The sequence below is a fragment of the Lactuca serriola genome, chromosome 9 (genome assembly GCF_051521515.1).
Source record: "Lactuca serriola cultivar US96UC23 chromosome 9, Lser_US96UC23_V15, whole genome shotgun sequence".
Classification (NCBI taxonomy): Eukaryota; Viridiplantae; Streptophyta; class Magnoliopsida; order Asterales; family Asteraceae; genus Lactuca; species Lactuca serriola.
Window position 1 is genome coordinate 187,102,038 of NC_136416.1, and position 72,089 is coordinate 187,174,126.

A 72,089-nucleotide genomic window follows, 5' to 3' on the forward strand; every position below is an offset into this window, starting at 1 on the left:
CCAACTTTATGGATCTTTAGTGTCCCTTCAGTAGTGTAGATGCTAGATCTAGAATATGGTTAAGATTTATGACTCGTGCATGACATTTAGGGTTATTTTATCCTTTTGTTACGTAGATAGTGTTTGGGACATGGATTGGATATGCATGTCCAAAAAGCCACAATTTTTATGATGTTCTTGGGTAAATAAGACACTATGGAGGATTTGGTTGCTTGGCCAAAAAGGGATTAAGAGCTTCATTAAGAACTTCTGGTTAGAGAATTCTCACGACATGAGCACAAGGCATGTCACAACATGAGGATACCATTCCCCCGACTATTTTGGACTTATTAGGTCACGACGTGACCATTAAGGGTCACAACCTGACTAGTGGACTGTGGGACTTTTGAGTGTGGATTAATTTTGACTTTGACCAGGGTTTAACCAAGTTTGAACTAAGGGTATTATGAGTATTATTCAATTGGATTTGAGATTGGTCACTAATTGATGAATAGGTGAACGGTAGAGCTGATATTCGAAGCAGTGTCCTATTCAATGATTTTTTGGACAGAGATGTGAGTTTTCCTCACTATACTTGGGGGTCGAAGGCACCAAGGCCGGCCCACTGGGTTTGATATCCTGGAAATATTGAATGATGTCATGTTGAATATGTAATAGATCTTTATGTTTATTTGATGACTACTGATACACAATAGACTGGTAGATCTATAGAACTACCTGTAATTACTGTATATATGATTAACACTCTACTGAAAATATTTGATATCTATTATATGTCAACATGGTATGTTTGGGGTTGAGACTATACTGCTTTGTGCTCTCAGTCAACAGACCGGGCAATCCAACCGGGAGGTAGTGGACCCGGTACATTATATGCAAGGCAATCCAACCGGGAGTTTGTGGGCTAGGTGGGAGGTTATGGACCCTACATGCAGTATTGCATATATGTTATGTGTTTGTGTGGTGGTACCTTGGGGAAACTCACTAAGATTTGGCTTACAGTTTTAGTGTATTGTTTCAGGTACTCAGATGACTATGGCAAAGCGAAGACATGATCATACACATCCTTTGGTGACAAGTTTTTGGAGATTTTATGTTAGATAGATCTTGGGAATATCTGTATTGGACACATAATGGATATGGTTTTGATTTGAAAACAATGATTTCCTTTGAATTAAAACTGAAAAAAAAATTATCGTGTTTTTGGAATGTTACAGATTTTAATTAGTATTCAACTTCATTTTCCACTAATTAACATTAACTAAAAGCAAAATCGAGCCAATTGATAGATTAAATTTAATCAACAACATTAACATATTCAAATCAAATCGCTCACAAATTCAAGTTTTTTTTATTGTACATCGACTGTGCATTTAATAAATTCTTAACTTTTTTTTCATTGTATCAATCTACATTAATATATATGATTGATTAACATATTTGAATCTAATCTCTCACAAATTCATTATTAGTTTATCGTACAAATACTATGCATTTAATAGGTGCGTAACTTATTTTTACCAGATCTCAATATTGATTCAATTAATCGATTAATTTAAATCAATTTAATATTTTTTTCTTTCCTCATATTATCTCAATTGAAATTAAAATGTTTTTTTTAAGAAAGTTAAATATAATATTCTTGAAATTTATCGGTTCGTTGTGATCGTAGGGCTATTAATTGGTTTGTTGCCTCGTTCCTTCAAGATAGTTCGACAATAAGCTCGTCTCTCTCTCTCTCTCTCTCTCTCTCTATATATATATATATATATATATATATATATATATATAATATAGAGAGAGAGAGAGACAGACAAAGAGAGAGAGAGAGAGAGAAAGATTGGATCGGGTGACGACTCCTTTTTCGGTGAGGACTGTGACATCTAAACGTGGCCCTCCATCTAAAAAACTGAATGGCTATGCTTTTTTGATTTAATTTTATTTTTAATAAAAATGTATGTGGCATATTTGAAATTATATCAAACTTTTTGCCATTTTCCATTGCGTAGTAAATGTTTTGAGGGCTCAATCGTCATTTGTAAAAAGTAAACCCTCGTTACCGTATTATTTCACCCCCCCCCCCCATTTTCTTCAGTCTTTCACTGTATCAAATTCTCAGTTTCAAGCATCGATCGTATAATCCGGTTGTTCGAAGTCGTAATACTCTTTCAATCGTCGTGTTAAATATTCGCAATTCTCCGGTTGATCTTATGGTAGTAGGTACTCTTTTATTTTTTTTAATTTTTATGTTATTAAGTTCGTTTTTGATTTCTTTATGTATAATCAAGATCCTTATTATTAGTTTTTTCTATATTATTGTTCAGATTCATCGATTATTAGTCATTGATTCAAATTTTTCGTTTTTTTAATTATTACGAAACCCTAGTTTTTTTTTCTTTTTTGCTATATCTTCTGTATTCATCTTTCTCTATGTTTTTTGGTTCGATTTTCTGTTAATCGGAGTGTTTTTAGTTCCATTTGTTGATTGTCATTGGTGAAATTGTTAGATTATGTGATATTGTCACTTTTTGATATCGTTATTTTGTTAATTGAACTATTTATACTTTCTTTCATGTATTCGTCTTTCTTAGTTTGCTTTGTTTCGTTTTTTGTTTGTGGAAGTATTTGAAGTTCAATTTATTGTTTATCGTTTCTGAAATTGTTAGATTACTTGATATTGTCACTTTTTGATATCGTTTTTTTGTTTATGTAAACATAATTTTATCAAATTGGCATGTTTATCTATTCGTTTTTAATATCAATTGTTAGTTTGTTATGTTAGTATTTGTTTTATGTGTCTACTTTCTTGGTTTGTATGGAGTGGTTTTCATATATTGATTATTGTTTATAGTTTATAAGTATAAAGTGTGTTTTTATTATTTGCTTTCTTTTCATATATTGATTCTTTGTTTCTAACATGATTCAAAAAAGGTAGTTGTTATCTATATACATTTAAGGGATTCATATTTGTTTGTTTTAGTAGTCATAAATATGATTGTAGATGTTTATTTTGTTATCCAAGGTATGCTAAGTTACTATTCATGTTCGAAATTATCTTTTATAATCATTGTAATGATAAGAATCTTTTACAAGAATTGTTTTTTTAATTGATTAATCTTTGTTTTCATATTTCTAATTCCTTTTTGACATCATTTTCTTATGTGTTTTATTCATATGTAGTTGAATCAAAGAAAAGGAAGAGATTAAATCTTCAAAGAGATGCCAAAGACAATAGTTTTGATCTTTCTTCTAATAGAAAGGCTTCATTAAGGTCTAAGTCTTTTGTAGATATTTCATCTTCTTCCAAAGGAACTTCATCAATCAAAGTTGTAAAAGTTAATAAGGTTTCCAAAGTCATTACAAGTCCAAATGAAGATGATGATTTTGTTTCTACTCATGTTGTCGGTCAAGTAAATGTTAAGAAAGCTGGAATTGTATATATGTAACCTCTAGGTTTAGTATCTAGTATATACATAAGCCTTAATGATAATCAAAAAGATGTTGTTTTTGAAATAGGGTTTGGATTTGTTGAAGACTTTGTGGTTAAAATATTTTCTAGGGAAATCTATTCATGGGTTCTTAAGAGATATGATGAAAAGAGAAATGTTCTTTGTATCAATAATAAGGATATTCATATTACTAGGAAAGGTGTGCATGACATATATGGACATCCAATGGGTGATATTTCTATGAAAATTCCTAAGAAAAGTCATTCTGGGATTGTTGTTATTAAAAACTGGAGGAATCAATTTTCTATTTCTAGGATTATACTTCCTAATCTCAGAGAGCTTTTAGAAAAAAAAAACACTGATTTAGGTTTCATGTTTTTATTGAGTTTTTTGGTTGTATATGTGACCATCATGGTTGATGGTCCATCTATGGGTACATGCAACCAAAATTTTTAGAAAATTTTGACGAAGAAGTGTCCATTAAAGATATTGATTTATATTAACAAATATTTCTTTATTCTTCTATCAAAGAAAATGTTATGTATGTTGGTTTGTGGTCCAACATGTTTTAAGCCTTGTCCAAGTATAAAAGTGTCAAGGTCGTGGCCCAATGTGTTTTTAAGATAAATAGTATTATAGTTAATTCAAAATTTTTTTATTTTTTTGAACCATATTCTATTCATAGTTTGATGATACAATTTCATTGTTTCAAACTTTTATTATGATTTTATGAATTAAATTCCTTACATTATGTTAAAAATGTCATGTATAAAGTCATGAACCAAAACTGCTCTTATTCCATTAATATTTTTTAATGTTTAATAAATTTTATGTTAAATAACTAATTTTTTTATCAAAGTTTTTGAATTAAAAAAATATAGAGATTCAAAAAGAAATTATCATTTATAACACCATTTAATTTTATTAAAAACTTATAAATAATATTTTGGATCAAAACATTTTCATCAAAAATTTATTTATATATAAGGAATAAAAAAGAACTTGCTATTTTGAACATCATTTTAATCAAACTATCAAATATTTTTATTAAAATATTTCATTCATAAATTAATGAAGCAAAATTGTGTATTTTTGTAAATCAAATTTCAGATCTTATTAAAAAAAAATTATCTATAATTTTGTATCAACATTTTTGCATCAAAATTATAAATATAAAAATATTCAGAAAGATTTTACTATTTAGAATATTACTTTATTTAAACATTCAAACAATCTTATCAACTACTTTATAACTCATATTTGAATCAAATCGTTTTCATAAAAAATATAAGGGTAAAATGAGTCAATAATAACTTAATATCTAGAGCATCATTTTATTTATAACATCAAACAAACTTATTAACCAGTATATAGTTCGTTTGTTAAAAATATATCAAACAAATTTGATATCTATCAAACGTTAGATGTCATGCCTTCTGTTGCGAATTTATGGCAATTACGTGCATCATGTTTTTCACATGGGTCGTATTTTATGTATTTACCACATTTATGACATTTTATCCCATCATTCTTTGCTTTTTCAGCAACAATCTCCTTCTTCCCCTTCATTATTTTCTTTGTTTTTCGAACACCTTTGCTATTGATTAATGTAGGAGGTAATATGTTTACTTTCTACTTCTGTTCCATAACCATCAACTTCTGTGTTTTTCATTGATTTTTCATTTTTTGTTTCATTGTCAAACTTTTTCATTTTCTCATTCATTTCGCCTCTGAACAAGATCAATTTGTCAAAATCATTCACCAGCCTATCAATGCAAAACACCATTGCAAATTCTAGTTCCATATGGACATTTGGTATTTTATAAGTATTCATGTATCGTGGTAGCACATCTTTGCTCTATATTTTGTCAAATATGCTTTTGGATTACTCTCCACACTTTCCATTCATAAAACATAGAAATAGTGTCTGCATAAAATTCCTGTCAATTCAAATTTGAAGCAAGAACAAAGAATTTTTTGATCTGATTTAAAAAGTTTAACCTGTTAAAAAGATTAGTAAATAGTCAATATAAGTTAATATAATATGTGTAATATAATTGTAATTTATAATGTACCTCAAATTAGTCATGATGTTTGTCTATATCTTTTATTGTGAATGTTTTCAATTCTTCTGATTCTTCTAATCTGATTTACATGCACCTAACCATTGATGCAACAATCTCTTATTGAATATCAAAGAAAACATTTCTTGTGAAGAATTTAGCTGCTTCAGCTTCAAGTTTCAATCTAGTTTTAAAATCCGGTTTTGTGTATCTTAAATCATGATCATTTTTTATTTGAATGCATCTTTTTCTTTCTAATGCATTATCAAAATGAGTTGAAAATTCAATCAAATTCAAACCTGAGTTTGAGAGTAACCCATAGTAATAACTTTCAGTTTCAGATCTTGATGTAGTCCACATTAATCCAGAGAATTTGCATTTTTGAAATAAGAAGGAATCCATAAATCTATCATTTTGTACATCTCGTTAAACCAAATTGTTTTCATTTAAGTGAAACTCATCAATTAGGTTTTTCCATGTTGATTCAAAATCTTCTTTGAGTATTGTTTCATTCCAAATTAGATCACTCAACTTTTTCAATTTTGCCATATGACTTCCCAACTATATATATATATATATATATATATATATATATATATATATATATATATATATAATTAAAAAAATTAAATAAAAAACATTTTATAATTTTATACTAACCCTGTCAGTAAATTTTTATGATATGTGTGACATGCACAATCTATGTCTTGTATCAAATTTGATGTCACAATCACATTTGGCTTTTTATGAAATGCATTTTTGAAAGCATGTAGTAGCCATGAGTAAGATTCAATGCTTTCACTTGAAAGTAACCCAGTTCCTAAAGTTATGCATCGTTTATTGTAACACTCTAAATTTTCAAATAAAATTTTCATTTTTAAACCACACAAAACACAGTTTCAGATTTCTCAAACCCAAGTTTATAGTTGTTCAAAACACAAGACAATGAAAATGTTTGACAATATCCTAGAATCCTCGAAACAAAATCTCAAGTTGGTGTGTACAATCATACCGGACCCTTCCCGCGATCCTGAGATTTAACTGAAACACATTTCACACAACACTATAAGCACACAAAGCTTAGTGAGTTCCCGAAAACACCACACACATATAATTAGCCTCTCATAGTTATCTCTCGATAAGGACCCTCCGGTCATGTGTCTTAGTGAAGACCCTTCGATCTCATAACTCGGTTGGACCATTTAGTCCTATCTCAATAAATGCACATAATAATATACAACATAAATCACAATGACAGAAAGCATAATATCACATGTCCCAATATAAGCACATAAGACCCTCCGGTTGATAACACAAATAAGACCCTCCGGTCGCACAGTGATTACCACTTAGGTAAGTATAGTGAGATAAAGATTTAACATGTCGGTAAAGCAAGTATGTCTCATACTCAACGGTCGGTCTAGAATCTGCCTACATATATCATAATCATCCCTAATTAGTAATTTATAATAACAACTCCAAAGATGTTAAGCTAACCCCTTTACTAAATCTCAAAAAAATTGAAGGACCATTTTACCCCTCAGTGGTCTCCACAGTCCACAACTTGACCAACCCTAAAAGTCAATGGAAGTAAATCCTCAAGTCAACAGTCCATGTTGACCCAACTCGTCGAGTGCATCTATGCGACTTGTTACTTTCTCCTGTTCTAAAAAAATCAGGAAAAATCCAACTCAACTCGTCAAATTGTCTCACCAACTCATCGAGTTTGTACAACATCCAGGATAACGGGTGAAACCCTAACTAACTCGCCGAGTTGGCTAACTAACTCGTCGAGTACCTTCAGCCCAATCACTCATTCAGACGCTTTTTAGCGAGACTAAAGCCCCAAACTCTAGATCTAGCCTTCTAAGGCTGAAATACCACATAAAGTTGCAGGCTTTACGTCCATGCATGGCATCTAGGGCTAAGTTTGCCAAAACAAAGCTCAACAAAGGGTTTAAGGCATGGAAGTTGGCCAAAGCATGACAAATCTTGAATCTTTAAGCCTAAGGGAGCTAGTATTGTCCACATCTGAAGTCTCGTCTTCAAAGCATGCTCAAACAACTAAATGACTCAAAGAGAAGATAGAAATGGCCATAAACTCCCTAATGGAGAGATCTAACAAACAAGTGGACAAGGTAATGCCTTTTTACCTTCAAAGGGCTACTACCACTAAATAAATGCCGAATCCAAAGACTCATTCTCGTTCCAAGCCATCTACTCATCAAGATCCTTCAAATAATGAACCAAAACACACACTCTTAGCCTCACTCACTCTCTCTCTCTCTCTCTCTCTCACGCGCGCGCAGTGGATGATAGCTTTATCAGGGTTTCTCTCACGGTGACAAGGTGATAAGGGAGGCAGGGTAAAGGACTTAAGGTCCTTTAAATAGGGTGCAAACCCTGAAAATTAGGGTTTTCTGCTCAGCCCCTACTCGTCGAGCTGGGTCCTCCAACTCGTCGGGTTGACTCTAAAATCCACGCGACTGTATCAATTTCTACTCGACGAGTTGGGGCCTCCAACTTGTCGAGTTGCCCAACCAAAATGAATATAATACAATTTAAATTTGTACCTAGGAGTTGGGATGTTACAATTCTCCCCCACTAGAATCAGACTTCGCCCTCGAAGTCATTCTCCGGAAACAGCTATAAGTACCGCTCATGCATATCGGACTCCGGCTCCCAAGTCCACTCGGATCCCCTCTGATGTTGTCGCTGGACCTGAACCAAGGGCACCTCTTTATTCCTCAAGACCTTCATCTTCTTATCCAAAATCTCCATCGGCTTCTCAATGTAGTTCAAGCGATCATCAACCTGCATGTCACTATCGTCTCGTCAGCTACACACTTCCTTAGTTGGCACACATCAAAGGTGCTATGAATCTGGCTCAACTCTGCAGGCAGCTCTAACCAATAGCCTACCTTAACTACTCGAGCAATCACTTTGAATGGGCCAATGTATCTAGGGCCCAACTTGCCCCGCTTCCTGAATCGGATCACCCCTTTCCATGAAGATACCTTCAGGAGCACACAATCACTGACTTGGAACTCTACTCAGAACGTCTCCGATATGCATAACTCTTCTGACAACTCTGGGCCATTAGTAACATCTGTCTGACCTGCTGGATTTTCTCTGTCATCTTGTGCACTATCTCAGTGCTCCCCATCACTCTTTTCCCACCCCCAATAGTTGGGAGTCCGGCACCTCCTCTCGTATAAAATCTCAAAGGGAGGCATCCCAATATTGGAGTGATGGTTGATGTTATATGAAAACTCATCCAATGGCAAGTAAGTGTCCCAACCCCCACCAAAATCCATAACACACACGCGTAGCATGTCCTCAACCGTTTGAATCATCCGCTCGCTCGCTCTGCCTATCTGTCCGTAGGTGGTATGCAGTGCTGAAATGCAGTCGGGTGCCCAAATCCTCTTGAAATTTATTCCAGAACCTGGAATTAAAATGCACATCATGATCTAACACTATCGTTGTTGGCACCCCATGCTATGCCACCACTTCTCGAACATAGATCTCAGCCAATTTCTCCGTAGAAGAGCTCTCACTTATAGCCATGAAGTAAAAACTCTTCGTTAACCGTTCTAAAATCACCCATATCGCATCGACACCCTGCGTGGTCCTCGGTAACTTGATAATAAAATCCATGGAGATCTATTATCAATTCCACAGGGGAATCTACAATGGCCGCAACTGCCATGTGGACGCTGGTGCTCTACCTTGACCTGACGACAGGTCAAGTATCTCTCGACTACCCATGCCACATCTTTCTTCATACAGGGCCACCAATAATCATTTTTCAAGTCCAAATACAACTTGGTGGCCCCAGGATTGATCGCGAATCTCGACCTATGGGCCACCTCCATCAAAATCCGTCGAGGTCCACCCGAATATGGCACCTATTCCCGCCCACGGAAGGTTATAAGCCCCCAACTATCAGTCTCAAACTCAAAAATGTACTCGATCAACCGCTCTCTCTTACGGCTCTCGGGTCTCGTGGCCACCTCTTGAGCCTCTCGGATGGTATCTAATATTGGAGCCATCACCCTTATCCTCATAGTTGCGGTAAGTACTCCCCTACTAGGATCTCGTATGGTCACCATCTGACGCTCATAATCAATCGCGGCTCCAAAATGGCTCAACCAATCCATGCCCACTATTACACATACGTCACCCATTGCTATTGACACCACATCTATCGGAAACTCAACAATGAAAATCTATAAAGCACATCCTCGATATACATCAGTGGCAAAAATTGCATGCTCATCAGCTATAGAAACCCTCAACGGTCGAATCAATGTCATGCGTCTAACACTAATGTGATGATTAAAGGATAAAGAAACAAAAGATCGACTTGCACCCAAGTCAAATAACACCAAAGAAGGCACAAAATTCACAAGAAAAGTACATATATGAAACATAGTATAAAGACACAAAAGTACCAACAATAATGGCAGGTGTTGCGCGGACCTCCTCTGCAGTCAGTTGGAAGGCTCTCCCACGAGCTCTCGGAGCCTCGGCCTTCACCTGCCGACCATCAATAATGCGCAATGCAGAAGCTTGGGCTAACCCCTGAGTGAGCAGAGGGCACTCGGCCATCCGGTGGCCAGTCTGGTTGCAATGAAAGCAAATCTAAAATCCCTTGGGGGCAGTCCTTCGCCATATGCCCCTCCTTGCCTCATTTGTAGCAAATCCATGCTCAGCAGGATCCCTCATGACTCTTACCAAACTTGCCACAAGTGCGGCCCTTCTGTCCTCCTGCTCTTGTATCAGCGGTATTAGCCCGCTTGGTCGCCGACTGCGACTGTAGTGGTCTCCTGTCTCTACCCTAAGACTCTCCCTTATTTCTGGCCTAAAACTCCAGCTTAATCTCCCTCCTCTTGGCATTGGTCTATTGCTTAGCCAATATCCGATATGATAAGTTCTCCACGAACTCCCAAATATCTCGCCTCAAAAAGCTCAAGTACTGGCTCACACGTGCCTGCTCCGTAGACACGTGCTCAGGGAAAAAAACAACGCCCTCTCATGAAACATCCTAGTAATTTATATCACGGTTTATGTCTTCTGCTTGAGAGATAGAAACTCCTGGGCCATTCGCTCCCTCTCCACCAGGGGAACATACTTATCTCGGAATAACTGGGTGAACCTCTCCTAAGTCACTGTTGCATGGTCTGCAGGAGAATAATCAGTTGTCAAAAACCTCCACTAGTCCTTCGCTCCCAAGCAAAGCTGGTTCAATGAAAATCAAACCTTCGGGTCCTCAGGGCATGAAAAAGTATAGAAACATCCCTTGATATTAGAAATCCATCTCATAGCAGCAATTGGGTCATGGGTCCCGTCGAACTCCGGTGGCTTCGTGTTGCTGAATTCTTGGAGCAACAACGAATCACCGCCTTGTGGCCTCGCAGTTGCAAAGGTTGCGGCGACAGTAACCTCTGTGACAACAACATATTTCTCGTCAAAAGTCTCAATGAATGTGGTCTTAATAGACATGAACATCTCTGGAATGGCCTCCTTGATAGTTGCGGCCACCTCCTCGGCAATGATCCTGCAGATCTCCTCGTCACTAGTACCACCACCCCCAGGGTTGTTGTGGGTAATCACCTTAGTCTCTCTAAAACACAAACAAAAAAATATCAGGGACTGTCTAAGCACACACTCAATTACCCACCCCGACATGCTCCTTAGCATCCTAAGGTTCTTACTTGGGTTGCATACATATCAGGTGCTTTCAGTAGTACGGGCCCAATACTACCTTCCACACCAACCTATAGTCTCCCAAAGTCCTCCTCCTAGGATCCTAATTCACAAGTACTCTATCCCTCATTACTATCAAACTACTCTCTTAGTAGATTCCTCAAATGCACATCTAGGTATCTCTCCTAGATTACTCCTCGACTCAATACTCTCTCTAAAAGATTCCTACCATGTACCCCTACTCAGCACACACTCAGAGCAAATAGTAGATAATATCAATCAATAGCATTCCCCTAGGCTAACGCACATGAATCTGGCAACTCTAGCTCTAAATTCCTGAAATACCTAGCCTATCATATAGCATGCAACTCTAATATCTCATAAGTATCGCATCTCATAATATAAACAAGTAAGGGTATTTTAGGAAAATCACCGTTTGGGATCTGGCTGATTGTACACACTGCGTCATCTCGTTTCCTATTAAAAAAATTTACTCATTTAGAAAATCATTATCTTTTATAAAATTTCCTCAAATCCTCAGTTTGAGTCCAGACATACCCGAGGGTACATCTGAATCCCTTAAACCAAGGCTCTAATACCAACTTGTAACCCTCTAAATTTTCAAATAAATTTTTTATTTTAAAACCACACAAAACACAATTTCACATTTCTCAAACCCAAGTTTATAGTTGTTCAAAACACAAGAAAATAAAAATGTTTGACAATATCCCATAATCCTCAAAACATAATCACTATCTAGTGTGTACAATCATGCCGGCGCCTTCCCACGATCCTGAGATGTACCTGAAACACATTTCACACAACACTGTAAGCACAAAACTTAGTCTGTTCCCCAAAATACCACACACAAACAATTAGCATGTCGTGGCTATATCTCGATAAGGACCCTCCGGTCATGTGTCTTAGTGAATACCCTCCGGTCTCACAACTCGGTTGGACCCTCTAGTCCTATCTAAATAAATACACAAAATAATATATAACATAAATCACAAAGACAAAAAGCCTAATATTACATGTCCAAATATAAGTGTAATGTCTAGTCCTGGTACACATTTAATTATAATTTATTCACTTTTGAAGAGCTACTCGGCAAGTTGGGACCCTCAGACTCCTCGAGTAGAAACGAGATTGGCCGCAGGATTTTAAGTCACCTGCTCGACGAGTTGAGAGCCTCAACTTGACGAGTAGGGCTGCCTGGATGAAACCCAAATTTTGGGGTTTGTACCCTTTTTAAGCATCTTAATCCCCACTTTCTCGCCTCATTTCCAGCCTCCAAGTCCCAAACCCTAATCCACGAAACCTTAGAGTCTTTTGTGAGCTTATGAGACATTTTTGAGTGAACTTTGTGTATTTGAAGCTTGTGAAGAAGAGGAGAGGCTTGAGGATCAGAAGGAAGCTAGTAGATCCAGAAACAACAACTCATCCTCTTCATTTTCTGGTAAGCAAGTCTCTAACTTGCTTAGTAGTTTCTTAGATCTCCTTATTATCTCTTTATTGGGTTTTTGGTCCAAGAAGCTTGAACCTTTGGATTTGGACATGCCAAGTGAGGATACCTTCAGATCTGGAAACATTAAGGGCTGTTATGGCATAAAGGTGCAAACTTTATGCCATTGGTGCCCCCATGTAAGTTCTAAGATGTCATTTTGGCCTTTTAATAACCAAAAGACCATGCATGGAGGAAAAGGTAGAAGCTTTACGTGTTCAAATGATGTCTAAGGCCTAGATCTATGTTTGTATGCTTTAGTTTGGATTTGGGATGACTTGTGGACCAAGATCTATGTCCCAAAGATTTAGGGTTGAGCTAAACTCGTCAAATGGAGGTATTAGTGGGTAAAGTTGGAAACTTTACCCTTAAAAGGGCCTTTTCGGGGTATATGTGGAGTATGAAGCTTAGATCTGAGGAGTTGGGGCTTAATCTATTAAGATGGCCCAAACAAACTGAGGAACTCGGCGTCCAGAGAGGGACTCGACGAGTTGAGTCGATTTGTACCAATTCTATACAAGGTAGAACTCGACGAGTCTGTGAAGGGACTCGACGAGTTGGCTCGTGTTATCACGACTATGAGTAGCAAGAGAACTTGGCGAGTCAAGGGAATGACTCGACGAGTTGAGTCAACTAGGATTGTTGACTTAGAATTTGACTGAGCATTGAATTTGACTTGGACATTGACTTTGACCCGTGAAGGGGTCTTGAAGTAAGGAAAGGTATCTAAGGGGTTGTTTTGTATAGGGTGTGAGTAGAGCCGGTTGTGGGAGCAGAGACGTTCAGCTACTTCACTCGACATTTGAGGTGAGTTTTCCTCCATTAGGAACAGGGCGAAGTCACCAAGGCCAACCCATTTATGTATGTGGGTATGTTCCGGACTAAGGTCCGATGTTGAGCGGGGCCCGATGTAAGTTTCTATGTTTTCGGTGGTACCTGAAGAATGTTAGTATGCTTGATGTCTTTCTGATTCTTGCATGTGTTTGTATTTGCATGTTTTCGGATTACAGTCGGATGCCGGGGTGATTCCTGACGAATGATTGTATGCTTTTGGATTTAGGTCCGATGTCAGGGCAGGGCCTGAGGAATGTTTATATGTCTATGTTTAGGTGATTATGCTCTTGTTATGTGTGTTAGTATTTATACTCATGTGTATGACGAGCTTTGCTCGATGGCGGATACGGTCTGATGTCGGGCGGGGCCCAATGTCGGACAAGCCGATGTTGGGCAGCATCCGATGTAGCATGGCGGGGCCCAATGTATATTATATGTGTTTATGTGTACGGTATGTGGTAGTTTGGGGAGACTCACTAAGCTTTGTGCTTACAGTTTTCAATTTTGGTTTGAGGTACTTTCGCTAGTAACGAAAGAGCTCGGGATGACTGCATTACACACACCACAGCTTCTAGCCTGGGAGGTTTCACTCTGATGATTTGACATAGGATTTTGTTATATTTTCCGATGTTATGATATTTTTGAGATACACGAGTGATAGCTTTTTGATACTTATGGGTTTTATTAATAAATTAAAATGAAAATTTTGGACTGTATTTTTGGGATGTTTCAAGTTGGTATCAGAGCCTTTGTTTGAAGGATTTGGGCGCACTCTCGGGTGTGTCTAAACTCAAACTGAGGACTCGGTATAAAGATTTTCAAAAGTAAAACCATTTTTAAAAAAGGATTTTGAAAAGAAAAAAAGAGTGTGGTGCATGCTATCAGCCGAGCTCAAGTAAGTACTCCCAATTACCCATACAAGTTTATGTTTTGATATGTTTATGAGAAATACATGCTAGATTAGGGCTAATGATCTAGGAAGGATGCCTTATGTGCCTGTTATATGTGTATGAGCTTATGAATTGCATGCTAGTACTGGTTAGACAGTGATATGATGGCCTGATTAGGATATGTTTGATTATGTTTAGTCAATGCTCGAATGTTGCTTGCTTTGTGCTTTTAAGAGTTCTAGTTATCTCTAAGTAACTAGTAAATGAATACGTTAAGTTACATATTGCGAGGACTAAATAATTTCAGAAGGTTAGGTTTAGCTTTATTTTGCAGCTCTTGTTTGAGTCCAATAGTTGTAGGGTAGGACCTTTCATTCGATGAATTATTTCGTCTTAGTGATATGTAATGGTATTCGCGAGCTAGTTAAAGGCAGATAGCAGGGACTTCTTATGCAGCTAATTGCGGAGAGAGGGATGGTGATTACCCTAGGGCAAGCCTATGATGAGATTAGTGCGTGAAACGGTAGTAGTAGAAGGGACTTAGTGAAGTCAAGGCAGTTCTTGAGGAAAGTATGGAGAGATGTGGAAGGTAGTGTGTGTTGGATTGGTATGTACTTGACCCGAGAGTAGCATGGTCCATTTGGGTTGCCTTCATCAAAACAATCTGACAGGATGGATATTTGAGAAAGAGTTTATTTATGATTTATTAATATATTACAAGTATAATATATTAATTGTGAAATCATAATATTTGATTAGTATTGATTAAGAATTAATTTGGAATTAATTTAGTGACCAAAAGAGACTAATTAAATTAACGGGGACTGATTATGTAAATCAGTGAGATATAGTGTTTGGGCTATTGATCCATGATGGGCTAAGTTTATGTAAGTATCGATAAGAGTTGGCCCACTTCAGATCCGGATCATAACCTAAGTATATGGATTAGGGTTTACCCATGACTCTTGGAATCCTACACTATATAAATGTTACCCCTTAGCCAAAATCGGTTGACACAAGTGTTCTAAGCGTTTATATAACCGATTATGTGTGCTCCATACTCTTTCTCAAAGTCCTCCTATGTTCATGGTGTTTGTGGACCATTTGAGGCATCACACTTGAGGTGTTAAGCTCTTGAAAGGCCAAAACTACAAGCTACAATAAAGAGATATTCTTCTAATTTGATACTATGATTAATGTACAAAAATTGTATGCTAATTGTAGGTTTTAAGATTTGGAATTTTTATTGCATGTATAATTATAGAAAACATAGATCCAAAGCTATTAGGGTTACATGTGCACCATATGAGTGTTATAGTGCTTAAAACCCAACAGTATGGGCCCGTACTACAGAAAGTAGAGGATCCGTACTTGAATCAAGGAAGGCTAAGATGAATCTAGGGAACTTGTAGTATATGTGATCCCTCGAGATATGATGAGTATTCTGATGTTTCTTATGGTGTCTTTTTCAGTATGGTGACACTATGCACTAGACCAGTTGGCAGTTCAAGCGCCGGTGAGGGATCGGGCTTGGGTTTTGCAGCCGGCAGCTAGATGACCAGATGAGAGAGTTTATCTCATTTGAGATCACGCGCAATATTTGACCAGACTCCTATGATCTTCAACACGATCAAGGAGGGTATCTTGGAGCTTTTGGATGAGAGGCTGAGTGCATTCCGTACCGAGGTGGCGGCCATGATGGGGTCGCGCACGCTGACATTCAGGGAGTTTAGAGCCTATGGAGCTCCCAACTATCATGGGGCTCGAGACCCCATTGCTAGCAGCAGATGGTTGGCAGATGTCGCCAACGCCTTTTGCACCAGCATATGTACCGAGGGGGAAAAGGTTCGACTTGCTTCCAACCTCCTGAAGGATAGGGCACGAGATTGGTGAGAGGAGGTTAGGAGAGCTATTGGTGATGATGCCGCTATTGATATGATGACTTAGAGTGATTTTTCGGCCAAGTTCAGGTCTGAGTTTGCACCTGTTATTGAGGTGCAACAGCTGGCGTGGGAGTTCCAGGACCTGCAACAGACTACGTAGACGGTGGCCGAGATCACATCTATGTTCAGGGAGAGTGCCCTTCTCGTTCCACAGTACGTGACGGACGAGGAGATGAAAAAGGACCGATATCATGAGATGTTGTGGAGTGATATCCGCCAGTTTGTGAGCCGATCCAGCTGCAATACACTGGAGGATATGATTGCTAAGGCTTGGGAGAGGGAGCTGGATTTAGAGATGGAGAGGAAGAGGAAAACAGACGGGGTTCAGACCGGTAGTTCGGTCAAGAAGCCTAAGGTATCAGATCACAGATCGAGGAGCCAACAGGGCGGCAGCCGGTGTGGCAAGATGCACGATGGGGCGTGCAAGGCGGAGAGTTCAGGCAGTTTCAAGTGCGGCCGAACCGGTGATATAAGCAGGGATTGTACTGCTAACACCACCACCACAACAGTTTCAAATCTAATTTGCTTTTAGTGCAATCAGAGGGGCCACAAAAGGGCCCAGTGTCCGGGTTTGGCAGCAGCAGTACAGGTGGCAACGCCCGCTCCTGCTACGTTGAGGATGATAGATGGCCGTTAGGGCCGGGATGAGGTGCCTACGGCCAGGAGCACGGCTTTTCAGCTTACTGCAGAGGAGGCACATGCAGCTCCCAATGTTGTGACAGACATGTATTCTCTCATTATCTCTTTATTTGTATTGATTATCGTTTATGTTTACTTGTTTTGTTATAGGATCGTTCTTATTGAATGATATATCAACTTTGGTATTGTTCGATTCGGGGGCTACACGGTCTTTTGTGTCGCTCACACTTAGCAAGCGATTTTTCAGAGCACTGGGGGAGCTAGACTATCCACTGGATGTAGAGATAGCATATGATAGGAACATTCGGGTTGCGAGGGTGTATCGGGGATGTCACGATAGTTGTTTGACGAGCAGTTCTCCTTGGATTTATTAACCATTCCCCTACAAGGGAATAAGGTTATAGTGGGTATGGACTGGTTAAGCCCCAACGGGGCAGTGATCGACTACGAGTAGCAGCTAGTGAGAGTTCGGACTCCAAGTGGGAGAGGATTAGTGATTCAGGGTGAGAGGCTACAGTGTGGACCGACTTTATGTTTAGCAGTGAGGGCAAGGCACTACCTTCAGCAGGGTTGTGCAGGTTATATCTCCTATTTTATGGATACCAGTGAAAAGGGTAAGGCGACAATGGATGATGTACCGATCGTACGAGAGTACCCGGATGTTTTTCCCGAGGATTTGCATAGGATACCTCCAGAGAGACAGGTTAAGTTTAGGATATCGGTTGGCTCCTCTTGAGATGCAGGAGTTGTCTACACAGTTGTAGGATCTATTAAACAAGGGATTTATCAGACCGAGCAGTTCACCCTGGGGAGCCCCGATCATGTTTGTGAAGAAGAAGGACGGGTCACATCGGATGTGCATAGACTACCGAGAGTTGAATAAGGTAATGGTGAAGAACCGCCATCACCTCCCAAGGATTGATGATTTGGTTGATCAGCTACAGGGAGCATCTTGGTTCTACAAGATTGATCTACGATCGGGTTACCACTAGATATGATTCAGAGATGAGGATGTTCAAAAGACATCTTTTAGGACTCGTTATGGTCAATATGAGTTTGTAGTGATGCTGTTTGGGCTCACGAATGCTCCAGCCACGTTCATGGACCTCATGAACCGTGTGTGTAGACCGATGTTGGATCGGTCTGTGATAGTATTCATTGATGACATCTTGGTTTACTCCAAGACTCAGGAGCAACATAAGTAGCACCTGAGGGAGGTGCTGGAGACACTAAGGATGGAGAGACTTTTCGCAAAGTTCTCCAAGTGTGAGTTCTGGTTAAGCGAGGTGCAGTTTCTGGGGCACCTTGTCAACCATAAGGGTATTCTATTCGATCCGGCCAAGATAGAGGTCATGGTGCAATAGGAGGTTCTAAGGTCTCCAACTAAGATTCGGAGTTTTCTTTGTCTATCGGGTTATTACCGAAGATTCATCCAGGATTTCTCCAAGATCTTTGTTCCTTTGACCCGACTGACCAAGAAGTCGGTGACATTCTGTTGGGGGCCTGAGTAGCAGACAGCCTTCGAGACTCTCAGACAGCGGTTATACGAGGCATCGATTTTGAATTTTCCGGAGGGAGTAGATGACTTCGTGGTTTACTGTGACGCTTCGATCACATGCTTTCATAAAATTCCCAATCTTAGTTGCTTTAGGAAAAAGTGAATTGATGCAATTCCATGAAATTACACTTTGTGCCCTTGCGAAGACGTTAGTGGAGCGTGTGTGGTTAACCGGAACACTAAACGGTTCTAAGAAAAGGTAGCAAAGGGTGACTCAATGTTTGTCATAGTTCGGTGGAGCGTGTGTGGTTAACCGGCACATCAAATAGGTGATTGTAACATGTGGTGGCATCATGTAGATTTGCATGGTTATTCACACCCGCTTTGTGATCCTCAGCATCCCAGTCACAAACTAGAGGGGCATATCGAGATTTAAACATGCCATTGAAAAGTTCAATGAATCTCATAGGATCTAGGAGTTTTCAATACATTTAAAACTTAATATGTTTTTCGTTTTTCAAGGTGGAAAATTTGTGAATCGTCATTCACTTACCTTCAAATGTTCTGCAATTTTGGTTACGGCATCCCTCTCCCGAGTTGTGAAATATTGTGTTAGGGTCCTAGCCCTAGTATATCATTTGGGTGATTTACTAAGGACTCAATAAATCAACTAACTTGAATTCGTTTTCTCCCGTTTTGTAGATGTCAAAGTATGACATTCATGGTCTTCCCAAATTTCAAGGAAAGGGTGTTCCTGCTGAAAATAAGCTATTCCGCTATTCGAGTAAAGAATCAAAGTGGACTAGTTAGATTTCACTTCCTCCTCCTCCTCCAATTGTTCTCCCTAACCCACAAGATCGAAGAATTGAAAGGTTCAATGTCACTAAAGCCCTATTGGCAATGAAACATGAAGATGGTAAGCTCGTGTGTGCCCACGTTCTAGGAATGAAATCACACATCGATAGGTTGATTATGTTGGGTGCTTCATTCCCTGATAAGTTGGCTGTAGAATGGGTTCTACAGTCACTCCCTGAATCATATAATGAGTTCAAAAGAAAGTATTAAATGATGGATCATGATGCAAACCTCATTGACCTAACTTACATGCTCATTGCTGCTGAATCAGAAATGATTTGGCAAAGCAATGGAGCATATTTGTTGGGAAAGTAAACCAACCATGCTTCCGAGGATGTTCTAGGAGAACCAACCTGTGTTTGCTGCCAAGAGAAAGGGCGTTGGATACAAGTCTTCCCTAAGAGCCTGAAGAGTCCAGAAGATGGGAGAGTCAAAGAGTATGGCTGTGCTTTAGGTAAAATCCACTATCTAACTCCATTAAGTTCCTATTCATTGATTCTTAATACATGATGTGATAAGATTGCATTTGAATGTTTTGCAGGATCAGTAAAAAGAGAGGAAGCTTGATGAAAGAGCAAAATGAGTCTAATCACGAAGAAAATGGATCTCAATTGCATGGATTCGAAGATTAGATTTTGAGCTTAGAAAGTTATGATAGAATTGTTAGGATTATTTGATTACATAGTCTTTCAGTTGATTTTGCATTGTAAGGACAAATGTTTTCCGCTGCTTTTATGAATAAAATAAATTTTGGTTTGACTCATTTATTTATTTATTTGAAATAAAATCGTTATGAAAAATTGATGTTTGCATATTTCTACAACGAATGGATGTGATTCTTAATTATGTTATTTGTGGAAAGGTCAAAAAATTTACCAAATAGGGAAACTTTCTCATCACCCAAGTTTCAATTGGATAGAGACTTGGAATCATACAACAAGTATTGCATGATGAATGAGAAGTTTCATATTTGGAAATTAGACTAATTCATTGACAAAGTGTCAAGTGAAAGACTAGGAGATCGAGTACACGAGGTTATGTGTTGATCAAGTCCACCACAAGAGTAACAAAAATATTCGTCATGATTTACTAAGGTTAAGTAAATATGATTATACTTATGAGATTAAGTGTAATTCTTAGTTGATTAAAAAGGTTTAAATCAATAGCAGAACGAATAAGAAGAATCAAGTAGGCAGAAAGATAAAAGTTTCTCTATTCTATGAAGAAGGGAGAGTACCTTTTATTATGTTTTATGATAGGTCTTAATGATTAAGAACCGTATCTCAATTGATCCTCTAAGTGAGTCTTTGTGCAATTGTATGTCTAAGAAGAAGAATCGAGAATTGAAAAAAATGGTTAAATCAAGAAGTCAATCATACTTCGTTCCAAAACCAAATCTTAGAGTTAAGATTGTGACATTGAGTGACAAGTAATAGGAAGGTTGATAACATTCATCAAATGTGGAAAGTTTGATGTCTTGGATAAGACAAAGACCAACTAGGACCAATTTTATGAAGTGTTTTGTCTTGATAAAAGCTACACTAACTCTTGAATATTCGTTTGTCAAGAAATGTTTATTGACAATAGAATCTTATATGTCAAGGAGTCAGTGGGAGTCTTAATGATCTTGAAAAGTTTCAAGAACTAATCAAGAATAAACCTTATCGATCATCACTAGCACACGACTTGAGGTTTACAACCTATCGTGCTGACATTATCTTGTTTCTGTGCCGTTCCAGTCGAGTTAATTATGCATATGAGTTCTATGAGTTCTCATTTGAATGCATAAAAGGCAAGGACCTTGATCAATGAAAAATACATTGATAAGAAAGGGTGAGTTGCTTAACTACTTGGAAGACATGGTGGGTAGCCGTGTTACCATAAGCAAGAGATCAAGATTGAGAAAGTTCCGTCCATAAGAGTTTTGATTTGTCGCAAACTTTGGTTTTGACAGTTCACATGGATAGGAAAACATACACCATTAAAATCTAAGTGTCATAAGATTCCCTCCTTCATGAAAATGACTGTGAGGAAATGCTTTCACTAAGAGAGATTTTAAGAAGATAGTGATTGTGAAAATTGGATTCTCGAATTCGATTATGTTTACGGTATCCCTTTCCATAATTCGAATTATGAGATTTGGCAATTAGTCTGAATTGTTTAAGACACACATATGAGCTATCTAAGGCAAAGGTGTATAAGTTTAAGAAGCTTAGATAAATGATTATCAAAGCATTAAGTATTAGAAATATGAACTTAAGAAATTCAATAGGTATTGTTTTTCTGGAAATTCAGTTGTTTTCTAAAACATGTCAAAGCTAGCGGAAACATAAGAGTTATGTTTATTTGATAATAATCATCATGATAGTGGGAGCATAAATGTTGTGCATGTATGATTATTAAAACAAATATTGCAAGTTAGCAATATTAGTTATAGAAAACAAGAGTTATACTTTGCAAAGTCGTAAGGGTTGAATAGTTGTTTTGCTATAATTAAGGGAGAGAATATTATGCTTCATTTCAAATCTAAAGGCTTAGGTTGTGGAATGTTAATAAATTTAGTCAAGGATACATACTGTGTTCTTAAATTTCGATTATGATTACGGTATCTCTCTTCATAGTTCGAATGGTAAGAACATGACACATAAAATATTATGGCAAAAGATTCATTAAGTATCGTATCTTTATGTAAGACATTATGCATCGTGTCCCATACGCTTCGGGTATAGGATCGATTGCAAATGCTATAATATTTGACCATTCTAAAATTTTCCAAATGTCTAGCGCATTTAGAGGGAAAAAGGACTAGAATCGGTTTTGACTAAGATAATTAAACAACTATCAAAGGACAATCCAAAGCTTGCTAAGGATTGGTCGCTTGTGAGTAGTTGGAAGTATGATATTGGATGGAGCATATCGACATTATTATGAATAGATAAGATTCTGTTAAGAATGTGTTGTCATATGGTAAGTATGGAAAGGTTTCCATATTGGGAGTTGGATATTGAGAATCTATGTCTAGATTAGAAACTTTTATGCAAAAGGATGTTCAAAGGAATGTACTTTAAGTAAGAGACATCACATCTATTGAATTGTCTTGTAACAATTTCCGATAGAGAGCTTTGTAATTCATTGGCAATAGTCATTGTGACCTTAGTGCAGTGACATTACAAAAGGATCATTGCATAACATGTTAGAATCTAACATATTCTATAAGTGGCAAGAATTTGATATATTCTTACACTTGTGATAGGAATTGGGAGTTGTGAAATGAGTATGATTGGAAATGTGTTCATTTGATCTATTTCACAAAGTAAGGACCGTAGGTTAGCATTGTGTGCATACTAAGAGCATGGGACAAGTGTAGTTTATAATTCATGTAAGAAGTTGATTACCCGAAACAACAAATAATGAGTAATCGATATGATGATAAATAAAAGGTGTTTTATTTATACTCAAAGGTTTGAGGCCATATGGGATTAGTATTGTTCTTGTGTTTCACTTTGCATGTTTTGACTTCTTGAATAATTTAATTGGTTCAGAACAGTCAAATTATTCGAACGGACCACAGTCGTTCATATGTTGGAAGTAGATATGAATGAAGACTGTCGTGAATTGGTGTGTGGATTGTCTAAAGTGTATTAGACATAAGCAACTGTTTGTTGCAACGTTCATGAGTACTTATGAATATTATTTGAGCATTGGATTAAACCCACGCTTACTTGGATCACTTCATGGATTTTATCACGAGTGATTGGTGAGACGATAACATCTTATATTCTTGAAACCGAGATGTGTGAGTTGTATCTTGAAAATCGGTTGCACATTGATAATATGTAAACGCACCAGTAACTTGGTGTTATAAAACATATTGTTGTGTCTAATTTGGTAAGTGAGTGCAAGAAAGCATTGAGTCAAAGTTTATCCGTTCCTTTTATCCAAAGTAGGATGAAAGCGATATCTTTGGGCCCCTCGATGATTTAGTGATGACACCTAAGCGCTTGGCCAAGCCAGGACAAAATTGATGTGTTTAATTGTAGTCTATTGTCAGTCATCATAAATCGGAAGTCGGGAAATAATATAGAGAGAATGATTAAGTTCATGTCTCATATTTATACGATATCTAGAATGGAGGAATATATGATCCCTTATCTAAAGGACACGCATATCTAATAAGATCAGAGTTGACAGCGGCTTTGGAAAGCTACGATTGCAGATCAGGATCTGAAGTCATACGCAGAATAGTTATTAGACTTATCCAAGTGGGAGACTATTGGATTAGTGTCTAAGTCCATAACTATTTTGGTATGTACTTGACCCGATGGTGCATGGTCCTTTTGGGTTGCCTTCACCGAAGCAACTTGATAGGATGAATTATGAAGAGAGAGGATTAATTATGATTTATTAATATATAATGAGAATAATATATTAAAGGAGAAATCATATTGTTTAATTAATATTAGTCAAGAATTAATAAGAATTAAGTTTGTGACTAATGACATTAATTAAACTTAAGGGACTAAAACTGTCAATTGTATGATAGTTAAATATTGGGCTAATGGACTCCATATTAGAGGAGTGGACGAATTCTATGGGGGAAACCCATTAGAAATTTTCCAAGGCCTCTAAGGAGGGAGTCTATGGGTTACTTAGCGCCTAAGCATCCAAATTAGGGTTTCCTTGTTAGATAACCCTAATAGCCTCACTATTTAAAGGACCCTTAAGCCCCAAAAACGGGGTGCACTTGTTCTCTAGGGTTTCCACATGTTTTGGGCAGACTCCTCTCTCCTTATTCTTCATCCTCTTGCTCTTAGTGTTTGTGAGCCATTAGAGGAGTGACATTTGTGACTCTAAGCTTTCTAAAGTCATTACAAGGAGGATTTGAGATTGTTATTGCTACATAACAATCAAGGTAATATCTTAAACCCATTATTATGTTAATATTGATTATCATATGCTAGATCTAGGGTTTAGAGACTTGGATGAATTACATGTATAATAGAGAAACCTAGATCCAAGCATTAGGGTTGCATGAGAACATAGGATGTTCTTATGGCTAAAACCCATCAAAGGTGTCATCCGGTTCAGAAAGTGGGGCAAGTTGGGCCCCAGATACATCGGTCCGTTCAGGGTTTTGGCTCGGGTGGGCCGGGTTTCTTACCGTTTGGATCTTCCAGCAGGGCTTAGCCAGATCCACAACACTTTCCATGTTTCTCAGTTATGGAAGTGCTTAGTGGATGACTCGGTGCTTGTGCCCCTAGAGAATATTTAGGTGATGACAGCCTGAATTACATCGAGAGACAAGTAGCTATTCTCGATAAGAAGATGAAGGAGCTAAGGAACAAGAGGGTTGAGCAAGTTAAAGTGCAATGGAAGCACTGTAAGGGTTCCGAGTGGACTAGGGAGCCCGAGGAGGATATGAGGGAGCACTACCCAGAGTTGTTTCCCGAAGTAGCAGACTTCAAGGACGAAGTCTAAGAAAAGTGGGAGAGAATTATAACGTCTAGTTCTTGGTACGCATTTAATTATGATTTATTCACTTTTGAAGAGCTACTCAACGAGTTGGGAGCCCCAGACTCGTAGAGTAGAAACAAGATTGGTTGCGGGATTTTAAGTCGCCTACTCGACGAGTTGAGAGCCTCGACTCGACGAGTAGGGCTGTCAGGATGAAACCCTAATTTAATGGTTTTGTGCCTTATTTAAGCAACTTAAACCCCACTTTTTGGCCTCATTTCTAGCCTCCAAGTACCAAACCCTAATCCACGAAACCTTAGAGCCTTTTGTAAGCTTATGAGCCATTTTTGAGTGATTTTTTTGTATTTGAAGCTTGTGAAGAAGAGGAGAGGCTTGAGGATTCAGAAGGAAGCTACTAGATCCAGAACCAACAACTCGTCCTCTTCATTTTCTGGTAAGCAAGTCTCTAACTTGCTTAGTAGTTTCTTAGATCTCCTTATTTTCTCTTTATTGGGTTTTTGGTCCAAGAAGCTTGAACCTTGGGATTTGGACATCCCAAGTGAGGATACCTTCAGATCTAGAATTGTTAAGGGTTGTTATGGCATAAAGGTGCAAACTTTATGCCATTGGAGCCCCATGCAAGTTCAAATATGTCATCTTGGCCCTTTAATCCCCTAAAGGCCATGCATGGAGGAAAAGGTAGAAGCTTTACATGTTCAAATGATGTCTAAGGCCTAGATCTATGTTTGTATGCTTTAGTTTGGATTTGGGATGACTTGTGGACCAAGATCTAAGTCCCAAAGATTTAGGGTTGAGCTAAACTCGTCAAATGGAGGTATTAGTGGGTAAAGTTGGAAACTTTACCCTTAAAAGGACATTTTCAGGGTATATGACGAGTATGAAGCTTAGATCTGAGGAGTTGGGGCTTAATCTATTAAGATGGCCCAAACAAACTGAGGAACTCGGCATCCAGAGAGGGACTCGACGAGTTGAGTCGATTTGTACCAATTTTATACAAGTTAGAACTCGACGAGTCTGTGAAGGGACTCGACGAGTTGGCTCGCGTTATCACGACTACGAGTAACAAGAGAACTCGACGAGTCAGGGGAAAGACTCGACGAGTTGAGTCAACTCGGATTGTTGACATTGACTTTGATTAAGCGTGGACTTTGACTTGGACATTGACTTTAACCCGTGAAAGGTTTTTGAAGTAAGGAATGGTATCTAAGGGGTTGTTTTGTATAGGGCGTGAGTAGAGCCGGTTGCGGGAGTAGAGACATTTAGCTACTTCACTCGACATTTGAGGTGAGTTTTCATCCAGTAGGAATGGGTCGAAGCCACCAAGGTCGGCCCATTTATGTATGTTAGTATGTTCCGGATTAAGGTCCGATGTCGGGCGGGCCCGATGTAGGTTTGTATGCTTGATGTTTTTGTGATTCTTGCATGTGTTTGTATTTGCATGTTTCTGGATTACGGTCCGATGCCGGGGAGGGTCCCAAGGGATGTTTGTATGCTTGCGGATTTTGGTCTGATGTCGGGCAGGGCCCGAGGAATGTTTATATGTCTATGTTTAGGTGATTATGCTCTTTTTATGTGTGTTAGTAGTTATGCTCGTGTGTATGTCGAGCTTTGCTCGATGCCGAGTGGGGCCCGATACCGAATGCGGTTTGATGTCGGGTGGGGTCCGATGTCGGACAAGTCGATTATGGGCAGTGCCCGATGTAGCAAGGCGGGGCCCAATGTATGCCATATGTGTTTATGTGTATGGTATATGGTTTTTTGGGGAGACTTAATAAGCTCCGTGCTTATAGTTTTCAGTATTGGTTTCAGGTACTTCCGCTAGTAAGGGGAAGAGCTCGGGATGACTGCATTGCACACACCACATCTTCTAGCCTGGGAGGATTCACTTTGATGATTTGACATAGTATTTTGTTATATTGACAGTTGTTATGATATTTTTGAGATACACGAGTTATGGATTTTTGATACTTATGTGTTTTATTAATAATTTAAAATGAAAATTTTGGACTGTATTTTTGGGATGTTTCAATAAGCACATAATACCCTCTGGTCGATAACACAAATAAGACCTTCCGGTCGCACAGTGATTACCACTCAGGTAGGTATAGTGAGAAGACTCACCTTATAGGTAAGGCAAGTATGTCTCGTACTCAACGGTCGGTCTAGACTCCCCCTACATATATCATAATCACACCTAATTAATAATTTATAATAACAACTCCAAAGTTGTTAAGCTAACCCCTTTACTAACTCTCCTAAATGGTGAAAGACCATTTTACCCCTCCATGGTCTCCAAAGTCCACAACTTGACCAACCCTAAAAGTCAACGGAAGTCAACGCTCAAGCCAAGAATCCATGTTGACCCAACTCATCGAGTGCATCTATGCGACTCGTCGAGTTTCTCCTGTTCTCAGAAAATTGGGAAAAATCCAACTCAACTCGCCGAATTATCTCACCAACTCGTCGAGTTTGTACAACATCCAAGATAACGGGGGAAACCCTAACCAACTCGTCGAGTTGGCTAACCAACTCGTCGAGTTCCTTCAGCCCAATCACTCATTCAGACTCTTTTTAGCAAGACTAAAGTCCCAAACTCTAGATCTAGCCTTCTAAGGCTGAAATACCACATAAAGTTGCAGGCTTTACATCCATGCATGGCATCTAGGGCTAATTTTGCCAATACAAAGCTCAAAAAGGGTTTAAGGCATGGAAGGTGGCCAAAGCTTGACAAAGCTTGAATCATTAGGCCTAAGGGACCTAGTATTGTCCAGATCTGAAGTCTCATCTTTAAAGCTTGCTCAAACAACTAAATGACTCAAAGAGAAGATAGAAATGGCCATAAACTCCCTAGTGGAGAGATCTAATAATCAAGTGGTCAAGGTAATTCCTTTTTACCTTCAAAGGCTTGCTACCACTAAATAAATGTTAGATCCAAAGACTCATTCTCTTTCCAGGCCCTATACTCTTGAAGCTCCTCCAAATAATGCACCAAAACACACACTCTTAGCCTCACTCTCTCTCACAGCAGATGATAGCTCGATTAAGGTTTCTCTCAGGGTGATAAGGTGATGAGGGAGGCGGGGTAAAGGACTTAAGGTCCTTTAAATAGGGTGAAAACTCTAAAAATTAGGGTTTTCACACTCAGCCCCTACTCGTCGAGTTGGGTCCTCCAACTCGTCGAGTTGACTCTAAAATCCATGCGACTATCTCAATCTCTACTGGATGAGTTGGGGCCTCCAGCTCGTCGAGTTGACTCTAAAATCCCTGCCAAAATGAATATAAAACAATTTAAATTTGTACCTGGGAGTCAGGATGTTACATTTATGATTATCTATACTAGTAAACGGTAAAAAAATCATCCTATATCTGTAAAATAAAGAAATGACAAATTTATTTATTCAAATTTTTAGTAATAATGCAAATTATTTATTTAAAATTTTTAGTAATGATGCAAATTATTTATTTAACGTTTTAATATTATTAAAGTAGTTATCCAGTTATTTTTATAGACAAAATTGAAAAAATGGTCCCTGTGGTATGCATTTTTTTGGGGTTTTAGTCTCAACCCTGACGTTTTTGGGTTGGTGGTCCTTTTAAGCTAGTTTGCTTGCAGTTTTGGTCCTTGTCCAAACTAAAAAGACTATTATACCCTTAATGAATTTATTTTTCGTTTTACTTTCACTTTTTAATATTATTATTATTAAATATAAAAGTGGGTCCGCTTATCCACCCCACCTCTCCCTCTCTCTCTCTCTCTATCTATCTATCTATCTATCTCTCTCTCTCTCTCTTTCTCTAAAAAAACCCCAAATACACTGATCTTGAATTTTTCAGAAATCTCATGAATTCTTCTCTATCTCTTTCCTTTTTTTTGTCTTCTTCAAGAATGTTGATCCTTAATTCGTCCAACAACAATTTCCCAACACCCATCACAGAAGATAACTCCATCGATTTTTCCCTACTTGAATTTGACCTGCAACTCCAAGATTCTCCGACAATTGTGGTTTGTTAAGGAAATGAGAGGTTGAAGCCGACAACATGGTGACTTATCAAGCACACAACTTTGATGTATTTAATTTATGCTTCTAATTTGGGGTTTCAAATTCATCTCATTTTCTGCAATCTTTTTTTTTATCAAGAAAATCTTGATTTCTTTTTCAATTTCTAGCAATTTCTTTCTACTTCTATTCCTCTGTTGATAAGTTTCAGTGATATTTCCGAATCGTCTCTTCATTTTGACAACTGATGGATAAAGTAAAGATGGCAAGATATCGTTTCACTCGTTAATATGAAAACTTCCATTTTGTGACTTGTTGTCATATTAGCCCCAATTTTCAAGTAATACTTTATTTGGTTCGCGAACATCAGTTAATATTGAGGATACAAGTTATTCATTTTCTATTACCTTTCTAATATACATCAAGAGACATCGATTGCATTTGATTTTCACATTTCTTTCGGATTTTAATATTGATTTCACAATTGGTTCATGTTTTGACGTATGTATGTAGATCAGAGACATCGATTGGGTTTAGATAAGGAAGGAAATGGATCCTAGTCTTGAAACGTATTCAAAGGGTCAACCAGAGATGATTCTAGAGACATAAGTGAAATAAGTTGCAAAGAAAGAGTGGTGGCATCGAAGGAAAGAATAAGAGGTATTCAAAAGAAGAAGAAGCACATCAGACGGTGGTTGTGGTGGCGATTTGGCCGGGGTTGTGGTTAGTGAGAAGAAGATAAGTTAATTTATGGAAAATGAGAAATGGAAGGGCTAGATTGTTGCTTTTTATGAGTAATTGCCTAGTGTAAAGGATGATGTTTCATGTTGATGATGATCGGTGTATTTTTTTCTCGTTTAGTGGTTTTTTCGGAGATTAAAGATGATGAAGAGAGCTTCTACTTGTACTTCTATTAGTTGTTGTTGTTGTTTTGCGTGTGTGTATGTGTGAGAGAGAGAGAGAGAGGTGGATAAGTGGGCCCACTTTTATATTTAATAATAACAATAATAATAATAATAATAATAATAATAAAAGGTGAAAGAAAAATGAAAAATAAATTTATTAAGGGTATAATAATCTTTTTAGTTTGGATAGGGACCAAAACTGCAAGCAAACTAGCTCAAAATGACCACCCACCCAAAAAAGACGAGGTTGGTTCGGACTAAACCCCAAAAAAAATGCATACCACAAGGACCATTTTTGCAATTTTGTCATTTTTATATATAGAATTTCAAAAATATAATTATTATTGTTGATAGATTAATATTTCATAAAAGTAATGATTCTAAATACAATGATTCAAAAATATAATTTAATGACTTAGATACTACGTATTTAAATTTGACATAATTTAAGATAACTATTGTTGATAGATTAATATTTCATAAAATTAATGATTCAAAAATATAACTTAATGACTTACATACTATTTATCTAAATTTGATATAATAAAAGATAATCATTTTAATGATTCAATAAAAAAAAAGTTAATAATATTCAGAATTTTCCTAAATGATTCTCTATTAATAACGATTATAAATATGATGATTCAAATCATAATTATATTAAAGATTCAATTATTTTTGAATCTTTTATTTTAAAATTTATATTCAAAAAATCTATTGATACAAAAATTTTATAATTAAAAATAATGATCCACTATTCTAATATTTGTAAATTAAATAATTCAAAAGTATAAGTAAATTATCGAGTCACTTACCTGTTTGTTCGGTAAGTTGCAACAGAACCAAGAACATCTCCAAAGACAAAATAGTTTCAAAAATATTTCATTATTATTGTTGATAGATTAATATTTCATAAAATTAATGATTCTAAATATAATGATTCAAAAATATAATTTAATGACTTACATACTATTTATTTAAATTTGATCTAATTTAAGATAATCATTAAATGGTTCAATAAAAAAACTATTAATATTCAACATTTTCCTAAATGATTCTCTACTAATAATGATTATAAATATGATGATTCAAATTATAATTACATTAAAGATTCAATTGCTTTTTGAATATTTTATTTTAAAATTTATATTCAAAAACATCTATTGATACAAATTTTTTATAATTAAAAATAATGATCCAATATTCTAATATTTGTAAATTAAATAATTTGAAAATATAAGTAAAATTTTGAGTCACTTACTTGTTTTTTCGATAAGTTGCATCAAAACCAAGAACATCTCCAAAGACAGAATAGTTTCATTTTGCTTCTTCATCCGCTCAAAACAATCCAATCAATTCTCCATTACTTCCAATACTATAGTCAAATGAAAAATACTGTAAATACGCCTTTTTCTTCTTCAACTTGTCTATCATAAAATTTGCATCCTTTTCTCTAATAAATTCAATCCAATGCCTTTTGAAAAATTTTGTATCTGTTCGTGTAGCTTCAATTTTCTTAAAACCATCTATGGACTCTTTCATGTATTTATATGCATCACTGGGTCCCATGTTCACAATTAACATATCATATATGATTTTTTTTTTGTGAAAATGTGAGTCTTCTTTCATAATTTAGAAAAATTTTATCTTCTACATAAACAAACATATGTGTATGTTCTTCTTTAATCTCATACATATGTCATACGTTACTATTGTTGGCCTTCATTCTCACATATGCTTCACAATTTACTCTAATAAAAGGTCTTCTGTGTTTGTTGCTGTTTGAATCTGTTAGAGCATCATATGCAAATTTCTTTTTTGATCCTTGCCTATTACATACTATGTATCTTCTTTCATAACCTTCTACTCCTTTCACTGTCTTCGTAGATCCTATTCCTGTTTCAAAACCACTTTTTCTAGCGTATTCTTTATAAAATGCTAAACCATCTTCAAATGTAGGAAAAGTTTGTCCCTTATAAGGTCTCATATCTACATCTAGGATCCAATATGTTTTTCTATTAATTATTCTCATAATTGGATCCGTATACAATATGACGAAGACTCAACATTCCCTGATAAAGATCCAATATTTGTTGTCATAGAACCATTGTTAATAATTTGTAAAACATTGTATACTAAATCATATTTTACAAAAAAAAAAAAAAAAAAAAAAAAAAAAACATTTTTTTAATAACAAAATTACCTTGATCATTACTTTCTGAATTTGTTGTTTTATTTTTTCCGCTTTCTGCATCATCAACATGCATTGTACATTCTATATTTGTTGAATGTTGATCCATAACTTCTTTTTGACCTACTATTGACATAAAACCAAATAGTAACACGATTCTTATATACATTATTGTTTATATTAGATTAGCTTTTTTTATTAGTAAATTTCGATATCACTCATCGTATTATCAGTAAAAAAATTTAAAACAAATGTTTTTTGTACATTAATTACAATGATCTAAAGTTTTATGAATAAAATTCGATTTTTAATCTAATTATAAAACAGTTCCGCATATAAAGAAATGTTGTTATAAATCATGTATTTTCAATCGTAATGTATTTAACTATCGGCGAATGGGGATTTAAATCGAAGTTTTTACAATAAACTAGATTTAATCGTGTCAATTTCATACATGATTTCGTTAGAATCGTAACTAAATTATCGTGTTTTGATACAGAGCACTACAAATCGACAATAATCTATCATTTTTTAGTTTTAATATAAACTAATTTTGTGTTAATGAATCTAAATTGTAGAGTTTGAATAGAAATTGATGATAAGTTCAATTAACTTGATTTCAAATTCTAAAACAACTTGAATGATGATAAAAGCAAAATTTTTCATTTTTTGAAACATAAATTCATGATCATCAGTAAAAGATAAGATTTTGATCTGAATGTTACCTGATTCCGTATGATTTGTATCAAATATTGAAGATTTTAGTAGAAATAATCTCGATTTTGTCTGTGTTCTTCGAACTAGGTTGATGATCGGAGGTTAATGACAACGTGAAAGTTAAGGAGGTCGTCGTCAGAAGTTATAAGTTCCAGCGCTATGTTGTCCAGCATTAGAAACCCATTTTTTTGCCCTAAATATCCTTAATGAGCTTGATTGGCCACAGTTAGTCATCGCAGTCTACACCGAAACCGGACCTTATATATATATATATATATATATATATATATATATATATATATATATATATATATTGAGAGAGAGAGAGAGAGAGAGAGATGGTTGGCAGAGTTAGAGATATCATCATAGTTTTTTATGTGAAGGGTACAGGGTGATCTCTGAAAATAAAGGTGAATGTCGGAGATGGAAGAGAGTATAAAAATGAAGATTTTGATGCTGACTGGATTCAACTTTAGCGATTTTATTTCCATTTTCAACTAATTAACATAAATGGTCTCTAAAATTAGAAAATTGCAAAAGAAAAATCAGACAAAACAGGGTCATTTTTATCATCCTACATCTATTAAACGGAGACAGGCCCAGGGTAATCATTTGAAGGGACGAAAACTGCCAATCATGAAAACACTGGGTGTCATATTTTAGAAACTTGGTCTAAAACATGTCAACCACATGGTTCAAAATTAACTCAAGATTTATCTGACCATGACAATTGAAACTTTATCATTTTTGTAATATGATATTTTCTTTGGTCTAAAATGGTTAACTCAACTTATTTTATTACGGTAGATCAAAATGTTCTGAATCTACCATAAAGATATAAATATTTGATAATCTAATTCGATGTAAAACACCGTCAGATAAAACGGTTTTTCTAGATAGTCAACTGAAGATTTTTGTAAAGCAGTTGAGTTATAATAATAAGAAAATCATATATTATTGGAACATTCATACTCAATATTTGGTCTTATGATATGATAAAGAAAACACAAGTAGCACCACATCAACTCTTTCGAGGCTTCTTCCAATTCCTGTCAATAAAGAATCCGCCAACTCTTTTTTTGCTCTATAAAAGCTCTTCTTGTTCATCTCTCAGAAATACTCGATTTTGATCTTCAAAAGTTTCAAAAATGGGAAAAGTTATTCACTTTCTTTTTTGCATTTTGATATCCAATTCGATCTTATCTTTAGCTCAAGAAGATTGCAGTTCTTATAACTTCAGAAACAACGAAATCTATGCAACGTGTGTGAGTTTACCTGTTCAAAACTCGAATCTTCACTGGAACTACCACCCGACCAATGGCACCGTGGATGTGGCTTACCGGCACACCGGAGTTTCAACGTCGACGTGGGTGGCTTGGGCTCTAAACTTAAACGGGTCGGGTATGCTTGGCGCTCAAGCTCTTGTTGCTTTACCCAACTCAAACGGATCCGTTCAAGGCTATACATCGGCGGTTACCAGCTACGGCACGGGGCTGCAACAGTCTCCGTTGAACTTTGCCGTGCCGGCTATCAGGGCGGAGAGGGTGAACGGCGATGTTTTGATTCATGCGACTTTGGTTTTGCCTGGTGGGAGAACGAGTTTCAATCAGGTTTGGCAGTCGGGTCCGGTTTCTAACGGAGCTCCGGGAGCTCATGCTTTGGGTTCTGAGAATCGAAACTCGTTAGGAACGGTGGATTTCATCACAGGTCAGACCGGTGCCGGCGCTGCGGTTGGTGGTTCACTCCTTCATCGGAGAAACGTAAGCATTCTCTTCATTCATTACAAATATTATGATTTATGCATAAGTTAGAAGTGATTAATTAAATCATGCTAATTTCGTTGATTTTACAGACGCATGGAGTGTTAAACGCTGTGAGTTGGGGAATACTTATGCCGATGGGAGCCATGGTGGCGCGTTACGTGAAAGTATTCAAGGTCGCTAATCCGGCCTGGTTTTACATTCACATCGCCTGTCAAGCCACCGCCTACGGCGTCGGAGTCGCCGGATGGGGTACCGGACTGAAACTCGGCAGCGACTCCGAGGGTATCAAGTACACTTCTCACCGGAACATCGGGATCACCCTCTTTGTCCTCGGAACTCTACAGGTATTTGCGCTGCTGTTGAGGCCGAAGCCTGATAACAAATACAGGAAGTATTGGAACATTTACCATGGCGGCGTTGGGTACACCGTCATCACTCTCGCAATCATCAACGTCTTTAAAGGACTCGATATTTTGGATCCGGAGAAGAAATGGAAGCATGCTTACATCGGTGTTCTTATATCCCTTGGCGCCATTGCAGCCATCTTGGAAGCTTTTACGTGGTTCATTGTTTTGAACAGGAAGAAGGAGGAGAAGCAGGTGAACGGCGCTCATGGAGCGAACGGTTATGGTCACAGCCATGGCCAGCCGGCGTAAGGGAGTGGAGGACGGCGGAGCTTCATGACTTGGTTGTTGCTCCCAGTTTTGGGTGGTAGTGATAGTTCATGTTTATACATCTGTTATTGTTGAGGTTGATTATTGTTGGTATTTATATTCTTTTTTTCTCATGGTTGTAATTTTTATACACATGTATTTGTATGTTGAGATTTACTTTGAAAATTTATGGATTTTTAAACACATTTGATAAAAAATATTTACATGTTAACCACTTTTTCCAAAATTTTTGATATTAAACATCGAATTTTAGGAAGATTTTTAGGGCATCCACAATGCATTAAATTCAGGGACGAACGCAAGATTTCACAGTAGAGTTGTACGAGAAAGTTAGCGGTTGGACGATAGTAGAAAAAATAAAATTTTTGAAAATTTTCGAAATTTTTTCCAGTACATCTGAAAAAGTCACGGGTTACAGTTGCCACCCTGCCCCCCCCCCCCCCCCCCCCTCCACCCCTAAATTCACCCTGATTAATTTTGTTAAAGTTTAATAGATTGACACATCATTATTTACTTGCTATACAACTCTATATTAATTTTCCTATAATGCATTTAACTCAATAGAGCTCAATGGAATACATATTTAATAGTTAAAATGTTTCTTTTTTCCCACTGAAGAGCTTAATGGTTATTGAACTTCATATTCATTGAATGTCAACATGACATTCCACAATGGTAGAGTTTAATCTATTAAATATAAGTTGGGCATACCACCTCATTCAACTCTCCCATTAACCTATACATTGTGGATGCCCTTATAGTGATAAAACATTTTTGAAAATAGCACTATACAATTTTTGAAAATAACATGAAGCATAAGGGTGAAAACTCTTCCTCAAGCTAAGTAAATAATATAGATATAACTCTGTCTTCTTGAAAGTGTTCTTGATATCACATTGATATCAAATAATGCTCAAATAGAACAAAAGTCATAGATAATTAAGAAATACTCCCTCCGTCCCTTATTAATAGTCCATGTTTCATTTTTGGTTTGTACCAAAATAGTAGTCTACTTCTAAAAATAAATATCTTTTTACCAAAATATCTCTTATTATTAGTTAAACTACAATGGAATAAAATACAACTACCATGAAATTACATGCAACAAAAAGATACAACTATCATTTCACTTAGTAAAGTTAGAGGTAATTAATGTTTCCTTAATCTGTGTGTTTTTTTGTCTATGAATAATAATTTTGGGACTGCTGAGAGAGTACAATGGTTGGTTGTCCCAAAATTCATCAAATTTGAATGTAATACTTTGTTATGAGAAAACTACTTTTTTCTCGTAGGATGTTGTAAACTTTCTCGTATACTTATTTATTGATATGTTAGCTTTCTTCAAAGGATATTTCTTCTTGAAGTTTTTCAATATATCTAAAGGGACAAAACTTTTCTTTCAACCTTTTAGGGAATTCTTCCCAAAACAACTTATAAACCACTTATAAACTATCTTCATTCCCAAGGTCTCACATAAGGTATCCTACCATGTTAATGCATAATCTTTGGGTAAACAAGAAGCATAAATCACCATCTCTTTCTTCTTAAGTCTGCTACTTTCTAGAACTCTTTTGGTTTCCCAAATCCACTACATCGTAACTTTTGGTTTCAAGCTACATGATAATCTTTGGGTTTACTGGCCATGAAAGACTTAAATGATCATCCTTTCGATTCAATATCACTATCTCTAACATGAGATGAATCTCCGTCATGTTTATTATTGCTGAAAGATTTTCTCCTTGAAGAACAAGGAGAGGAAAGTTGTTAAGTTTCTTCTATACATGTATCGAGAATACGATTCACATCTTCTTTTACTTTGTCTCTCATAGTATCCAAGAGAATATTTTGGATAACTTGAAGGGTTATTGGTGTTTGATTTCTATTGTTTCCAAAATTACCCTTGTTATTGTGACACCCGTTAATTTTGGTCAACAAAAGTCCGCAGAAGCATAACTTAGGTTAAAATGGTGAAATGTAATTTTCATAACCTTCCCAATGTATTATTGGATATTATAATACTATTACGAATAATAGACAACAGTAGCATAGAAATTCGATAAATCATACAAATATTATTTTGATATAAGCAATATTCATAAAACAAGATATATGTGTTACAAATCCGTAGACATATAAAACGTCTAAAACAGAGCTCACATTCAAAGGTTACGACGATTCAGTCGCAAAAAACGATACATGTACACCGGGTATTAGCTCTAAACGCACTACAGCCTACGTTATAAAATAGTTATAAAGTATTGGAACACACTTTATAGAAAGTAATATGACCAAGTATTTAATTTTATACTCAGGTTATTTTTCCGGAAAAATGCTATATGCTGAGAAAACGAAAGTTAATTGCGTTTTAACGCTCATAGTTTTATATAACGGATTGGGGAAAAAATAGTTAAATTATAAGGTTTTAATATTATTATTAATAATATTCGTTAAAATTATTATTAGTTATTATACCTTACAAATTTCACAATTTTACAATACTTTTTGCTACAGTTTTACTAAAGCACCAAGATTTATAAAAGAGACTAGGAATTTTTATAATAACTAACTAGAGACAAAGCTTGCCTCCTCTGTCCCAACCATCTACTCTTTCCCAAACATCATCATGATCATCTTTATATATACTAATTAATCAAAGAGTCATACCTTGAAATCAAAAAGCCTCAACCCTAACTAAATAATCGAAACAACTTACATTGCCACTTCCCCATGCAAACCACCCCACTCTCCTCCCTCTCCTCTCTCATTTACGGCCAAGAAGAGCCATCCTCCACCCCCATTTCATCTTAAAGTCTCATTCTTACTCTCTCTAGGTCTCTCCAAGAACTCTCAAGTTGTTTCCAAGGCTTTTTCAAGTGTTTAGCAAGAGTTTTGGTATGTTCTCCCTTCATAATCTGAGTTCTACGACCCTTTATCATCATCTTTGGGTTACCTTATTCATATTCTTGAACCAAAAACCCTAGGCAATATCTTGAAGTTTCAAGAAGGTCTTATCTCCCAAGACTTGATTCTTACACCATCTTCTTATCATCTCCTAATAAAAATCATCAAGGTAAGTTCATACCCCTCATTTTTCTACTTTTTAAATATTTTAAGGGGGAATACAAGCTTTCTAACTATTTAATTTGGTCTCAAAATATAGTATGTTGATTGTGTTTGGTTATTTTGCTATAAAAGTATTTTATATGAAAAATGTGTTATGATAAGTTAAGATTCATTGAGAAAATAGCATATAAAACTCTTACACTTCAAAATCACCAACAAAAAAAAATACAATTATTGTGATGCTATGTTTCTTGTTACGAACACTACTGGTTTTACAAAGGAAATACTCAGTTTTCTCACTAAAAATCATATGAACTCACCAACGTAATGTTGACACTTTCAAAACCACTTCTATTCTTGAGTAATCATTAGTTGGAAGAGAATAAGATTTTGGGAACTCACGTGAAGATGTTACGCTTGTTTATTTTGTTTTCATATAGTAATTAGATTCGAAACAATTAACATTTAGAATGTGTAGTTTTTCTAATTATAATGTATGATGGTTGTTTATATACTTGTGTTTTGACATATTCAATTATTGTGATATTGTGTTCTCGTTCTACCCTGAGACGATTCTGCCATCCGGTTTGGGGGTGTGACAGTTATTGATATCACAGGTACAAAACTAACCTTTATCCACGTAACAAGCCGGTCATTATAGACATTTTATGCCAATTTTTTTTATTCAACATGAGAGGAAAGGTCGCGTTATTGAAGATAAGTTATGCTTTTGTTTAATTGTGGTGAGTATATCCCATGAAAACCCGTTATTATATGTAAAACTTGTCATTATATGTTAATGTGTTTTTGGAGATGTATCTATCTTATTTTGATAACCGTCATGAATAATACACTCATAGTTATGAGTTTTTGTTTTCAATAGAGTCATAAATGTTCACTTATAGTCACCGCTTATAAACATTATCACGAATATTGTTGACTTTTGGAGATACGAATGTAATTAAGCTGTAAGGATAAAATATACTTACTAACATGTTAAATGGTTTATCATTACTATTATTTACATACACCGACAAATAAAAAATTAGGACATCGCCAAAAATGGTTTAGACTAACGTGTTATTTCTTTTATTATGGCTACTGATAACTTTTGCTGACATGTTTAATATTATATCGTGATATTATGTACATTTATCCACTCATTACGCAATTAAACTATGACCTTAAAATGCTTATAATGATGTGTTTTTTCCCATAGAGTTATACATGTTCACTTATAGTCACTGTTTATAAATATTATCATGGACATTGTTGACTTTTGTGTGCATTCACTTACTTTTTCTATATGAGTTTTTTTTGGAGTTGGAGTGGTAGTTCTTGAAAACTCCCTACGATTATGATTGACTTGATTGCCCACAAGAATAACCAAACTCATCAGATAGTCAACTTTTGACCTCAGATCCTGATTTGTTCTTTTTTATTCCTCTAGGCTTTGTTGAAGGAAAGCAATTGTTTCTTTTGATGACGATCAAGCTTGAGGCAGATCCCAATATCTTGTTAAAGTGACTCTCATATAAACATCTCTTACAAATACACCATTATCATTGCCAAACACCAGTGAGAGGGCATCTATGGCTGCTTCAAGAATGATTTTCCCTTATTCAATCGAAGTTTCATGAATGATCTGGAAAATGTATGTCAAATAAGGATAGTATTAATTAGAAGTGTTCTTTATCAATTAACATTAACAAACACTAAAACCTGATATATAAAAGCTTCTAGTTTGACACTACATACCAACTTTTCTGCAACAAGCTTCATTTCTTTTCGATCATATTTTCCCTCTTTATTTTCCCATCATTTCCTCCACATCAAAGACCACTGTGGAACTTTATCTACACGCATTACTTTATATTTCACCTATTAAGAGAATGATCAATCGATGAAGCGGAAATCAAACAAGTTGCAAGTACATACCATGTTAACCTAATTAATTAATAAATACATGCATGTTCAACAATTGAAATATCGAGCAATGGTCTTACTATATATATATATATATATATATATATATATATATATATATATATATATATTAATTTAGCATACCCCCACGTCCTAATTTATTTGAATAAAAGGACTTTGCTCGAGCAGTTTTTCCCTTATCAGACTTGGCCTTCAACACAAAGTAAATAAAAGGATGCATGTCATCGAATGATTTATAAATTAGTTAGTTATAACCTTAATTTGGACCAATTTTATTACTGTACATCCTTGAATGCTTCTTATTGTACAGTTTGAAAGAATGCATGTCACTCACTTTTTTTGATAAACAAACAATATTAAGGTGGTCTATGTCTAAGTATCTTTGTTGTACCCAAGTTAGGCTTTATGAACTCCATATTAACATGATTTCTAAAAGTGTGCCGAAATTTACCAAGAAGGGACGAAACTTTCTTCCTTGTACGTTCATCGATTTCAGAAAACCACAACATGAATAGTTACTTGTATGGTCACAAAAAGCTTTTTTTTTTAATGTTTGATTAGATAAGCTTTTTTATTTTCGTATATAATTAAGCTATAATAAGTTGATAATTAAATCATTTTATCTGTATTAACTTTTAATATATATATATATATATATATATATATATATATATATATCAAGAATGTCCTATTTTGTAATTTACATATAGATAATCTCACTTTGTAAAAAAAAGAGATAAACAACATATACGTTTTCGCTAGCACATAAGTTATTAATCCAAAATAATTTTATGGAAAAACTTTTTTGTGGATAACATAGTGGCGAGATGAAACCAAAATGGTGTTATAAGATTATTGGAGTTTGTCTACGATATTATCAAATATAAAATATTGTACAATGAATAAAAAATATATCAAAATTCAAAAATATTACGTTCATGCATGTTTGTCTACCTTTGTTTCTACCTACAATTTGTCCTTCACTAAAACTGGGACACTATTCCACTCTGTGTACTTTAGTCTCACATATTTCCGAACAACGTCACCCAAAATGCTTGAAAACAATTGTGCATTATCACTAGAAAATTTACCTATGTTATTAAAATTGATCTTACACTTTTTGCCTCCAGATCTATCCCAATTAGCGTGAAGTTTTGGTAATCTAATGATCCTTCTAACCTTTGTTTCTGCATTTTGTTATACCAAAACCAATCAAACAATGCAAGTAAAGTAATATATACTAGATTAAAAAGACGTAACTAATTTAGTACCAACCATTATCATCATCCGAAACAATGTCAACATTTTCAACACCAGATAATGAATCATCTTCGCTTGTTTCTGATTCAAGACCAAAATTATATAAATCATCTTCGCCTCCATGTTTATCGACTATTTCGTCCTTGGCGGTAGCCATTATGGTAGAAATATGAGTGAATATCGAAAAATTATATATGGGTTATGGAAAGCAAAATAATCGATGATAATGAATTAAGTGGTAGATGTTTAAAAACTATCAATTATATATGTAAAGTAAAATTTTAAACCTGGAGCGTATTATAGAGAGAGTTGGAATTTTGAGAAAATTTGAAACATTTTTTTTTGGGATTTGGAAGCAACTAAAATTAAGGATGACTCTCATGTAAAAATTAAACGTTCTAGGTAAAAAAAAAATATTAATTATTACATACAATTAATAATTTTGAGTTCTTAAATATTTATAATAAATTGGGCGAAAATTGAAATATTATTAATTTTATTTGAGTTGCATGTAAAACAAAACGTTTTAGTTAACAAGATAAAATATTAACTATTACTTATAATTACTGTTTTCATAAATATAAAGTATTTGTAATAAATTGTGAGGAAATTGATGTATTATTAATTTTATTTGAGTTTTACGTGAAAATAAAATGTTTTAGTTATCAAAGCAAAATAGTAACTATTACTTATAATTAATATTTTCATAGATATGAAAGATTTATAATAAAGTGGAAGGAAATTGAAATATTATTAATTTTATTTGAGTTTTATGTAAAAATAAAACATTTTAAGTAACAAAATAAAATATTAATGGTTACTTATAAATAATATTTTCATAGATATGAAATATTTATAATAAAACGGGAGAAAATATTATTAATTTTAGTTGAGTTTCCTTTAAAAATAAAACGGTGTATGTAACAAAATAAAATATTAACAATTACTTACAATTAATATTTTCTCAGATATTAAATATTTATAATAAATTAAGAGGGAATTAAAATATAATTAATTTGATTTGAGTTTCATGTAAAAATAAAACGTTTTAGGTAACAAATTAAAATATTAACTATTATCTATAATTAAGATTTTCGTAGCTATGAAATATTGATAATAAATTGGGAGGGAATTGAAATATAATTAATTTTATTTGACTTTCATATAAAAATAAAATGTATTAGTACAAAATAAAATACTAACTTTACTTATTTGAGTTTAATGTAAATATAAAACGTTTTAAGCTCCATATTTTTCTTATGTTCTCAACCGAGGAGGCCATGATATCAATGTGCAATTGTTTAAGGGTCATGGTTGTGGATCCATGGGGGTATCGGCCATCACGATAGCTAGTGTTATGGTCTGAGACATGCTTCCCTAATTTTCTTATGTTCTCAGCCAGGGGGAGCCTTAGTATCAGTGTATGGCTATTTGTGGGTCATCGTTACGGATCATTGGGGGTATTAACCATCATGCTAGTTAGTCTCATGATCTGAGACATGCTTCCCTAAGTTTCTTATGTTCTAAGACGGGGGACGCCCCGGTATCAGTGTGCAACTGTTTGTGGGTCATGGTTGTGGATCTGTAGGGGTATCGACAATCACTCTAGCTAGTGTTATGGTGTGAGACACGACTCCCTGATTTTCTGATATTTTAATCCAGGGGAGCCCAAATATCATTATGGGGCTGTATGTGCATCATGGATGTGGATCCTTGGGGGTATCAACCATCACGCTAGCTAATGTCATGGTTTGAGACACGCTTCCCTAATTTTCTTATGTTCTTGCCCGAGGAGACCCTGATATCAGTGTGCGGCTATATGTGGGTCGTAGATGTGGATTGTAACAACCAAAAAATTCATGAAAAATTTAAACTTTTATAACAATCCAAAAATCATCATTGCTTATAAATAATTTTCCAAAACATGTCAATATCAGAGTAATCTCAAAATCATGAAACAAAACATGAGGAGGTGCAACTTCACACCTTCGCCTTCTGACGATCCAATGAGGTATTTGAAACATAATCCAAAATTGTAAGCCCAAAGCTTATTGAGTTTTCCCCCAAAATACCAATACACAAGCAAATAGCACATAACATAATAACATTATGCAATGGGTCCACACTTAACATAATGGATTACCCCTAAGCCCACAACATAAGTCTGGATTGCCCCTGGACCCACAACTTATGTTTGGCTTGCTCCCCGACCTGATCATTCCTCGGACTGACTACCACTAAGCCCTCAGTACGAGTCTGGCATGCCCTTCCCGACCCTCAGCTCGTATCTGGAATGCTCATGAGACCTCAGTATGAGTCTGGCATGCCCTTCCTGGCCCTCAGCTCATAACTGGTATGCTCTAAGGTTTGTTGGCTACAACACGTAGCAATACAACCTCAACCCAACCCACAAAATATTTTGACATATAACAAATAATATCATATACAAATAAAAAAACAGTATCACAGGTAGTCCTACAGATCTACCAGACTAGCATATCAAAACTAGCATGCATATATATCCCATACTCAGCATATCAACAGTATCAGGTTATGAGACCAATGGGCCGACGTTGGTGCCTTCAACCCGAAAGTATAGTGAGGAAAAACTCGCCTCACAAGCAGCACAAAACTGATACGGCCCGACTCCGAATCTCAGCTCTCAACTCAAATGCCTACAACCACTAAGTGACCAATTCCATCAAAACCCAATAATACCCAAAATACCCTTAAAAGTTAAACTTGGCTAAACATGGTCAAACTTAGTCAACTCAAAGCTATCTAGTCAATGAGAAAAGTTCAAGGAGTTTGAATTTCGAGAAATAAAGAAGAGCCATACATGTTTCAAAGCTAGTATGAGTGGTTGGAATCTTCATTTCAATGAGAATATTCAAGGAGTTTGAATTTCACGAAACATAGATAAATCATATATATGTCAGTGCTAGTAGGAGCATTGTAGTCACCCTTGTATTTTACATAGATAATGTATGATTCATAGGAAACTATGTTATAACTTAGCAAGTGGAAAAACTTGGCTTAGTATGATAATTGTATCACTATGATATATATGGGAGATACAACACACGTATATAATAAGGATCTATGGAGATAGATCAAAGTGATTCGTTTGATTAAGAAAAAGTCTATAGAATCTTAAGGAAACTCGACATACAAAACTCAAAAAGGAGTTTATGCTTAATATGGCATGACATCGAGCAATGCTAATTTCCTAGTTCTACTATTGATCTAGACATTATGAGTCGCATCCCACATGCTTCTGCTATGGGATCGAGTATATATGCCATGAGATGTACCATATGTGATGACTCGTATGCCTTGATCATGACAAGTTGAATTAGATCAATTTGGCAAGAATCAAGGAATCAAGATCTAGAACATTATTAAGTGTCCTAGGAAGACAGAGGAATGATCTTCATAGTATAAAAAGATATCATTATAAAAGTTACATTGATGATAAGTTCCACATTGATAAAGACGATTCCCTTGGCAGTCGGAATTTGTGCTTTTGCTGGATGGTGATATACCATAGTGGATATAACAAACTTAGAGTATATTGAAGTTGGACAAATTGCAAAGAAGAAAACCTAACTAAAAGAGATTCATTAGTTACATCTTTGTTGAACTTCAATCATTGATCGTCCTTTTGAAGTTTCTTATGACTATAAGGGTGAGCTTACCTCGAGTATGGATCCCAAGTAACACAAGCTCACAAGACATATACTTAGTAAGCACCGTCATATTTGATAACGGGTCGAATGTAAAGACATCATAGTCAACAAGTCATATCGAAAGATAATCTTGTCAATCCATTCCATAAGCCAAGGTCACTAACCGATTCTGATAGTCAGACAAAGTCAGGAGGCATTAGATTTGCAAATGAATTAGCTTAAACACTCTTAGTTTAGTTTGTTTTAAACTTGAGAACATAAAGCAATATAAGTATAATTTCGATTTGGCAATTATTAAGTGGAGATCTTAATATGTGATGGAGTTTGGTCATTTCAATTAGCTTATTGTCGTGTTCTCCTTTTGCATGTTTGGAACCCACTTTCTGAGTATTAATTTACTCAAACGTCCACCGTCGGTCATACTCTTGGAAGTAAGTGGTGATTCAAGAATGTCATGAGTATTAGTGGATTGTCCATAGTGATTGGACACAACATAGAGATTGTGCTAAAGTTCATGTGTACTTAATAGAGATTTAAGTATTGGACCAACCCGAGCTTACATATTACTTCATGGATTTAGTCACGAGTAATTCTAAGACGATAATATCCTCTATTCTTTAAACCTAGATACATATGGAGTTTTTATCTATGATTTTGTTATACATTGGGCTACTACAACGCTATCCATAACTGGTAGTTATAAAGGGTATGTCCATGTGTGACATGATGGAATAGACAAAAACTATATAGGCGAAGTTTATTTGTTACTTTTGTGTTAACAGGAGAAGCAATATCTATGAGCCCCTTGATAAATTGGTGCTGACATCTAAAGTGTTTGTCCGAGCCCTGACTGCAATTGATTTGTTCAATTTAGTAGTCAGATGTAGTCATCACAAACCTATATCATGAAACATAATCTTAAATTTTGAGATTGACCATTATCCATCTCTCGAGTTCATACATATATCATAGAACGAATGGATTGTTGATAACTTACCTAAGGGTTGAATCTTGATTAGATCAAGAGTTCGATAGTTATATTGGATAAATAAATCTCTATTCATTATTGGAGAAATATTGGTCCTCATATAGTTGATGAATTGTCCAAGTGGGAGACTATTCGAAATAGTGTCCAAGGTCATTAACTATTGGTAATATTTCTAATAATAACGGGGTCCTTTTGGGTTGCCCTCAAGACCCAAATTAAGTAAAATAAATTAATGAGATATTGGTTTATTAATTATTATGGTTAAAATTTAATTAGAAACTAACTGGAAATATATTTTGGGGATTAATTAATAGCTTAATGAATCAAAGGGTTGAATATTTAATTAATCAATAGTTGGTTGATCAGGAGTATTCCAGAACCCTAAGAAGAAGGGTGATTGACAAAAATTATCTTAGGAGAAAGGGAATTTCATTCTTAGGGTTATCCATCCCACATGGACTTGAGGATAAAACACTGGAAGACATCTAAGGCTATAAATAGGTCCTTAGGTATTCATTCTTCGCATGAAGTTTCGCCTCTTCTTCCTCCTCCCATAGGGACAATTTCTACCCCTCTTAGGGTTTGTGAAATTGACCCTTCTCCTAATTATTTTTATTCCACTTTTTGGTTTCATTGGCTTTGATACCATTAGAGGGATTCTGGTATCGGTCCTCTCATTCAAGCAACTTCATAGAGGATCAAGATCTCAAGCTTGGAGATCAAGGGCTATATAATAGGTATGTTTTCTTCTCTATGTTTTTATGTTTCATAAGGTAGATGTAATTAGCATGAACCATAGATCCATAGGGTGCATGTACACTTAGGTATATCGTAGTTTTGATTTTTCCGTTACCTAGTTTAGAGTGTATTTGATGCGTAGAAAACCCAACAAATCCTTGGGGTATTGGCCATCATACTAACTAGTTTCATGGTCTTCACCTTGGCCATCGGACCACACCATCGAGTCTCAAACATCCCTTCGTTGCGAAACAGATGCAATTTACTAGGAACCAAACTTCACCTTCTTACTACAGAACTAATGAGGAGTTCACCATCTCCTATCTCAACCGTCAACTGAACCACATCCGATATATCTTCCCTCAAGCTCAGGAGGTTAGGAAACACAACCACAATGTAGAATATAATATCTATTGTCATCAACTGACTACTCAGCCTCAGGATGCAAGCATTGAGTTGATTATCCCAACGACATCCTTCTTGTGTCCGACGACTCAGACTGACATTACTTTGAGTAAGGTCCTCGAGGTCTCTAAATCACCTAACCTTCATCGGTCTTCGCCAACCATACCTAAACTACCATGGACACTAAGGCCCAACCGATTACAGGTCTCATTATGAAGAATCATAGCCGAGAGGCCGACAACTTTGGGGGCAAATATAATTAACGTTGGTGCTATACCATACTATCTACCTTCCACTATCTCCTTAGAAACCTTTTGACGCATATTGATCCCGATATGGACCTTGGATTTCAGTTGTACATGCCCATAATACCTTCCACACCAATCCGTACGTGTCACAAGAATTTCCTCAAAGTCCCTAAGTTACTACATGAGACCACTAACAATCTCAGATATCCATGCCACATAGGCACAAGCTACTACTCTTCCTAGAATCTCCCTCTAGGATTCTGCTCACACATGAGCAGGCACCAGAACACTTTAGAAAATCCACCACCAACTATCTAGATTTCCACCTTAGATTTACTCATACGCAAGTCCTTACACCAGCATACCCTCGCACTCCCCCAAGATCACCAGGAATACTCACCGCACCCTAATATCATCTAGGAAAGAAACTTCTACCAATATCAACTAACTATCTTACGAATCCAATTATATGCACCAAGGATTAAACAATCCTTCGATAGAAAGATCCTGCACTAAAACAGTTGGACTCAAACGAGAGCTGCGAAATAAGGCCAAATCAAACATTCTAAAACCATTTAATCCTTGTGGCCTGAAGCTTAACGTATTCTCTTAATAGCTAACAAACATCAATATAAGTTTCACATAACATAAAGCAAGCAACATTCGAACAACAAAACCATTAGGCAAAAAGGAATCATAAAGATCACGCAATTCTAACACACAATTCCTGAGGATCCTTAGCCTACACACTATCATGAATCTTTAATAGCTCACATAGCACACACAAAAAGGCATCTCTCCTAGCATGAAATATAGCATGCAACCCCAAGTAGATCCTTAGCCTAACTTATAACATGCACATCATACTATAACACATATAACAACAACTCAAATATAACATATAAGACAAGTATGAATATTTTGGGAAATCACTTTGCGAGCTCCGACTGACTGTACATATCACATCTTCTATTTTCTTCTCTTGAAATGAATATTTTGTGAAAATGTTTAGTATAAATCTCTATTCCATTTTTTTAGTTTGGAATCCCACGAGTGTTCATCCAAATCCCTTAAACCAAGGCTCTGATACCAACTTGTAACGTCCCAAAAACCCAAGCTATTTTTTTTCTTTTTTAAAATAATAAAAATATCCATTTAGTAAAATTACATTTAGGTCAAGCCATCTGTTCATAAACCATTATTCAGAAACCAGAGTTAATAAGAAGTCAATACAAAATCTCAAATCATAAATATGTTAATGTATGTGTATAGTCTCGCCTTCGCAATCTGATAAGTACCTGCAAAATATTTAATCCACAAATTTAAGCACAAAGCTTATTGAGTTCCCCAAAATATCACAAACAACGCAACCTAATAAACAACTATGGGTTTTCAGCAACCATGGGGTCTATAAGCAATCTTAATGGTCTAACAGCAGGCCCTGTGGAATAACAACACACCACATGAGATATCTGCAACCTTAGGGACTATCAGTAGTCCCATGGACTCACAGCAGTCCAAGAGTTATGAGCAACTTTGTTCGCGTATAAAAACTGTCCCAAATAATACATAGTTGGTCAGCATGAAAATACTACCACACATGCAAATATAGTGAGAAGACCCACCTCGGTAGTAGTAGCTAACCATCACAACACCAATCCAACGAAGCCTAATCCTACATGGAACCTAACAGAAATAAAGAGTACCGTCCCAAAAGTCAACCCATGCTGAAAGACGGTGGTCAAAGTAAAAGTCAATAGCCAACAATACTAACATATAACCCTCACTTCGTGACCAGACCTTGGTTACGTCATGAGAACGCACCACGATGTTAACCCTCTTTGGTCACATCGTGAACACAACAATACAAGTTAATCATGGAATCCTCCACCGTCACGTCGTGACACTCTCCAGGTCGCGACATGACCACAATCTGAAGCATAATCCTAATGGTTTGAGTATGTATTCCATTAAGTCTTGAATTCCAACTTTCCAGAAGAAAAACCATGCCTCCGACTCCTTAATTCCCTACATTGATCTAATCAGAAAACTGGGTGTTACAATAAGGATCACATGGATAGTTTACTCATGATTGATATCGATCTATATTTGTCTTCAGTTTGTAGTAATTTTAGTCAATATTAACCAAAAACAAAATCAATTCATCTGATCAATTAAATTTAATCAAGAAGAATCAACATATTCAATTTTTTTTCAAGGTATGCATTTAATCGATGCATAACTTTTTTACATGAAATATTATAACATTTAGTTCAGGTGAGCAATTGTCAAATTAAAATCAAAGGTTTTTTCCCTACTCACAATGTGAGGTATGTATGTCACGTCGTAAGGGGATTAAAGAAATCGTGCATCACCTTTGGGGATCACGACGTGAGCACATAATGGATCACAATGTGAGACCTACCTGAGAATAAACCCTAATTTTAGGGGTTTTATTTCTGTATTTAAAGGAATTAAGGGCTAGGTTTAGCCCACCCTCAATCAGCATCACCTCTTTGCACAACCCTTTGAAACCCTAGCATCCATATTTGAACTTGAGCTTATTGGTGGTGATTTTAGCCAATGAGAAGAAGAGGAAGAGCATCTTGTCCATCATTTCTACATTCAAGTCACATCATCAATCATTTTCACTCCTTATGGACATTTTGTGAGTTTCAAGTTCATTTCTTTATGAGTTCATAAGCTTAGATCTAGGTTTGTCTACTTAATCCTTCATATTCAAGTAGATATAGTGGTTGAAATCCATTAAGTTGCCAACTCTATGGATCTTCAGTGTCCCTTGAGTAGTATAGATGCTAGCTCTGGAATATGGTTAACATTTATGACTCTTGCATGAGATTTGCCGTTATTTTCTCCTTTTGTGCCCTCGATAGTGTTTGGGACATGCATTGGAGATGCATCTCCAAAAAGCCACAATTTTTAAGATGTTCTAGAGTAAATAAGACACTATGGAGGATTTGGTTGCTTGGCCAAAAAAGGATTAAGATCTTGTGGTCAGAGCGTTCTCACGACGTGAGAACAAGGGGTGTCAAAATGTGAGGATGGCATTCCTCGACTGTTCTGGACTTATTAGGTCACTACGTGACCATTAAGGGTCACAACTTGACTAGTGGATTGTGGGAATTTTGAGTGTGGATTGATTTTGACTTTGACCAGGGTTTGACCAAGTTTGACCTAAGGGTATTATGGGTATTTTGAATTGTATCTGAGATTGGTCACTAATTGATGAATAGGTGACTGATAGAGCTGATATTTGGAACAGTGTCCTCTTCAGCAATTTTTTGGACTGAGATGTGAGTTTTCCTCACTGTACTTGTAGGTCGAAGGCACCTGGAAATATTGAATGATGTCATGTTGAATATGTAGTAGATTTGTATGTTTATTTGATGACTGTTGATACGTATTAGACTGGTAGATCTATAGAACTACCTGTAATTACTGGCTATATGATTAACACTCTAATGAAAATGTTTGTTATCTGTTATATGTCAACATTGTATGTTTGGGGTTGAGACTATACTGCTTTGTGCTCTCAGTCAATAGACTGGGCAATCCAACCGGGAGGTTGTGGGCTAGGTAAAGCCAATCAGGAGGTTGTGCACCCTGCATGCAGTGTTGTATATATGTTACTAGTTTATAACCCGTGGAAACCACGGTTACAAAATTGATTAAATATTCATAGTAAAAAATTCAAAATTATTAATCAATTATTTTATATAAAATTTTAAATACATTATTAATTAAGAGATTTTTGTATTAGTTATGTAAAATTATAATTATTGATTCAAATAAATATGTGTAATTAATTTATCATATATATTAGACTCTTTTTATTTGTGAACTAAGGAAAACAATAATATAAAATATAAAATTTAAAATAAAGAATAAATAGATTGACAAATAACATCATATTAATTAGGAGGTTTAATGAATTTAAAATGGAGAATTAATAGAATGACAAGTGGCATCATATTAATTAGGAGTTCTAATATTATGACACTTGGCAAAAGGACTACTCTTTTATTAGTATAGAGATATGTTTGTGTGGTGGTACCTTGGGGAAACTCACTAAACTTTGGCTTACAGTTTTTGTGTATTGTTTCAAGTACTTCAGATGATTGTGGCAAAGTGAAGGCATTGATCGTTCACATCCTTCCGTGACATGTTTTTGGAGATTTTATGTTACATATATCTTGGGAATATTTGTATTGGACACTTAATGGATATGGTTTTGATTTGAAAACAATGATTTCCTTTGAATTAAAAATGGAAAAAATATATATATATATATATTGTGTTTTTGGAATGTTACAGATTTCAACTTGTATTCAACTTCATTTTCCACTAATTTTTAATTAACATTAACTAAAAGCAAAATCGAGTCACTTGATAGATTAAATTTAATAAAAAACATTAACATATTCGAATCAAATTACTCACGAATTTAAGTTTTTCTTTTTATTGTACATCAATTGTGCATTTAATAAATTCTTAATTTTTTTTCATTGTATCACTCTACATTAACATATATGATTGATTAACATATTTGACTCTAATCTCTCACAAATTCATTTTCAGGTTATCGTACAAATACTATGCATCTGATCGATGCATAACTTATTTTTATCAGATCTCAATATTGATTCCAATAATCGATTAATTTAAATCAATTTAATATTTTTTCTTTCGTCATATAATCTCAATTGAAATTAAAACGTATTTTTAAGAAAGTTAAATCAAATCTTTTGAAATTTATCGGTTCATTGTGATCGTAGGGCTATTAATTGGTTCGTTGGCTCGTTCCCTCAAGATGGTTCGACAATAAGCTCATCTCTCTCTCTGTGTGTGTGTGTATATATATATATATATATATATATATATATATATATATATATATAAAGAGAGAGAGAGAGAGAGTGATTGGATCGAGTGAGGTCTCCTTTTTCGGTGAGGACTGTGACGTCTAATTTTGGCCCTCCATCTAAAAAATTGAATGACTATGATTTTTTTTATTTAATTGTATTTTTAATAATAATGTCAGTGACATTTTTGAAAATATATCGAACTTTTTGCCATTTTCCATCGAGGGGTAATTGTTTTGAGGGCTAAATCTTCATTTGTAAAAAGGAAACCCTCGTTATCGTATTATTTCATTCTCCCCCCCCCCCCCCCCCCCCATTTTCTTCATTCTTCTTTGTTCTTTCACGAAATTCGCAGTTCTCCGGTTGATTTATGGAAGGAGGTACTCTTTTGTTTTTTTAACTTTTATGTTATTAAGTTCGTGTTTGATTTCTTTATGTATAATCAAGGTTCTTATTGTTAGTTTTTGCTATATTGTTGTTTAGATTCATCGATTATTTGTCATTGATTAAGTTTTTTCGTTTTTTTAATTATTACGAAACCCTAGTTTTTTTTTTTTGCTATATCTTCTGTATTTGTCTTTCTCTATGTTTTTTGGTTCGATTTTCTATTATTCGAAGTGTTTTAAGTTCCATTTATTAATTGTCGTTGCTGAAATTGTTACATTATGCGATATTGTCAGTTTTTGATATTGTTGTTTTGTTAATTGAACTATCTATACTTGCTTTCATGTATTCGTCTTTCTTTGGTTTCTTTGTTTTGTTTTTTTTGTTAATGGAAGTATTTGAAGTTCAATTTATTGTTTATCGTTTCTGAAATTGTTAGATTACTTGATATTGTCACTTTTTGATATCTTTTTTTGTTTATATAAACATAATTTTATCAAATTTGCATGTTTATCTGTTTATTTCTAATATAAATTATTAGTTTGTTATGTTAGTATTTGTTTTATGCTGTCTACTTTCTGTGTTTGTATGGCTTGGTTTTCATATATTGATTATTTGTTTATAGTTTATATGTATAAGGTGTGTTTTTATTATTTGCTTTCTTTTCATATATTGTTTCTTTGCTTCTAACATGATTCAAAAAAAGGTAGTTGTTATCTATATACATTTAATGGATTCATATTTCTTTGTTTTATCAGTCATAAATATGATTGTAGATGTTTAGTTTGTTATCCAAGGTAAGCTAAGTTATTACTCATGTTAGAAATTATCTTTTATAATCATTGCAATGATAAGAATCTTTTACAATAATTGTTTTTTAATTTCTTAATGTTTGTTTTCATATTTCTAATTCCTTTTTAACATCATTTTCTTATGTGTTTTATTTATATGTAGTTGAATCAAAGAAAAGGAAGAGATTAGATCTTCAAAAAGATGGAAAAGACAATATTGTTGATCTTTCTTCTAATAGAAAGACTTTGTTAAGGTTCAAGTCTTTTGTAGATATTTCATCTTCTTCCAAAGGAACTTCATCAATCAAAGTTGTAAAAGTTAATAAGGTTTCCAAAGTCATTACAAGTATAAATGAAGATGGTGATTTTGTTTCTGCTTATGTTGTCGGTCAAGTAAATATTAAGATAGCTGGAATTGTATGTACGTATCCTCGAGGTTTAATATCTAGTATATACAGAAGCCTTAATGATAATCTAAAAGATGCTACTAAGGAAATAGGGTTTGGATTTATTGAAGACTTTGTGGTTAAACAATTTTCTATGGAAATTTGTTCGTGGGTTCTTGAGAGATATGATGAAAAGAGAAATCTTCTTTGTATCAACAATAAGGATATTGATATTACTAGGAGAGGTGTGCATGACTATATGGAGTTCCAATGGGTGATATTTCTATGAAAATTCCTAAGAAAAGTCATTATGGGATTGTTGTTATTAAAAACTGGAGGAATCAATTTTCTATTTCTAGGATTAGGCTTCCTAATCTCAGAGAGCTTTTAGAAAAAAGCACTGATTCAGGTTTCATGTTTTTATTGAATTTTTTGGTTGCATATGTTACCATCATGGTTGATGGTCCATATATGGGTACATGCAAACAAAATTTTTTAGAAAATTTTGATAAAGAAGTGTCCATTAAAGATCTTGATTTATATTAACAAATAATTCTTTATTCTTCAATCATAGAAATATGTTATGTATGTTATATGAGGTCCAACACGTTTTTAAGCCTTGTCCAAGTATAAAAGTGTCAAGGTCGTGGCCAATGTGTTTTTAAGATAAATAGTATTATAGTTAATTCAAAATTTTATATTTTTTTGAACCATATTTTATTCATAGTTTGATGATGCAATTTCATTGTTTCAAACTTTTATTATGATTTTATGAATTAAATTCCATACATTATGTTAAAAATGTCATGTATAAAGTCATGAACCAAAACTGTTCTTATTCCACTAATATTTTTTTAATCTTTAATAAATTTTATGTTAAATAACTATTTTTTTACCAAAGTTTTTGAATAAAAAAAATATAGGGATCCAAAAACAAATTATCATTTATAACACCATTTAATTTTATTAAAAACTTATCAATAATATTTTGGATCAAAAGTTTTTCATCAAAAATTTATTTATATATAAAGAATCAAAAAGAACTTGCAATTTTAAACATCTTTTTAATCCAACTATCAAACATTTTTATTAAAATATTTCATTCATAAATTAATGAAGCAAAATTTTTATTTTTGTAAATCAAATTTCAGATCTTATTAAGAACACTATATCTATAATTTTGTATCAACATTTTTGCATCAAAATTATAAATATAAAAAGATTCATAAAGATTTTACTATTTTGAATATAACTTTATTTAAACATTCAAACAATCTTATCAACTACTTTATAACTCATATTTGAATCAAATCGTTTGCATCAAAAATATAAAGGTAAAATGATTCAATAAGAACTTAATATCTAGAGCATCGTTTTATTTAAAACATCAAACAAACTTATTAACCAGTATATAGTTCTTTTGTAAAATAATATATCAATAAAATTTAATATCGATCAAACATTAGATCTCGCACCTTCTGTCACGAATTTATGGCAATTACATGCATCGTGTTTTTCACCTGTGTCGTATTTTATGTATTTACCACATTTATGATATTTTCTCTCATCCTTCTTTGCTTTTTCAGCAACAATCTCCTTCTTCCCTTTCATTGTTTTTTTTTGTTTTTCGAACACCTTTGTTATTGATTAATGTAAGAGGTAATATGTTTACTTTCTACTTTTGTTTCATACCCATCAAAGTCTCAATAACTTATTTGTTTTTCATTGATTTTTTATTTTTTGTTTCATTGTCAACCTTTGTCATCTTCTCACTCATTTCATCTCTGAACAAGATCAATTTGTCAAAATCAATCACCATCCTATCAATGCAAAACTCCATTGCAAATTCTAGTTCCCGTATAACATATTGAATTTCTTCTTTCTTTTCTTTTGTATGGACATTTGGTATTTTATAAGTATTCATGTATCGTAGTACCACATCTTTGGTCCATCTTTTTGTCAAATATGCTTTTGGATTACTCTCCACACTTTCCATTCTTAAAATATAGAAATAGTGGCTGCATAAAATTCTTGTTAATTTAAATTTGAAGCAAGAATAAAGAAGTTTTTGATCCGATTTAAAAAGTTTAACATGTAATTAAAAAAAGTAGTAAATAGTCAATATAAGTTAATATAATATGTGTAATATAATTGTAAGGGAAAATGACTTGATAGGGTAAAATACTTTTTGAATTGTACACATTTAGTCCTTATTCTTTTTTTTAGTAAAAGAAACCCTTATACTTTATTAATATGTACACATTAGGTCATTTTCACCGGATTCTACAGGTTTTGCTGATGTGGAAGCATAAGTGGCACTAATTTGCAATTAATTAGCTTAGTCACCGGAGGTGGGTAATCCTCCAGCAACAAGAAAAGGGCGGCGACCCTTCTCTTTCTCGTCTCTCTACCTTCCGGTCGAGCAGCAACAGCCAAACACCCTTTACCTGCTGTGTTTCTCCGATCTGTCTCTTTTTGCCTCCATCTTTGAGATATGTTGCCAGAAAAAGAAGAAAGAATCGACGAGGGGGCTACCAAAGTAGCTCCTCGCCGCCAACTATTGTCTCTACTTCCTCCTGCCTCCCCCTTCGACGTTGTTGTTTTTGCCATCATTCCTCCTTGTTACCGGTGATGTGTAGGAACACACAAAGGAGTCGTCGGAGATCGGGGTTCTCCTTCTTTTCATGATGAATAAAAGTTGGAAAAATCTCGTTGTGGATATGTGGATGCCACCTGGGTATTTCATTTCAACAAAATAAAAGAAAGGAAAAATGACTTGATAGGGTAAGACACTTTTTGAAATGTACACATTTAGTCCTTATTCTTTTTTTTTTGTAAAATAAATCCTTCCACGCCAGCAAAACCTGTAGAATCCGGTGAAAAGGACCTAATGTGTACATATTAATAAAGTATAAGGGTTTATTTTACAAAAAAAGAAGAATGAGGACTAAATGTGTACATTTCAAAAAGTATCTTACCCTATCAAGTCATTATCCCTAATTGTAATTTATAATGTACATCAAATTGGCCATGATGTTTTGGATGTTTCTTTATATCTTTTTTTGTGAACGTTTTCAATTCTTCTGATTCTTCTAATCTGATTGACATGCAACTAACCATTGATGCAACAATCTCTTATTGAATATCAAAGAAAACATTTCTTTTGAAGAATTCAGCTGCTTTAACTTAAAGTTTCAATCCAGTTTTAAAATCTGGTTTTGTGTATCTTGAATGATGATCATTTTTTCTTTGAATGCATCTTTTTCCTTCTAATGTAGTATCAAAATGAAATGAAAATTCAATCAAATGCAAATCTGAGTTAGAGAGTAGCCAATAGAAATAGTTTTCAGCTTCAGATCTTGATGTAGTCCTCATCAATCCAGAGAATGTGCATTCTTTGAAATAAGAAGGAATCCATAAATCTCTCATTTTGTACATCTCGTTAAACCAATTGTTTTCATTTAAGTGATACTCATCCATTAATTTTTTCCATGTTGATTAAAAATCTTCTTTGAGTATTGTTTCCTTCCAGATTAGATCACTAAACTTTTTCAAAACATCTGTTTTTGCCATATGACTTCCCAACTACATATATATATATATATATATATATATATATATATATATATATATATATATATAAAATTAAAACACTTATATTAAATAAAAAAGCATTTTATAATTTTATACTAACCTTGTCAGTAAATTTTAGTGATATGTGCGACATACACAATCTATGTCTTGTATTCTTGAATACAGCTGATACTGCTTGTAAAATTACAACATCTAGTAGCCATGAGTAAGATTCAATGCTTTCACTTGAAAGTAACTCAATTCCTAAACTATGCATCGTTTATGATTATCTATACTAGTAAATGGTACAAAAATCATCCAATATCTGTAAAACAAAGAAAGGAAAAATTTATTTATTCTAATTTTTAGTAATGATGCAAATTATTTTATTTAAAATTTTTAGTAACAATGCAAATCTGAGTTAGAGAGTAGCCAATAGAAATAGTTTTCAGCTTCAGATCTTGATGTAGTCCTCATCAATCCAGAGAATGTGCATTCTTTGAAATAAGAAGGAATCCATAAATCTCTCATTTTGTACATCTCGTTAAACCAATTGTTTTCATTTAAGTGAAACTCATCCATTAAGTTTTTCCATGTTGATTAAAAATCTTCTTTGAGTATTGTTTCCTTCCAGATTAGATCACTAAACTTTTTCAAAACATCTGTTTTTGCCATATGACTTCCCAACTACATACATATATATAAAATTAAAAAAAAAACACTTATATTAAATAAAAAAGCATTTTATAATTTTATACTAACCTTGTCAGTAAATTTTAGTGATATGTGCGACATACACAATCTATGTCTTGTATTCTTGAATACAGCTGATACTGCTTGTAAAATTACAACATCTAGTAGCCATGAGTAAGATTCAATGCTTTCACTTGAAAGTAACTCAATTCCTAAACTATGCATCGTTTATGATTATCTATACTAGTAAATGGTACAAAAATCATCCAATATCTGTAAAACAAAGAAAGGACAAATTTATTTATTCTAATTTTTAGTAATGATGCAAATTATTTTATTTAAAATTTTTAGTAACGATGCAAATTATTTATTTAACATTTTAATATTATTAATGTAGTGATCCAGTTATTTTTATATATAGAATTTCAAAAATATAATTATTATTGTTGATAGATTAATATTTCATAAAAGTAATGATTCTGAATACAATGATTCAAAAATATAATTTAATGACTTCGATACTATGTATTTAAATTTGACCTAATTTAAGATAACTCATTATTATTGTTGATAGATTAATATTTCATAAAATTAATGATTCTAAATATAATGATTCAAAAATATAATTTAATGACTTACATACTATTTATTTATATTTGATCCAATTTAAGATAATCATTAAATGATTCAATAACAAAACTATTAATATTAAAAATTTTCCTAAATGATTCTCTATTAATAATGATTATAAATATGATGATTCAAATTATAATTACATTAAAGATTCTATAGATTTTTGAATCTTCTATTTTAAAATTTATATTCAAAAAATCTATTGAAACAAAATTTTTATAATTAAAAATAATGATCTATTATTCTAATATTTGTAAATTAAATAATTCGAAAATAGAAGTAAATTATGGAGTCACTTGTTTGTTCGATAAGTTTACATCAAAACCAAGAACATCTCCAAAGATAGAATAGTTTCATTTTGCTTTTTCATCTGCCCAAAACAATCCAGTCAATTGAAAAATCCTGTAAATAAACATTTTTCTTCTTCAACTTGTCTATTACAAAATCTGCATCTCATTCTCTAATAAATTCAATCCAATCCCTTATAAAATTTATTGTATCTGTTCTTATAGCTCCAGTATTCTCAAAACCACCATTGGACTCTTTCATGTATTTATATGCAAAACTTGGTCCCATGTTTACATTTGACATATCATATATGTTTTCCTTTTGTGAAAATGTGAGTATTCTTTCAGAATTTAGAAAATTTTTATTTTCTACATGAACAACCATATGTGTATGTTCTTCTTTAGGCTCATATATATATATATATATATATATATATATATATATATATATATATATGCCATACGTTATTAATGTTGACCTTCATTCTCAAATATGCTTCACAGTTTACTCTAATAGAAGGTCTTCTATGTTTTTTGCTATTTGAATCCGTTAGAGTATCATATGCAGATTTCGTTTTTGATCCTTGCCTATTACATACTAAGTATCTTCTTCCATAACCTTCTATTCCTTTCACTATCTTTGTAGATCCTATTCTTGTTTCAAAACCATTTTTCCTAACATATTCACTATAAAATGCTAAACCATCTTCCAATGTATGAAAATTTTGTCCCTTATAAGGTCTCATATCTACACCTGGGATCCAATATGTTTTTCCACTAATTATTCTCACAATTGGATCACGTATACAATATGATGAAGACTCAACATTCCCTGATGAAGATTCAATATTTGTTGTCATAGAACCATTGTTAATAATTCATAAAACATTGTATATTAAATCATATTTTACAAAAAACAACATGTTTTAATAACAAAATTACCTTGATCATTACTTTATGAATTTTTTGTTTTATTTTTTCCGCTTTCTGCATCATCAACATGCATTGTATATTCTATATTTGCTGAATGTTGATCCATAACTTGTTTTTGACATACTATTGACATAGAACCTGATATTAACTCGATTCTTTTATATATATATATATATATATATATATATATATATATATATATATATATATATATATATATATATCATTGTTTATATTTGATTAGCCTTTTGTATTAGTCAATTTCGATATCACTCATCATATTATCAATAAAAAATTTAAAACAAATGTCTTTCTGTACATTAATTACAATGATCTAAAGTTTTTTATGAATAAAAATTGGATTTTTAATCTAATCATAAAACAGTTTTGTATATGAAGAAATGTTGTGATAAATTATGTCTTTTCAATCGTAATGTATTTAACCATCGACGAATGGGGATTTAAACCGAAGTTTTTACAATAAATTAGATTTAATCATGTCAAATTCATACATAATTTCGTTAGAATCGTAACTAAATTATCGTGTATTGATACAAAGCATTACAAATCGGCAGTAATCTATAATTTTTGAGTTCGAATATAAGCTAATTTTGTGTTATGTAAATATAAATTGTAGTTTATCAGTAGGACTCGATGATAATTTCAGTCTAACTTGATTTCAAATTCTGAAATAGCTTGAATGATGATCAAAGTAATTTTTTTCATTTTTTCAAACATAAATTCATGATTATCAGTAAAAGATAAGATTTTGATCTGAATGTTACCTGATTCCATATGATTTGTATCGAATATTGAAGATTTTAGTAGAAAGAATCTCGATTTCGTCAGTGTTCTTCGAACTAGGTTGATGATCGGAGGTTAATGACGACCTGAATGTTAATGTTGTCGTTGTCGGAAGTTATAAGGCCCAACACTATGTTGTCCAGCATTAGCAACCCATTTTTTGGACCTAAATATCCTTAATGAGCTTGATTGGCCACGGTTAGTCCTCGCAGTTAGAGATGTCATCATAGTTTCATGTGAAGGGTATATGTTGGAGATGAAAGAGAGTATAAAGATGGAGATTGTGATGGTGACATGATTCAACTTAGGATTTTTATTTCCATTTTCAACTAATTAACATAAATGGTCTCCAACGTTAGAAAATTGCAAAAGAAAAATCAGACAAAAGAGTGACATTTTTGTCATCCTACATCTATTAAACGGAGACATGCCCAGGATAATCATTTGAAGGGACTAAAACTGCCAATCATAAAAACCATGGGTGTCATATTTTAGAAACTTGGACTAAACCATCTCAACCACATGGTTCAAAATTGTAATTAACTCGAGATTTACCTAACCATGGCCATAGAAACTTGATCATTTTTGTAATATGATATTTCTCTTTGGTCTAAAATGGCTAACACAACTTATTTTATCACAATGGATCAAAATGTTCCGAATCTACCATAAAGTACAAATATTTGATAATCTAATTCGATGTAAAACATCGTCAGATAAAACGATTTTTTCTAGATAGTCAATATTTTTGTAAAGCAGTTAGAGTTATAATAATAAGAAAATCATATATTATTGGAACATTCATACTCAATATTTGGTCTTATGATATGATAAAGAAAACACAAGTAGCACCACATCAACTCTTTCGAGACTTCTTCCAATTCCTGTCAATAAAGAATCCGCCAACTCTTTTTTTGCTCTATAAAAGCTCTTCTTGTTCATCTCTCAGAAATACTCGATTTTGATCTTCAAAAGTTTCAAAAATGGGAAAAGTTATTCACTTTCTTTTTTGCATTTTGATATCCAATTCGATCTTATCTTTAGCTCAAGAAGATTGCAGTTCTTATAACTTCAGAAACAACGAAATCTATGCAACGTGTGTGAGTTTACCTGTTCAAAACTCGAATCTTCACTGGAACTACCACCCGACCAATGGCACCGTGGATGTGGCTTACCGGCACACCGGAGTTTCAACGTCGACGTGGGTGGCTTGGGCTCTAAACTTAAACGGGTCGGGTATGCTTGGCGCTCAAGCTCTTGTTGCTTTACCCAACTCAAACGGATCCGTTCAAGGCTATACATCGGCGGTTACCAGCTACGGCACGGGGCTGCAACAGTCTCCGTTGAACTTCGCCGTGCCGGCGATCAGGGCGGAGTGGGTGAACGGCGATGTTCTGATTCATGCGACTTTGGTTTTGCCTGGCGGGAGAACGAGTTTTAATCAGGTTTGGCAGTCGGGTCCGGTTTCTAACGGAGCTCCGGGTGCTCATGCTTTGGGTTCTGACAATCGAAATTCGTTAGGAACGGTGGATTTCATCACCGGGCAGACTGGTGCCGGCGCCCCCGTTGGTGGTTCACTACTTCACCGGAGAAACGTAAGCTTTTCTTCTTGAGTTCTTTCATATTATATAATATGCACAAGGTACAGGTGATTGATTAAATTATGTTTCGTTAATTTTACAGACGCATGGAGTGTTAAACGCTGTGAGTTGGGGAATACTTATGCCGATGGGAGCCATGGTGGCGCGTTACGTGAAAGTATTCAAGGTCGCTAATCCCGCCTGGTTTTACATTCACATCGCCTGTCAAGCCACCGCCTACGGCGTCGGAGTCGCCGGATGGGGTACCGGACTGAAACTCGGCAGCGACTCCGAGGGTATCAAGTACACTTCTCACCGGAACATCGGGATCACCCTCTTTGTCCTCGGAACTCTACAGGTATTTGCGCTGCTGTTGAGGCCGAAGCCTGATAACAAATACAGGAAGTATTGGAACATCTATCATGGCGGCGTTGGGTACACTGTCATCACTCTCGCAATCATCAACGTCTTTAAAGGACTCGATATTTTGGATCCGGAGAAGAAATGGAAGCATGCTTACATTGGTGTTCTTATATCTCTAGGCGCCATTGCAGCCATCTTGGAAGCTTTTACGTGGTTCATTGTTTTGAAGAGAAAGAAGGAGGAAAAGCAGGTGAACGGCGCTCATGGAGCGAACGGTTATGGTTACAGCCATGGCCAGCCGGCGTAAGGCAGTGGAGGGCGGAGGAGCTTCATGACCTGGTTGTTGCTTCCATTTTTCGGCCGTAGTCATAGTTCGTGTTTATACATTTATTTTTGTCGAGGTTTATTATTGTTGGTATGATGAAATTTATATTCTTTTTTTATCATGGTTCTAATTTTTTAATGTATAAAAAATATGTTGAGATTTACTTTGAAAAATTATATAAAAATATATTTGACCGCATTTGATGACATGATTTAGAAGGTGGAAAAAGAATTAGTATAATGAAAGTTTTCATTGATTGATTCAACAACTACCTATAAATACAACGCAATTCAAACAGAGAACTTTTAATAAACTAATTATTTGACCAACTAACTCTATAACCAAACTCTAACAACCTAAACTTAAATTAGAAAAATGTCGTCGAGGTTCTTTATTCTGTTAAGTATCTACTTGATTACCCCCCCCCCCCCCCCCCCCTTCACACACACCTCAAGCCGGTTGATATTGCAAAATTCCAAACATGGAAAAAAAAATTATGATTTGAAGCCGGAGAATATTGCAAAATTCCAAGCATGGAAATTGTTCTTTGATAATTTGGTCCACTCAAAATCTTTGTAAAGACATCAACTAATTGTTCTTTAGTTTTTACATGAGAGTATGAGACAAAGAGATAAGACCACGATGAACCTTTTCGTGAGCAATATGGGAGTCTAACTCAATAGTTTTCATGCGTTCATGGAACACAAAGTTGGTAGCAATGTAGATAGCTGCAAAGTTGTCAAATTTGAGTGGAATCGGTTTTATATTTGTGACTTGAAATTCATTTAGTAAATAACTGATCCAATCTAATTTAGTTGTCACCCTCGACATGGATCTATACTCAGCCTTGGTTGAACATAAAGAGATAGTTAACTGCTTCTTCAATTTCCAAGAAATTGGACTGCCCCAAACAAGATGAAATGACAACTAACATATCAGGTTGTTAAAGGACATACAAACCAACCAGAATCACAAAGGTTTCAGTATGATAATTCTGATATGAGTTCTTCAAGTAGCCCAGAAGAGGTAAGGTTTGTAACATCCCATTCTTAAAACAAAAGTTTCATTTTTAATTAATGATAAAGTATTGTTTCCCAAAAACCAAGTCAAGAAAAACATAAGTGTCAAATATAATCATCTCAGAATATCAGAGTATCAGAACATGCGAAATCACAGAAACTGTAGGTGGATGCATACAATCAAGCATTCGCCTTCGTACAGTCATCAGAAGTACATGGAACATAATAAATCAACATTTGTTAGCCCAAATCTTAGTGAGTTTCCCACAAAATACCACATACAACATATATAACAACATGAAGCTGTATCGGGCCCGTAACAACCCTAGGTTCGTATCATCCGTGAGTCCATATTGACTCCAAGCCTAGATTAGCTCCATCGGGTTTGCATCAATCTCGAGTCTATAATGACTCCAAGCCTATTACAGCTCAATGCATACAACATACAAAAGCATGAGTCACAAATACAACATGCACAGTCCACACCTAGTGTCCTATAGTATAGTAAGAAGACTCACCTTGCATGTAGCAGCTAGAACACAACAACTCTCAAGAGATTGAAGACTGGTAGTACAAAACACCTAACAACAATAAACAAGTAGCCACCCAGTGTACACCCTAAAACCTCTAAATTGACCAAAAGTTAACTGTGGTCAAAGTCAGCGGTCAAACTCAACTTTGAGAGGTGTCTACGTCATGGCCACCCAAGGCCACGTCATGGGAACTAGGGAACAAAACAATCGGCACTCTCCCTAGTCGCCATGATGTGGCTACCTTAACGTCACAATCGGCACTTCAAACTTTCTAGAACCTTTTCTAAGTCCTAATACTTCACAAAGATAGGTGATTTTCAGTCTTGCATGTCTAATGCAAGTCTAACACTAGAACTTAGGTAAAAATGAAGAAATACCATTAAAGGTCACATGCATGAAATCCAAACTAGCATCAAACTTCATATATGAAACATATGTCCACTAAGGGACCTTAAAATCCATACGATTGTTAACTGTATGGATTCTAAGCAGTCTACCCAAACTAACATAGATAAATATGGCCAAAAACCATGATCTAGCATGCTCTTAACATAAAGCTAGAGTCTTTGATACTTACAATGGTCCATAAAGTAACCAAGAAGATGATGATGAGACTTGCAAGCCAGATTGATGCTTCCACAATGACTCATTTTCCTTCAAAACAACAAAAATTTCCATACAAGCTCAACATCTTCTACAATAGGGCTATGGTTCTGAAGGGGTGATTTTTAGAGGGTGGAGGTTGCCAAATGAGGCAACCCAAGGAGTTTGTGCCCTTAAATAGGGCGCCAACCTCCAAAATTAGGGTTTCGGCCCAAACTAGTCCCCAAGTTGTGGCTAACATAATAATGTCACAATGTGGGGAGTTAATGAAGTCACGTTCGATCTAGTTCTTTCCACTTCACGGTGGTGCTTCCCCCACATTGTGGCCTTCCAATTCACAAAACATTAAGTCAAAAATTATACCTTGGAGAATCAGATGTTACAAAGTTGCATTTAGATGATATTGACTTGGTGTTTGCTTAAATTAGCTCAAATATTATATAGAAAATGCAATATATGGTTTGGTATGTAGCAAAAAATTATGTTTGCCAATAAGTTACCTATATAATGTTGAATTAGGTAAAGGATCATATATTCTTTGCAAAATATGTATGTTGGATGATTAGGGTGATTTTGGATTCAAGGTTGAAGCTTGAGGATAAAATTGTAACATTTATTTTATGAATCTTTGTTGATGAAAAACTATGCCTTTTATTTGAAGCAAGATGAATGTTACCAAGTTCTTTTATTTGAAGCTGATCATTAAGATAAGTTTTCAAAGCTTGAATTTCTAGGCCATTATCTTTTGTGAAAAGTATATCATCAAAATATACTACAACAATAACTATTGAATTTGAAGATCTTTTGATGAAGGATTAGTAATGATTTAGAGATTTTTGATATCCTTTGGAGTGTAATGCCATAGACAGTTTTGCATGCCACTATATAATTGTCTGCTTCAAGCCGTATAAATATTTTTTAATTTGCAAACAATAGTAGGAGATTAAATATTGAAACTTGGAGGAACCTTCATGTAAACTTCCTCATGCAAATCACCACAGAGGAAGGCATTATTGATATCAACTTGATGTATATTCCATTTCCTTTTGACAGAAAAGGAAACAATGATCTAATAATTGTGAATTTAACAACCGGCGAAACAGTTTCATGATAATCAATTCCTTCCTTTTTTGAACCCTTTGGCAACAAGTCGAGCTTTATGCCTTTCAATAGTTCCAATAGCTTTGAGTTTGGTTGTGTAAACCCATCTACAAGAAATAACCTTCTTGCCTTTAGGAAGTTTGATCAATTCCCATTTGTTTTTTTGCATCTAAAGCATCTAGTTTCATTTGCATAACCATTTCCCAGTGAGGTATTCCTTTTGCTTCATGGTAAAAAGTAGGCTCATAAATGTTTGGTTCAGGTATGGAGATAACATTCCTGGAAAAGCGTGATTTATCAAAAGAATTGATAGGGATTCTCATGTTGGAAATAGTACCGGGAAAAAAGTGTTGAGGAGTGGAAATGACATTATGACAAATATAATCATATAAATTAATTAGTTTTTGAGAAAATGAGTAGATCTTCTCAAAGGAACATGCTAACTAGGAAAATCAGCTGCTACATTAACTAGAATTTCTTCATTATTGGAAGCATTATCCAAATTTCAAGAAGGGGTATTTTCAGTATTTTCTAAAAATGGTTCATTTTCTGGCAAATGATCAGAACAAGAAATGGGAATATATGAGGTAACTGATGTATATTTGCAAATACCATGAAGAGAATGAAGATGGAACATGTCTTCAAATAATTTGATATCCCTCGAAATAAAAATCTTATTTAAAGTAAGAGTAAGAACTGTATATGTCGTTTGTGCATAGAGATAAGCAATAAAGATGCAACTATCAACTCTAGGCATAAAATTATCTCTTCCAACACATGTGGTTGAAACAAAACATAAGCAACCAAAGGAACTAAGTTGTGTCAAAAATGGTTTTGCCCCATATAACATTTTTTAAGGATAAGCTTTGTTTAAAACTTGAGAAGGCAATTTGTTAATGATGTGAATTGAATCTTTAACACACTCTCCTTAATATGTGATTCCTATGCCTAATTGGAAGAAAGGAACACTTGAAATTTCTAAAATGTGTTTGTGATTTCATTCCATAATGTCATTTTGTTGTGTTGTATAAGGAGTAGATCTTTGATGAATTATCCCATATGATTGAAACAATTGAACTCCTTCATTACTTTATCCCAATTACATAGCATTATTAGTTCTGATTTGCTTGATACTCATATTAAATTAGGTTTTAACAAGATTAACAAAAACTTTAATGACAGAGAAAGCCTCATATTGTGTGAAATTAAATGGATCCATGTAAATCTACTGTAATCATGTACAATAGTTACAAAGTACTTGAAACCATCATGAGTTTTATGTTTGTAGGGTGCCAAACATCAATATGAACAAGATCAAATAAAGCTTTTGAACAAGTTTGACTATTAGAGAAAGGTAATTTGTGTTGTCTAGCTTTAGAACAAATCACACAAGATTTAGCATTCATATATTTCTCATTATAAGGAATAAAAAATGGCTGTGAATAGTATCAATAATATCATTACCATGATGATTATTTAATTTCAAAATAACATTTTGTGTATTAGCACTCATTACAAATGATACATAACTTGAAAATTATCAAAAAACCAGAAAGACTAAATGACAAATCTATGTTTATATGTTTATGTTCAAAAACATAAAAGTCTTTTATTCTAGTGTCAAGAGTCCCTAATGAAAATTTATTCTTCAATTAGTGGTCCCACTGAAGACATTGCTTATCAGTGAATATGACAAAAGTATCAATTGTTTTGTCAATTTGGGGATAGATATCAAATTGTATTTGAAATTAAGAACATATAAGACATCTTGAAGAACAATAGTATCATGGAGTTAAATTTATCCTATGTATGATACATAAGTATCATAGCCTTTAGGAAGCTCAATTGAATGAGGCTGATAAAGTTTTTTCATGGAAATGAAAAAAAAAACTTGCTAAAACACATGGTCAGTCACACTAGTGTCTATCATCAAAGAATGATGTGAATAAAGAAGATGAACAGTTTTATGAACATTAGCAAAAAAAGTATGAGAAATAGAAATTATTACCTTCATAATTCATAGCCTCATTAACCACATAAGCATTAACATGAATTGATGAACCAGACGAACTTGCATGAGTACTGTAACATCCCCAAAATCACGGCCAGAAAAGACCGATTTCATTTATGCTTTTTTAAAATAATTTCAGAGTAAATCCTTTTGATTTAAAAGAGTTGCGGAATTTGTTCCCAAAACAAAATATGATAAAATAATATTTATCAAAGCATTTCATCAAGAGATGCATTTTCATTATATAATCAAAACTCGGGATGTCATGTTCCGATACAGACCATAAAGCATAAATGATAACATTACAAGTCTTTCAACAAATATATACATATACAGACTTGTAAACAAAACAACTCAATGATTCATCCATCTTATGCCCTTGCGTCACTTCCTGTAATACAAATAAAACTGAGTGGGTCAGGCTTGGGAGCATGGTGAGCATATAGGGTTTTCAACCCACAATAAATAATTATATTTAATTTCACCAACCAACAATAACCTGATTACCCATTCCTGTTATCCTCACTTTATGTCCCTAAAACAACTTCTATCTCAAGGGACCTAATCTAGGATTGTCATCGGGACGGACATTACTGCTAAGGGGTTTCCTCAACAATAGATGTCCTAAAGGCAACCATGAGGGGGATAGAGTACACCGGTGAACACATCGTTCAATACAACCTACAGGTTATGAACCTGCTAGCGTTCCACATGACTGTCAAGAAAGAGTCTGTGGTCGTTATCCATACTCCGCTGAATAACTAGATCAACAACAACAACATCGAGGCCTCTCATCTATTTATCACACATCAACTATCTACCCATGTTCTACCCAACATATTAGTAGATAAAAATATATATTTTTATACATAGTTTAAAACCATATTCCAATCAACAGATGAGACACATACACATAATACGTATTTCATAGAGAATAAATCATATCTATGAGATAGAAGAAAGTGAATATGTGTTCACACATATAACAACAAAATATACACATAACATGTATTTCGTATAAACTACTTCGTAATTATGCGTTAGAAGAAAGTAACTACACACTCACTTGATCAGAAGATGATCGGACAACACTACGACTTGCAGAAGTAGTATTCTTCGGTAGATCTGGAAGATCTTCACAAAAACCGGGCTCCTCGCGGGCAGAGCTTCGGCTCGGGAATCTTACTTCTCGGGATCTTTGGTGCTTCGGGACTTGCTTCGGGGCTCGGGAATGATACCGGGGCTTCGGGATACTTCTGGCATGCAAAACGATGCAAAACGGGAGAAAGAGAAGAGAATTTGGCAAATGGAGTCGGCTGCCCTCGCAAGCCTTTTATAGGAGGCTGAGACCTCGCATTACGCTGGGCGTAATGCTCTACGCGGGGCGTACTCCTCCGGAATCGTCATGGCATGCGTCATCGGTGCACTTGAGTGCGAGGCATGTCACGCTTCCGTGTACGCTGGGCGTAATGTGGATCGGACTGGTGACTCCTCCCCCCCCCCCCCCTTCGGATATTATCCGATATATATATATATATATATATATATATATATATATATATATATATATATATATATAATTTATATTTTTATTATTTAATAAACTTCGAAAATTCATATCTTCCTCATACAAACTCCGTTTTCGACGTTCTTTATATCCACGCGTATGTGAGATTACGCTCTACAACTTTCGTTTAGACTCTGTCGGCTAATTTTGATTTCTTTTTATTATTTGTTTTTAGTAGGCCGGGACAAGAAAACTCAATTATAAATTCATAACTTCTTCATCCGACGTCCGTTTTCGCCTATCTTTTTATCATTTGACTACAATTAACGAGATCTTCGATTCTCGTTTAGATTGTTTATGCTAAAAACCGCTCGGTCTCAAATCGAGTATTCGGGTTGCATGCTGCTAACTCGAAACTTCAGAAAATCATAACTTTCTCACACGAAGTCAGATTTGGGCGTTCTCTTTATGCACGCTCTCGGTTTAACGACTCTACGGCATTTGTTTAGATCATTAGGTTAACCTAGACTATTACATCAACATTAATGACAAGCCCAGAAACATAGGCGTTACAATTCTCTCCACCTTAGAATGATTCCGTCCCCGGAATCACACATCAACAAACAAATGCGGATAGCGGCCCATCATGTCACTCTCCGTCTCCCAGGTGAGATTCTGCCTATTCGTGTGTTTCCATCGGAAAAGCACTAACTCGACCATCTTGCGTCGCAACTTCCTAGTCTTTCGGTCAATGATTGCCTCTGGTTCTTCAATCAACCTTTTGTTCTCATCGATTCTCAACTCCGAAAGTGGAATCATGTTGGGAACTTCTCCCGTGAACTTCCTAAAATAACACACATGGAAGGTGTTATGAATTCCATTCAGTTCTTTTGGTAGTTCGAGCTTGTAAGCTTGGTTCCCAATCCTCTGAAGAACTTTAAATGGTCCAATAAACCTTGGACTTAATTTTCCCCTTTTGCCAAATCTTATAAGTCCCTTCCACGACGAGACTTTAAGCAAAATCGAATCTCTAACTTCAAAAGTCATCGGTCTTCGCTTGTTGTCAGCATAGCTCTTTTGACGATCCTGAGCTGCTAACATTCTTTCCCTAATTATTTCCAACTTGTCAGCAGTTTGATGGACTATCTCCGGTCCCATAAACTGCTTTTCCCCAGCCTCAAGCCAACAAGATGGCGTACGCCACTTATGTCCATACAAAGCTTGATAAGGTGACATCTTAATGCTCGAGTGAAAACTATTATTGTAGGAAAATTCTACCAAAGGTAAATGTTCATCCCAATTACCTTGGAATTCCAGGGTACATGCTCTCAGCAAATCTTCATGTAACAGCCCGAATTCCCAGGTATTATTTATTCTTATAATTTTGGTGATTTGTGAGGAGACTCGGCGAGTTGGAGCTCGAACTCGCCGAGTATGATCGCGTTTTGGGCTCGGGTTCGCGTCCGGACTCGGCGAGTCCATGCTGTTTAATGAAACCCTAATTTCTAGGGTATGAGACCTATTTAAAGGGGCTTATGGCCGTCATTTGTGGCCACCAACCCCAGAGAGAACCCTAAAGATTCTTTGAGAGTCTTGTGAGAGAGAAGAGGAAGATCCTTGACTATTTGTGGGTGTTTTTGCATATAGAAGAGGATCAAGGCAAGAGGAGACCAAACAAGGTGCTAATCCAGTGATTTCTGAGCTCAGAGACTTCATTTGAGGTAACCATTTGTTCCTTTCTTAGTCCTTGGTGTAAATCTTAGAGTTAGGGTTTCTTTGTGGAATGATCCATGGAGTAATTGGCCTCTTCTTGTGTTGGTGCTTTAGATCTGGACCCAAAGAGGTCCAGAGACTCTTTTCACTCAAGCTTTATGAGTGTTAATGGAGGCCATGAGCTTAGAATAGCATTCTAGAGACCATATCATCAAATAAGGCCTTTGAACCTTTGCATGAGCACCAAGATAGTAACTTTACGTGATGTATGTGCTTGGAAGGACTGGATCTATGAGTTATTGGAATGGATCTGACCTCAGGAGTGAGTTTGAGTTTATGCATGGCATAGACTCGCCGAGTCCGAAGAACAGACTCGGCGAGTAGCATGAAGATTGTCCATAACCACTCAGCGAGTGGTCTTGCCGAGTTAAGAGGTTGACTCGGTGAGTCAGGGAGAGTCAGAGAGGGTGACGGGTGGACCGAGTCAAGCTGGAACTCGCCGAGTTGTTCTTGAGACTC

At 34.9% G+C, this 72,089-nt stretch overlaps 2 protein-coding genes across 2 annotated transcripts; both read left to right on the plus strand.

The window, feature by feature from the left end:
- The first annotated feature begins 33,771 nt into the window (after positions 1 to 33,771).
- LOC145074674 (cytochrome b561 and DOMON domain-containing protein At5g35735-like) lies at positions 33,772 to 35,304 on the plus strand. The gene is made up of 2 exons (XM_079021003.1): positions 33,772 to 34,433; positions 34,526 to 35,304. Exons 1-2 carry the CDS (start codon positions 33,822 to 33,824, stop codon positions 35,090 to 35,092), a joined length of 1,179 nt encoding a protein of 392 aa, XP_078877129.1. The 5' UTR covers positions 33,772 to 33,821; the 3' UTR covers positions 35,093 to 35,304.
- Positions 35,305 to 61,740: 26,436 nt separating this feature from the next.
- On the plus strand, positions 61,741 to 63,281 carry LOC145074983 (cytochrome b561 and DOMON domain-containing protein At5g35735-like). Its single transcript, XM_079021291.1, has 2 exons — positions 61,741 to 62,410; positions 62,499 to 63,281. The coding sequence occupies exons 1-2, from the start codon at positions 61,799 to 61,801 to the stop codon at positions 63,063 to 63,065; spliced, it is 1,179 nt and encodes a 392-aa protein (XP_078877417.1). The 5' UTR covers positions 61,741 to 61,798; the 3' UTR covers positions 63,066 to 63,281.
- The last annotated feature ends 8,808 nt before the right edge of the window (positions 63,282 to 72,089 follow it).

What these genes read in the sequence shown, in the direction of transcription:
- LOC145074674 (XM_079021003.1), top strand. Translation starts at nt 33,822, where the DNA reads ATGGGAAAAGTTATTCACTTTCTTTTTTGCATTTTGATATCCAATTCG. An exon ending in CACTCCTTCATCGGAGAAAC is followed by an intron (nt 34,434 to 34,525) that starts GTAAGCATTCTC and finishes TTGATTTTACAG; the next exon opens with ACGCATGGAGTGTTAAACGC.
- LOC145074983 (XM_079021291.1), top strand. Translation starts at nt 61,799, where the DNA reads ATGGGAAAAGTTATTCACTTTCTTTTTTGCATTTTGATATCCAATTCG. An exon ending in CACTACTTCACCGGAGAAAC is followed by an intron (nt 62,411 to 62,498) that starts GTAAGCTTTTCT and finishes TTAATTTTACAG; the next exon opens with ACGCATGGAGTGTTAAACGC.